Genomic DNA, 66,393 nt, shown 5'->3' with positions numbered 1-66,393 from the left:
AGTAATACCAGAGGGGCTGTGATGGGTTTGGCTCCGCCTGCATCTGGGCATGCCGGGACAAGATTAAAAGCATCTGGACAAGCCTCCTTGTGCTTGACAACTCCAGCAGGCTTGGTCTTCTTTTCAGGTGGAGCAACCTTTTCAAGTAAGGGAGCAGACCCAGTGGCCTTGGCCCTCTCAAGCGCATTTAAGCAGGCCAACACCGTGGACCAATGAGGTCCTTCCTTATTGGAGGATGAAACAGGCATGGGAGGGCAGAGCTTGCCTATGATCTTAGGGACCTCCTGTGTCCTTCGCTAGGGCCACAATGAATAAATTCAACAGGGAAATGCAAGCCAACAATAATTAGAAAAATACACGAAACAAACGGGATCAGATTGGGAAGTAGGGTGGCATTTACTGCAGCAAAGGCTTCCAGATTTAGGAAACTGTATCTATTTTAGATCATTGTGGTGGAAATTCTGAGGTTTGAGATTGTTATATTTATTTTCACATGTATCTGCTGTCACCTGATTTTATTTGAACGTTGGTTTTTTAGTAGTTTTAGCGCAATAAATTCCAAATTCTATTTTAGGTACATTTTAAAGATGGAGTTCAAAAAGTATTTTACTTTGGTGTGGAGTAAACCTTGTCCCTTTGATATGTTCTCTACTCTTTTATGACATGGCCTATGAACGATCAATCACATTGTCTTCATTCACAAGTTAATACTCACAGAAATCCTTCCCTTTCTCTCTCCAGCTGGTGCAATGACTAAATACTACAAAGACTGTGGCGATGCAAAATCGAAAGCGTACTGTGGAAAAGATTGGGAAAAAGATAAAAAAATACATAAATTGTTATGCTGTGAGACTAATCAATGTAATTAATGATTGAGCAGTGATCCCTGGATCGCAAGAGGTTGTACTAAACTTGGGGTATCTTCCAACCCTATAGTTCTGTGATTCTGTGAATCTTGCATTCCTAAATCATTTCAAGCTGTCCAGGGACCTCATGGTAGAGGGTGGGTAAGAAATTCTGTGGTGGTGGTGGTGTTATCCTTTCGAATGTGGATCTCAGAAAGACATAACAGTTTCTTTGTCCTTTCCGCATGGTGGAAGCCAGGTCTTCCTCCACCCATTGCAATTCAAATGACAGATGAAAGCTCTTTGCGGATGCCATCAGAACAAGCAGGATGCAGGGGAAAGGCAAGACTGCCTGCTCCCCTTTCCCATCCTCATCACCATCTCTGAACTGATGGCTGTCACTGTGACACAGGGAGCTTTCTGTATTCATGGAAGGTTCCCGCACAAAAGACCACTCCTTTTCCAGAGTCCTAAATGCGTGAGAAACCTTCATGAGTACAGAAGCTTTCCCACTTCGCAGTGCACAGTACCCAGCAACGGAATGTCTGTCTATGCATAGCTGTGAATCAAATACTGTATTGGCCTGGATATAAGCCGCACCCGAATATAAGCCGCCCCTTTAAAAATCAAGGGATGGGGGATAAAAAAATACAATACCCGAATATAAGCGGCTCCCTTAAAATTCCGCAGGCACTCACACCCGTTCTGTTTTACCGTATGTCTGTTTCAGCAGCGATATCGCAAAAACCTAAGGCCTTGAATTTAAGTTGCACTTTAACTTTTCACGGTCGGAATTTGGGAAGAAAGTGCAGTATGTTCGGGCCAATACGGTACTCATTCACAGCTTTGCTTCTCCTCTGTGCTCTAGGGAGCAGGTCCACTCATTTGTGTTCACTCATTTAGACATCCTTTCATTGTCTTATTGTTTGAAAAATGACACCCCCCCCCAAAAAAAAGTGCACAGTTTCCTTCGGAACTGGAGTGGACTGTGGTATTTCTTGATGAGGTCATGGGCACCTGCCAAGCAGTGCTGTGCGCAGTCTGCTTTTCTGGAAACAGCAGGACTCTTTATTTGATTCTCATTTCCAGTAAAGCACATGTGGGTCATCCCCACTGGCCACATTCCCCGTATCTTACATTAAGACTATCTTCCAACATTTTGAGGCAACATCGGTAGAGTTCCTGTTTTATAGATTCTTAGCTGAAGAAGATATCATACTTTTTAACCGGATGCTTCAGTGTTTTATTTGGAGTAAAGTTTAAAAGTTGTAATTATGTTTTAATCTATATTTGATGCCCATGTAATTGTTGTTTCTTGATTTCCCCCTTGAAAACACTGTTCTTTGTATTTTCCCTTCCTCAGGGCTCATTTATGTGCGATGCGCTTACATCTGTCATGAACTGAAATGCATTCACTGGTCTTCTGTTAATGTAGTTGCAATAAATATTTCACACTGATTTCAGTCCCTTGTCCATTATATCTGCTCACTGCCCTCTCACCTGCTGGGGGAAAGTGACAGGGCGCACTGTTTTGAGTGTTGGCAAGAAATAGGCAGAGTGAAAAATAAAAGAGAAAAACTCAATTTTGGATTAAAAAACACACACACCTAAATTCCAGCCTTAGGGGCAGGGGGTATATAAACCTCTACTAATAATGAAACTACAGTGGTATCTTGGTTCTCAAAAGTAATCTGTTCTGGAAGTCTGTTCCAAAACCAGGGTGCACTTTCCCATAGAAAGTAATGCAAATGGATTAATCTGTTCCAGACTTTTAAAAACAACCCCTAAAACAGCAATTTAACATGAATTTTACTATCTAACGAGACCATTGATCCATAAAATGAAACAATAAACAATGTACTGAAATCACACAATCAATCAATCAGTAGCTGAACTGGGTTCCACACAGTCACAAAAACAAAACAAAAAGAGCCACAGAAACAAAAACACAAAAACAAAATAGCAAAAACAGACAGACCTCAGCGTAACACTCAAAACAAAAGTGTGGCACTCAAATTGGAAGCGTAAAACTCAAAATGGAAGTGTGACACTCAAATCGGAGCACGTTCGGCTTCCGAAAGAAGTTTGCAAACTGGAACACTTACTCCCGGGTTTGCAGTGTTTGGGTTCCAAGTTGTTTGAGTACCAAGGCATTTGAGAACCAAGGTACCACTGTATAGCAATATTAAAATATAATGAAAAACATTCATCAGCAAATAATGTTGATAACTCTCTTCATGGTTTCTTCAGCTTCCCCATAAAATTATTTCTAAAAGAGTGGCATAATAGGGAGAAGTGATGCAGTCACAGGAGAAAATGGAACATGTGGAAGCGCAAGGCCCATTCAGACTTTCACCTCCAAGTATTTTCAGAGAACTTGAAGGGAGGAGGAGCCGGACTACAGACACTAGCCACTCATGCTCGCTCTGCCCTTAGACCACTTCTACAGCATCAGCACCTCATATGTTGATCAAAGGGATTAAAGGAGAAACCCTTGTGTATTCATCTGAATGTTGCCAACAGCTTCCCCGCTGACCAGAGCTAGGGAGGGAGGAGAAATGTGATTCAGATCACATTTAAAACTGAACCTTACAAACCTGCACTTTTCAAAGAAATATGACAAATGAACCACAGCCGTCCTCCAGAAGTCACACTTGTGGGGTAACTGAAGGATTAGGTGAGCAGCCTGGGAGTCATCTTGAACTCACAGCTGTCCATGGAGGTGCAGGTCAATTCTGTGTCCAGGGCAGCTGTCTACCAACTCCATCTGGTATGCAGGCTGAGACCCTATCTGCCCACGGACTGTCTCGCCAGAGTGGTGCATGCTCTGGTTATCTCCCACTTGGACTACTGCAATGCGCTCTGCGTGGGGCTACCTTTGAAGGTGACCCGGAAACTACAACTAATCCAGAATGCAGCAGCTAGACTGCTGACTGGGAGTGGTCACAGAGACTGAGCACAATTCAAAATGTTGGTGCTGACCTTTAAAGCCCTAAATGGCCTCGGCCCAGTATACCTGAAGGAGCTTCTCCATCGTTTAGCCAGGACACTGAGGTCCAGCTCCAAGGGCCTTCTGGCAGTTCCCTCACTGTGAGAAGCAAAGCTACAGGGAACCAGGCAGAGGGCCTTCTTGGTAGTGGCGTCTGCCCTGTGGAATGCCCTCCCATCTGATGTCAAGGAAATAAACAACTATCTGACTTTTAGAAGACATCTGACGGCAGCCCTGTTTAGGGAAGTTTTTAATGTTTGATGTTTTATCGTGTTTTTAATATTATGTTGGGAGCTGCCCAGAGTGGCAGTTAGGGCCAGATTATCATCATCATCGTATAGCTGAGAATCACTAACAAAAATGCATTATATTGGGGGAAATTGCCAGCAAATATGTGTATGTCACTCAAAGCTTTGTATAAAACGGTGTGCATTAGAAAACAGTTTGCATTAGAATACCGGAGGATTTTGATGCAGATTTTTTTTTTAAAAATCCTGCAGAAATGTAGAGAACTGAATTTAGAATATAAGATTATAAAATGAGACAATTGGATTAGGTCAACCACCCATCTAGTTCAGCATGCTATACTCAAATGGCCTGTGGAAAAGCCTCAGGCAAGACCCTATGAAACACCCTTCAGATGTCAAGGATATAAAAAACTTTACAACTTTCAGAAGACATCTGAAGGCAGCCCTGTATCAGGAAATTTTTAATGTTTGATGCTTTGTTATGTTTTATATATTCTGTAAGCCACCCAGAGTGGCTGGGGGAACCCAGTCAGATGGGTGGGGTAACAACAACAACAACAACAACAACAACCACAACAACAACAAAAAGAGCCCTCTCCCCACCTGTGGTTTCTTGCAGACCCGTAGCTAGGTGATCTTGCGCCCCTGGCAGAACCGTCCAGATTGCGCCCCCTAGCCACAGACAAATTAGCTCTTCTTTCCGCCTTTCCACCACCCATTCAATTCCTCACGCACTTCACCTTGTATCGAATTCTTCCACAGAAAATCCAGCATTTAATTTATTATTTCTTAATAAAAGGTTTCAGCAAAGAACATGACATTTTGATGTGAGTTGACAGTTTAAAAAAATGCAATTCAGTTGTAAAACCCTTTGCGGATCTTTACGTTATGATTAATCCCCCTGCATTTCCTTTATACTTTCAATTTTTGCTAATCTTTTGTCAGGGAATGCTCTGAAGAGGAAGGTTGGGGAACGCAGACGCAGGCAGACCAGCTCAGTTCAGAAGAGGAGGGGGAATATCCACTGATTCCCCTCGCCTCCAGCATTCTCAGAAGCAGAGAGGGAGAGTCAGACTTGCACACAGCAGATGAACAGCAGAGAGAGGAGCTGCCCAGTTTTGAGATAAGGATGAGAGAACCAGAAGGAAGGGGGCAGTTGGGCGATACGGCAATCGAGAGTGTAGAGGAAGCCCCTCAGACTCATCGGTCTGAACGTATCAGAGAGCAAAGGAGACAGAGAAGGGGAAGAACTTCGTGCTCCTTGCTGCGGAAGTCGCAAGGATGATTCAGAGTAAGCAACTGTTCTCATTGCTGAGGGTTGCCTGCTTGTGTTGGCAACATGGTGCTGCAATAAAAAGGACTATAAAACTATCAACGGCTCGCTAATTCTTATCAGTGAGCTACTGAAGGGGAAGAGGGACATCTTTAATTATTCCTTACTTCAATTCTTTTAGCCACAAGTTCTACATAGAAGAAGAAGAAGAAGAAGAAGAAGAAGAAGAAGAAGAAGAAGAAGAAGAAGAAGAGTTTGGATTTGATATCCCGCCTTTCACTCCCTTTTTAAGGAGTCTCAAAGCGGCTAACATTCTTCTTTCCCTTCCTCCCCCACAACAAACACTCTGTGAGGTGAGTGGGGCTGAGAGACTTCAGAGAAGTGTGACTAGCTCAAGGTCACCCAGCAGCTGCATGTGGAGGAGCGGAGACGCGAACCCGGTTCCCCAGATTACAAGTCTACCGCTCTTAACCACTACACCACACTGGCTCATCAATACATCAATCCTACTCATGAAATTAATTGTTTACAATAATTTTTCAAATAAACTATATGCTTCACCCATTCTTTATTAAAGGTTACCTCTTCCTGGTTTCTAACTGTTCCCGTGAGCTTTGCCATTTTGGCATAGTCAATTAATTTTATCTGCCATTCTTCCTTGATCGGGACTGTATCTTCCTTCCATCTCTGCAGCAATGGTCACGCACATAAAGATTTTTTTTCTGATCCATCAGGTTCTCCGCACCAATTATTCCTAAAAGAAAAGTTTCTGCTTCCTTAAAAGAAATAAAATCTTCAACAGTTTTTTTCAACTCATTATAAAACATTTCCCATTACCACTTTACACATCCACCACATATGATAAAAGACACCCTCTTTCTCCTTACGTTTCCAGTATTCCAGTTTGATTTCGATTTATACATTTTAGCTAATTTACTAGGGGTTAAATGTCATCGATATATCATTTTTGTACAGTTCCCGCCCCCCAAAGTATAGCATGCTGTACATTTTAAATCCGCAGTCCATTACTTCTGCCATGCAGCCATATTATAACCAGTCTCTTGCCCAGTGTATCATCACTGATTTACCTCCTCATCTTCTGTTTGCCATTCCAATAATAGTTTATACATTTTGGGAAATAATTTATTTTTATTTTCTAGCAACTCTTTTTCAAACTGGGACGTTTTATTAAAAAAAACCCTGTTCTTTTTATCCAACTTAAATACTTCATTAAGCTGATGATACTGCAATCAACGACCAGTATCTTCCCAGCGGCAGAGCAAGCTGATTGGGCGCTTGGGGCGGCCAGGAGCGGGGCCAGCTGCCCATGGGGCAGGGCGAGCCAGGGCAGGACGCTCCGTGGGGCCTCCAAGGAGTCTGCCTGCCTCCTCCCACTCAGCCGCCCTACATTTTTGGGGGGGAGCAGCGGGCGGACCCAGGAGAGACATGTTGCTCGGGCACGCTGCAGGCCCCGTGGTGAGCGCCACCCAGTATTTTGTCAGCCCCCTCAGTGGTGACACCTGGGGCAACCTGCCCCCACCACACACCCCTTCCTCTGCCCCTGTATCTTCCCATCACTTTCCTAACCACAGGTATTGATGCAGCCTGGGCATTGGTAGATTGGCATCCACGCTGTAGAGTCACAAAATTCCAATAAGAAGCAAACAAATGGCAGCTGGTATGATTACAGTGACCTGTGTGTTTGAGTATGCTTTAAAATTGATGGGCTGTTTAAGGAACTCATAGGGACGCGGGTGGCGCAGTGGGTTAAACCACAGAGCCTAGGACTTGCCGATCAGAAGGCCGGCGGTTTGAATCCCTGCGATGGGGATGAGCTCCTGTTTGCTCAGTCCCTGCTCCTGCCAACCTAGCAGTTCGAAAGCATGTCAAAGTGCAAGTAGATAAATAGGTACCGCTCCGGCGGGAAGGTAAACGGTGTTTCCGTGTGCTTCTCTGGTTCGCCAGAAGCGGCTTAGTCATGCTGGCCACATGACCCGGAAGCTGTACGCCAGCTCCCTCGGTCAGTTAAGTGAGAAGAGCAGCACAACCCCAGAGTCGGCCACTACTGGACCTAATAGTCAGGGGTCCCTTTACCCTTTAAGGAACTCATACCCCTTAGCACAGCACTAGCATATTCAGATGGTTCTCCTTGTACTCAGCATCCAAGATCAAATGGCCTCCCTCAACTGACTAACCAGAAAACCAAGCTACCTGCCTTCTAGCATCAACCCCAGCTTTGATTCTATGTGACTCAACCAACCAAGAAATATGGAGGTGGACAGGGAACCCATTAAAAGGAATAAATATTCCCTTCACATAAGATAGTATCTGAGGTCTGGGACAATCTTTATAGCTTCCTGCTGATCCCTCCATAGCTTATTCGGATTTGTCTCAATGATCAGTACACCATGCCCCAAACAGCTTGAGGGAACTGCTACCACATCCCTGCTGTTTAAAACCACCAGAGCGTATTGCCTTTCATAAAAAGGCATTTATTTTTTTCCATAAAAGCTATATTCAGCCTGTTTCCTCAAACCAACTGATGTGTAGCTGACTAACGACTTATTGGCTGGAGGCCAGCTCTGTAGTTTCTCAGTTGCCAGCCTTTAAAAGCAGTCTCTTCGTTTTCAAAAAAGCTTTCCAATGGGGCAAGGCTTCTTTCTTGACAACCGAGGCCCACGAATGGCTCAGGCTTGGCTGCTTGCATTCTGTGTTTTACTTTGCCTCAAGTCTGGAGGTAAGTCTCCGCATTACTGAGAGCCAGTGTGGTGTAGTGGTTAAGAGCGGTAGACTTGTAATCTGGTGAACCGGGTTCGCGTCTCCGCTCCTCCACATGCAGCTGCTGGGTGACCTTGGGCCAGTCACACTTCTCTGAAGTCTCTGTTTGTTGTGGGGGAGGAAGGGAAAGGAGAATGTTAGCCGCTTTGAGACTCCTTTGGGTAGTGATAAAGTGGGATATCAAATCCAAACTCTTCTTCTACTACCTCAGGATGGTTAAAACAAAAAGCAGTCCCCTAGTTATTGTATGTTATTCCTCCACCTCACTTCCTAAAATGGAGAAATCTCCAAATGGGCTTTGCAGCATTGGTGTCAGTACTCGGCATGTTTGGGTAAATGTTGCGTTTGTGTCAGAGCTGAGTTCTGCGGAGAACAGTGTGCCCTCTTTTTCTTTTTAAATCTCTTGTCCACCATCAAGGAGAGGAACACAACCCTCCACAGGACCAAGCCACAAATATGCCTACAATTTCAATATCAAAATCCATACAAGTTTAGACCAATTTTCAAAGGGGAAAAAAATCCTTCCTCTTACTGTTAGCTTTCGGTGCCAATAGGATTTGGGGAGCTTAAGACAATAAATATTGATGCATCCCTACTTAAATTAGGACGGGTGTTGCTGAGGTCTCACTGGTACTATGTGTTGCGGCACAGACAGCTGCCCATTAGAAAGGAAAAATTTTTAAAAGGCAGGAAGTGAAAGGAGAGCCAGGACCTCTGCAAAACACCGAGAGCTTGGAGCCCCAGGTTTAACCTAGAATCAGGGGTCCGCAAACTTTTTCAGCAGGGGGCCGGTCCACTGTCCCTCAGACCTCGTGGGGAGCCGGACTATATTTTGAAAAAAAAAAATAATGAACGAACTCCTATGCCCCACAAATAACCCAGAGATGCATTTTAAATAAAAGCACACATTCTACACATGTAAAAACAAGCTGATTCCTGACCGTCCACGGGCGGGATTTAGAAGGCGAATGGGCCTTAGTTTGCCTACCCATGAGTCCTAGAACAAAGCTCCTGATTTGGTGAGTTGTAAAGTAATGTTTTCAGGAACAAACAATAAAATCAAAACCTCCTCTCTTTTGCAGTAGATGCTGTAAAGTGCAAAAAATGCAGTTCATTTGCTCCAGGCCCAATATGCAGTGAGGGTTTTGAGGAATGTGAAGGAGAATTCTGCAGCTTGATGGAACTGTACAGTGGTAAGGAGACTTTCCTCTTTAAATTCTTCGTTTGTGTGACTAGGGGGGCGCAGGGCATCTGTCTTCTCAGTGGTCATAAGGAGCCCTGCTAGATCCGACCAAAGGTCCATCTAGTTCAGCATTCTGTTTCCAAGTGGTCAAAAGAACCACACATAGCCTTCATAGCTATGAAGGACTTGCTGACAAATTTATTGACAGCTGAACAAATTATGATAGCTAGGAAGTGGAAGGGGCAAGCAGAATACAAAATGGAAGAATGGTATAAAGAGGTGTGGGATATAGCTATGAATGATAAATTAACATGTGCCTTTAAGGTAAGACGGGGAATATGCAGGAGAAATGGTTTCGAGAAGATATGGAGCATGTTTGTAGAATTCGTACTGTTAAAACGGAAAGGGGTCAAACCATCGCAAGAGGTGTTGAAATTTTGGGAGGTTTGATAGTTACAATGGAATGGTCTTGGTGGTGGGGTGCACATTTTAAGTCTTATTTATTTATGATTATTACTTTGTCATAATAATAATGAAGAAGAAGAAGAAGAATCACACAATCATGGAACTTTAGAAATAGAAGGGATCCCAAGTGTTATCTAGTTTAGGGTTGCTACTTTTTAAAAAGTGAAAATCAGGACACCAAAGTAAGTTTTGGAACTTTTGTAAAAGAGATTTGCCAAAATAAACTGGAGTTTCCATACGTCTGGATTTTCCCAGACATTTTAGAAATTACTGAAAATCCCCCCCCCCCGATGCAATTTCCGAGGGCCAGATCCCAGATATGTCTGGGTAAACCTGGACTTTTGGCATCCCCAATCCAGTTCAATAGGGCAGTAGGTGGCACTGTGGTCTAAACCACTGTGCTGCTTGGACTTGCTGATCAGAAGGTCAGTGGTTTGAATCCCCACAACGGGGTGAGTCCCTTTGCTCAGTCCCAGCTTCTGCCACCTAGCAGTTCGAAAGCATGCCAGTGCAAGTAGATAAATAGGTACCGCTCTGACGGGAAGGTAAACGGCGTTTCCGTACGCTGCTCTGGTTTCGGTGTTCCATTGCACCAGAAACAGCTTAGTCATGCTGGCCACATGACCCGGAAAAACTGTCTGCGGACAAATGCCAGCTTCCTCGGCCTGTAAAGCAAGATGAGGGCTGCAACCCCAGAGTTGTCTGCTACTGGACTTAACTGTCAGGGGTCCTTTACCTTTACCTTTTTTAATCTAGTTCAAGCTCTTTTTATTGCTTAGTTTGAATCTCCTTTCTTATAATTTGAACCCACTGATATGGGGTCTACCATCTGGAGCAGCAGGAAAAAACACCATGTGACAGTCCTTCAGATAGTTGAAGATGATTATCACATCGCATCTCAGTCTTTTCTCCTCCAGGCTAAACATACCCAACTCCCTCAACTGTTTCTCATAAGGCTGAGGTGCACTATTCTGCAGCATAGTATCAGGAGCGCTGCCCTGGCTGCCATAGTCCCTGCTTCCCAGGGATACCAGAGCCTCCATGCTTGCGTGGTTCCACTAGCTTTGGAAATAATGGGGTCCTTGCCAGATTCTGTGCTTCTTGGAAGAAATGAGATCAGTAGCAAGAGGCCACAAAGGGTCCACAGGAGGCCCTGCTTCTGTGCCTTGAAAGCAGCTAGTGGACAGACAGATATTTTAAAATAGTTACTTAAGCAGATGACATGTTAGACAGGGATTGAAAAGGAAGCTTTTCATTCCAAGGAACAAATGGATATGTCAATTGAACATGGACCTCTTTTGCAGTAAGGGCTTCCAGACTTAGGAAAATGAATTTGGGATCCATTTTAGATCATTGTGGTAGAGATTCTGAGATTTAAGATTATAGATTTATTCTGGCATGTATCTCTCCCATCCTTTAACTTCATTTTATTTTAATGTTGATTCCCACCCCCCCCCCACTTTTTTTAAAGCAAATTAAAAATCAAAATTCTGTTCGAGGTATTTTACTTGGATGTGTAGTAAACCTTTGTGCTTTTTGGTATGTTCTACTTTCTCTTGTTATGGTCTATGGATTAGGCTAATAAAATCACATTCATTCAAATGCAAATGCTTTCCTTTCTCTCTCCAGTCAAAACCGGTGAATTAGAAATAGTCCACAAATCCTGTCCCCCTGAATCCTTCAGAAAGTACTGTGGAAAGGTTTGGACGCGCCACAATCACGCTAAAAAGAAAGTACGCTGCTGTTTTACTGACTTTTGCATTGAGTGATTTTAATATTGTATTCTTAAATTGGTTGTGGTTGTAATAGTTATGCTGTTAGGTGTAAATCTCACAAAGACATTGTATTAAAAGAGTTCATGCTCTTGCTCCATCATGGAAGCCAGGAAGCCCTGCTTTAATTGGACAAACCACAGAAAAGGATATAGAATATATTAGCCTGATTTTTTTAATTTTTTTTTAAAACCATTATCCAAGTCAAAATTTCCATCTATGTTCTCAAGCTAAGACGCCTAATTTTGCTAGCTTTCTGTCATTGTTTCCAAGGTTCTCCCTTCCCCACTGTTATCTAGTACAACGCTAAAGCCTTTGAACAGTTCTGATGTTAAGGCAATTTGCCAATTTGTCTTCTTCAGGAGTAAGCTGCATTGAATTCAGCGAAGCTTACTTCTGAGTACACAGGCTCGGGATTTTGCAGTTGCGAGATATTGTAGACAGATTCCTCAGTCTTTCTCAACCATTTGATTTAAATATATAACTATGCCGTGTGCCCAAGAATAAGCTGTGCTGAATTCAACTGAGTTTGATGATGAGTGGCTAGGCTGGGGATTTTGCCGATGCAAGGATTTAAAGAAAGATTTCTCACTCCAGCCATGCCTTGGTATTAAACACCCAGAAAAGCAAAAGCAAAAACAAAACCCTCCCCTGCCCACAATATGTCTGTACAGGGATCTGAGCTGGCGTGACGAACACTGCAAGCGCTAAACAAACACAGAAAAGTAACAAGCCCCATCCATAGACTGTGATTTTTTTACATTGGGCACAACAGGTATCTCCCCTAACTTGGAAGCATTCTAATGATTGGTCAGTCCTTAACTGTGTTGTTAGAACCTCCCATCCCACACTCGCAGTCAAGGGGGTCAGGTAGGGGGTTGGACCCAGACTCTCCTGGGTTTTGTCCATTGGATTCTGAATTGCCATCTCCCCTGAGTCCACTGAACCCTGTCCCCCTGACGCCCTGTTTGGTTAGAGAGCTGGAATATATTTTATTTTCTCTTTCCTTAATACTGCCATGTAACTGAAATGTAGCAAAGTTTAAACTATTTTGACTGGTGGGAGGTGGCTATTTGAAATATAATAGATAACTAGCAAAACATTGCTAGTTTTGCATGCAGTGCAACAATACAAGCTTTCAAACACTTATTTTATCTGATGCTTCAGTGTTTTGTTTTGATGGAGTTAAATTTAAGTTGTAATCCATATTCCATTTTGTTTCCTGTGTAATCATTCTGACTGGAATTTCCCCTCGAGAATGCTGTTCCTTATCTTTTCCCTTCCTCAAGATTCATGAATGTACAATACGTTTTCATTTCCTATGAGATTGTGATGACTATGTCTTTCATAAACTGAAAAGCGTTCTGTTAATGTAGGTGCAATAGATGTTTTAAAAATGGATTTCAGTCTCTGGTCAGTCTCACCCCCTGGTCATATCTGCTCGCTGCCCTCTCACCTTTGGGGTGCTTCCATACAGTGTGCATGGGGGCTGATTTAAGTCTCTGAACGAAGCAGGCTGAGTGAAAAAATAAAAGGGGAAAAACTCATTGTGTGAGTATTTTTAAATTAAACAAAGTCCTGGACTTAGAGGGGTGGCTGGGGATAAATAAACTTCTACTAATAATGAAACACCCAGAAAAGCAGGGGCTGTGTGGTATATTTCCTACCAGTTCTCTTCAATTATTACTTTGAAATCAGTGTAGGAGGCAGACTCTATAGGTGAACTGGAAGATTCGCAGTGGCTTAAGATCTGGTCCACGTATACCTTTAGGTCCAGGTCTGCTGACAGAGTCATGGGAACAAATAGAACAAAACTCATTTCACCCCTCTCCGTAAGGCAGACCAGAAATTGTGCACGGTGGCAAAGGAAACCCACTGCCCATCAGTATGAACTGTCGCACAGTGGTAAATTAATGAACACAGAGTCTTCTTCATAAAGAGAATAAAACTTTTACTTGAGAAAATAAAGTTGTTCATAAACAGCATAGTTAAAGAGGACACACAGAGTGCTCATCTATCTGACTCCTCACAGAGGTAGTTACAGGTAGGTAGCCGGGTTGGTCTGCCTTAGTTGAAAGAAAATAAAAAAAAAATCCTCCCAGTAGCACCTTAGAGACCAACTAAGTTTGTTATTGGTATGAGATATCTGAAGGTATGTGAAGAAGTGTGCATGCACATGAAAGCTCATGCCAATAACAAACTTAGTTGGTCTTTTGAATTCTGGTGTTGGAGGAGACTCTTGAGAGTCCCATGGACTGCAAGAAGATCAAACCTCTCCATTCTGAAGGAAATCAGCCCTGAGTGCTCACTGGAAGGACAGATCCTGAAGCTGAGGCTCCAATACTTTGGCCACCTCATGAGAAGAGAAGACTCCCTGGAAAAGACCCTGATGTTGGGAAAGATGGATGGCACAAGGAGAAGGGGACGACAGAGGACAAGATGGTTGGACAGTGTTCTCGAAGCTACCAGCATGAGTTTGACCAAACTGCAGGAGACAGTGGAAGACAGGAGTGCCTGGCGTGCTCTGGTCCATGGGATCACGAAGAGTCGGACACGACTAAACGACTAAACAACAACAACGATGCTACTGGAAGGAATTTTTTTATTTTGTTTCTTCACAGAGGCACAGTCTTACTAGAGTCCTGGAGCCACTCTGTCAGCAGCAATACAACACTGGCTGAGACACACACACACACACACACACACACAAACAGACACTGGGGCCCACAGAGAGGCTGCCTACTTTTATGGGGAGAGTGAGTCATCACTCAAGATGAGTCACAAGTCACAGTGACTTAGCAGTTTGCTGTTAACAGTTAGCAGTTAGCAGGCTTGAATGATTGTGTAGGCCTTGTAGGCCTCACTGCTTCTGCTCTCAAGAACCTTTGTCTCGTGACATGAACAAGACTCAGAGGCTGCCTTCTGCCGTGTCAGACCGTCAAGCCATGTAGCTTAGGATTCTTTGCGCTGCATGTGGGGAAACTGTGGTTCTCTGGATGTTGCTGAGCTACAACTCCCATCATCCTTTGCCATTGGCCTCGTTTGCTGGGGTTGGTGTGAGTTTGGCAACCTTGAGAGGGGGAGGGGCTCCCAAAATCTGGTGCGGACAGCCTTAAGCTACGTGGACTGATGTGGTATAAGGCAGCTTCCTAGGCAGGGCAGTAGCTCCTAAACTCCATACTGGAAAGCACTATCATGCCACAAGAAAATCGCTGGTGTGCCGTGAGAAATAAATTTAAAGTCACCGGTGAGCCAAAAGCACCTATTTACAGAGAAGGCTGTTTTTGTTTTAACAATTTCTTTTGTGCTTTTATCCTGTATTTTTATCTTGTGAACTGCCTTGAGATTTTTGGATGAAGGGTGGAAAATAAATTTAATAAAATAAAGAAAAATATGTTCATCACGCTGGAATCAGTATAATAATATAGATGTATAACTGAGACAATGTGTCAATTGTTGTTTTCTCAGTTCCAGCAAGTAAAACTGTAAAACTTCTTTTGTGTGTGTGTGGTGAGAATTTATTTCTACACAAAAAGTCAGATTGGAGAGAGAACTTCCGCTGGCTATAGTAAGGTTAAAAAAAGGTAAAGGACACCTGGACGGTTAAGTCCAGTCAAAGGCGACTATGGGGTTGTGGCACTCATCTCGCTTTCAGGCCGAGCATTTGTCCACAGACAGCTTTCTGGGTCATGTGGCCAGCATGACTAAACCACTTCTGGCGCAACAGGACACCGTGACGGAAACCAGAGCGCACAAAAACACTGTTTACCTTCCTGTCACAGCAGTACATATTTATCTACTTGCACTGGCATGCTTTTGAACAGCCCGGTGGGCAGAAACTGGGACAGAGCAACGGGAGCTCACTCCATTGCGCGGAATCGAACCGCCAACCTTCCAATCGGCAAGCCCAAGAGGCTCAGTGGTTTGGACCACAGCGCCACCTGCTCCCTTATTGGCTACATTAATAATCTGCATGGATAGCATTCCCTGGCAATGAAGATTAAGGTGTGGGCATACACCGACTAGTAGCACAGATAGTGACAACATGGCATTCCCTTAGATGTGCTAACATTGCACATTATGTGTCTATGTTTAAAGATGGCTGCCTTACAGTGGCTGCCTCACAGAATGCAGCTCCTTGCTGATGGAAGCATCCTCTGAGTAGATTAGAGTTGACTGTGCTTCAACGATGCCAAGAAATATAAGAGATTCGCCCTCCACTCCTTGGAGGTTTTTAAGCAGAGGTTGGATGGCCATCTGTCATGGGTGCTTTAGCTGAGATTCCTGCATTGCAGGAGGTTGGACTAGATGTTCCTTGGGTCCCTTCCAGCTCTGCACTTCTACAGTTCCACAATTCCTGTGTTCAGCTTCCACTGGATTGAGGAGGATTTGTGAGTTTGGGAATATTCCCTGGTAATCCTCTTCCTGATCATTATAACACGCACTCAGCAATAAGCTGCTTTGAGACGAAGCGTTGCACCCTCGCTTCCTGGCACCTTGGCATCACTTTATTCTCTAAAGGACACCCATGTCCTCTACAGAAAGCAAGCTGAAAATGCACTGGGCAGAAATGCCCTCGCAGTGTTTCAAGCCATGAATGTGAACATATCCTCGCGGAAGAATTGACATTCATTTCGAGAAAGTCAGGCGTTACACTTGGGAAGAATGAGAGGTCAACCTACCGTTCAACACAGACATCAGTTGTCTCTGATGGGGACTCTGAATGTCTTCCCTCTAATACACACTCCTTCTGTCACCATCATGGGTCTTTTAGTAACACAAACAAATCCCTTTCTTCTCCTCAGGTATTAATACATTACCACGCCAGTGGATTGAACCATTCAATAGGCAACTCCGCGGATCACAAAACTTCAGGAATGAAACAAACAAACGGCATTAACTCTGTGACCTGTGTATTTGAGTATGGTTTAAAAACAGAGGGACTGTTAAAGGAATCAGATCAGTTATCACAACCCTAGCATATTAGGATGTTTCTCCAAGTCCTTGCAGTTAACATGCAAGAAGAAATAGCCTCACTCAGCCGACTAACCAGCCAACTTTCCATCTCTGCCCACTAATGGGCATCAACTCCAGCTTTGATCCTGTATGACTCCATCAACCAAGAAATATGGAGGTGGACAAAAAACCCACTGAAGGGAACAAGAACTCCTTCCTTGTATGATAGCATCAGGTGGCTTCTGAGGTCTAGGACATTAAGGACAGCCCATTTGGATTTTTGTGAGCAATCAATGCATTATATCCCAATCAGATCAAAGGAACCACTACCCACCCCTCTACTGCTCTTTGGAACCACCCCAGCATATTTCCACAGGCGTCTTGTATCTTTCAAGCCCATCACTTCCAGGTGTCCTGAGAAGCCAAGGAGGTTATATAATTGCTGTGTTGAGCTTGTTTCGTCACACCTTACCAGAGGCTGAGCTGCTGCTGCTACTTACTCCAAGGAGGCCTGATCTGCCCTGCAACCCGGTGGTCTCTCAGCTGCCAGACTTCAGAACTTGCCTCCTCATACAAAAGGGGTATCAATGGGGCAGAGCTTCTTTCCTGATAATCGGGGCCTACATGTGGCTCAGGTCTGCCTGCTTGCATTCTGTATCTTCCTTTGCCTCAAGCCTGGAGGTAAGAAACCCCCCAACTCCTTTTTGAGCTCTGTCACATGTTAGCTGTGTGCGTCGGTGGAGATTCAGCAGGGACAATTTCTGAAAGGCAAACGTAGTCCCTGCACTCAGAATGTTTGGGCAGCTGCTGGGGCTACATCAGAATCCAGTTCTGCTGAGAGCAGTATGCCCTCTTTTTCTTTTTAAATTTGTTGTCCATTGTCAGGGAGAGGAGCACAACCCACCACCATCCTTTTGATCTCCTCAGTGCCTTCTTGAGATAGTCTTTCCCCAAAGCAGACGTTTCCTGGCTTTTTGGGTCCACGGCTCCCTTGACCAACTACATTCTTTCTTGGCTCCCCTGTGAGGAAATGGGCTCCAAGCCTCAGGAGCCTAGTTATGCCACCCCTTGGCTGCAGAGCCCACAGCCCTTCACCCCTTTTTGAAGACGCTCCCTTGTGGAGTGTTCCTGCAGCCTCCTCTCTTCTCCCCTCTCCTTGTGAGTCCTCCGGGCAGCCGCCCCCCATCACTGGGCCACCCCTATCGCAAAGAGCGTTGCTTCCTCATTTGTCTGTCCATTCCCAACAGAAAGGATTAGTGGACTGGCTGGCTGGGCTCCCTCAGACACTTGCTTGCTTACTCTGAGGCCACCTCAGCTCCTGTCAACCAGCACCCCATGGTCAGCCCCAGAGGCACCATATGCCTTGGGAGCTTGTAGCCAGGGCTGCTACAACATATAGCCTTTGGAAGGCAGAGATTCAAGAGGGCATCAGAAGAGGGAGGGAAGGAAAGAGGGATGGAGGCTAGTGTTGCCCACAGCTCGCCCCCCAACCATCATTCAAGGCACCCCAAAGGTGCCATGACACACTGGTTGAAAACCACTGAACTAGAGTGACTCCACATTGGAGGGAGTTTTGGTGTCAGACTCTTTCAGCAGCTGGATGGATGTCACTTTGGGGTGGGAGAGCAAAGATGCCTCCTACCATGGGCCCCTAAGAGAAGTGTTAGAGCCCATGTCTTCCATGAAGAAAACCCCAGGTTACCCCCCCCCCAGGCATCCTGAGACTCTGGGGACAAAACTGTGGGAAATGGAGAGAGAGCTTGACTTGGTGTTAGAGAGCTCCCTATGTTTGAGGAGGTGAGTCATTCTGTCCTCTCATGATATAAGAGTTTTTTTCATTTGTGTGTGAAGATATAGGCTTGTATCCAATGTATCTTAATCAATATTATTAAGAGGGGAGGGCCTGGGGTTTCACCAGCACTATGCTTTGCAGTGCAGCAGCTTCCCATTAGGAAAGAAAACCGTTAAAAGGGGGGGGGGGAGTGGTAGGATTAGCAGGGCCTGTGTGCAAGACCCAAGATTTGCAGCCCTTGGCCCATCCCTTAACAAAGCCCCTGATTGAATGAGCTTTAAAGTAAGGACAGTGTTTGCACGGATAAATGTCTGTCTTTTGCAGTGGATGCTATCGAATGCAGATCATGCATTTCAAATAATCCGGACGAACCATGTGAACCGAGTGATACGAAGTGTACCGGAGTCATTTGTGTATTGGGAGAAATATTTTCAGGTAATGAGTCTGTCCCATTTATAGTCCTCCTTTATGTATGCTGGACTAGGATGACTGGAAGTAGAGGAGGGTCACGGACTCCTGACTTTTCAGTGGTGGTAAGCGCTCAAGAGGAGCCCCGTTGGATCAGACCAGAAGATCCATCAAAGATGTGGAGTAAACTTTGTCCTTTTAAATGTATTCTCTTTTGCTATGGGAAAATTCAGTCACATTCTCTCCATACTTGTTATTAACACAAATACTTCTCTTTCTCTCTCCAAAAGAAAATGGAGACAAGGTTCAATACTTCAAAGAATGTGGCAGTGAAGAATCGAAGGAGCTTTGTGGAAAGGAATACACATTGGAAAAAAGAGAGAAAATAACATGCTGCGAAACTGACTTATGTAATGAATGATTTTCCTATTGTTTTCCTAGATTGTTCCAATCTGTCCAGCACCCTCATGCCACCACAATTCAAATAACAGACAAAAGCCCTCTGCAGACCTTCTGATGCAGACCTACTGGGGGGAGCCAAACCCACAGTCTCCACCACAATCATCCTCACCTCCCTCCACAAATTGGAGCCTGGCTGTGTGATGTGGGCAGTCTTCTGTATTTGTGGAGGGTTCCCACCAGTGCTTTTCTTCAGCATGCCAGAGTGCAGTTCCAGCACCTCTCAGGTGGGCGCCATTTTGGTCCCACTTCTTTCCTTCATGTACCCAAAACAAAGCCCAAAGCAAACATTTCAAGTCAAAACAGAAGCTGGTCAGTGTGTGAGAGTCCACACCGCTTTTTTCTTGTTTACATCTATGACTCCACCTAGCTCTTAGCTGTAATTGGTCAACCTATGGGGTGAGGCCAATTCGTATTTCCTTTGCTTCAACCCATTTCCCATGTAGACAGGCTTGAAGCTTTCCAGTCAGGCCTCTACTGTTGCATGTGTGTGCCTTTGTGCAACAGCCCTTCCAAGCTGCCCTAGCCATCACCTAAGTCTAAGAGGAGGTGAGGATGCATTTAATTGACTTGCACCAGAACCAGGGGCACTAGCATCTATTCAGGGCTGCCCCAAGTCGCCCAGCAACTTGCTGTAACAACTTCTTGGTGAGTTCCGGCACCTGTTTTCAGCACTGGTTCCCACACATTTTTGACAGTGATTTCCCAGAGTCCAAAATGTATGTGGAGTCTCCATGACGACAGGAGATTTCTCCCCCTTGCTTGGCATCAGAACAACTGGCTAAGCATTGTTGTGAATCAAATGCTCATCAGTTCAACTGCTTTGCTCCTCCTCTGTGCACTCGTGTGTGTGTCTTCATTTATGTATGCTTTTATTGTTTTATTATTTGGAAAATAATGTCCCCTAAGTGCATAATTGTCTGGGGGACTGGGGTGGGTTGTGGCGTACTGTGATTATTAATATTACACATATGGAAGCAATAGGATGAATAAAATCTGACTCTTCTGGAAATAAAAATTGTCCAGTCTAAAATTATGGTTCGAAAGCTTTACTAACAGAACTTGTTCCAAAACAGACACAGAATAATAATGTTACATCCAGAGAGTTGCATAAATTACCATGTGTTTATCCAAGCACAGGTAAAAGGTAAAGGTAAAAGTACCCCTGCCCGTATGGGCCAGTCATGTCCGACTCTAGGGTTGTGCGCCCATCTCACTTAAGAGGCCGGGGGCCAGCGCTGTCCGGAGACACTTCCGGGTCACGTGGCCAGCGTGACGAAGCTGCTCTGGCGAGCCGGCACCAGCGCAGCACACGGAAACGCCGTTTACCTTCCCGCTATAAAGCGGTACCTATTTATCTACTTGCACTTAAGAGTGCTTTCAAACTGCTAGGTGGGCAGGAGCTGGGACCGAACGACGGGTGCTCACCCCACCGCGGGGATTCGAACCGCCGACCACACGATCGGCAAGTCCTAGGCACTGAGGTTTTACCCACAGCGCCACCCGCGTCCCTAGCACAGGTACAGCATCTTATATGACATTAATTCATATAGAAGTGAAAACAAAGCTCTGCCTCTCCTGTAGCCTCCATTACAGCCAGAGGCTGTGTTTCTGGAGAGAATCATTGGCACACCTTTCTCCTTGGTGGCCTGAGAGAGGGAACAAAAGACCAACTCAGACATAATGGAGATTTGCAACTGTGGCACCTGACTGTATACACGTGAAAGCTGCATTGTTAGAGAAAGGAATTCAGGCAAGATCCTAGGGCAACTTCTGTCACTGAGTAGGCAATGTCCTGAAACCAGAACTCCCTGCTCCAGAGAGTGAACTAGTGTCCTTTGGGCTCCAAAAGTGCAGTAGTCTCACAAGTAGACAATCTCTTGAGTAGTTGTTGTCTTGCAAGGGACTTTCCTGCAGATTGCTCATACAGAGGGGCCACGTATGGAGGAGCACTTTCCAGAAAGGCAGCTCCCAGCTCTCAGCAGGTCGTCCCCCCCCCCGAAACATTAGTCCTGCTCCCCAAACCAATTTAGGACTAGTTCCAGGGAAGCCTGGCTGTTGCCAGAATGGCCCAGGGTGGATTGACCTGAGCTGAAACCTCCCCCCGCCCCATCATATATGTTAGGGTTTTCATATTTCAAAAAGTGAAAATCTGGACACTAAGTTGTTGAGCTGTTTCTTTTCTTTTCTTCTTTTTTCAAAATCTCCAAAAAAATGAAGCTTCTGAGGCATTGTTAAAGAAAATTACCCAAATAACAACACCTTCAGCATGAGTTGCCATACGTTTTCCAGGATATTTGAGCGATTTTTGGAAATTCCACCTGGACGAATCCAGGATATGTCTGGGGAAACCCAGGCGTACAGCAGCCCTAATATACGTGTACTATAACACATATACACATACATTTAAACCACAAACATATGCATTTAAACCATAAACACTCTAAAAAGAAATATACTGTCATGGTGAACAGAGCACGGCTTAGCACTCTCTTCCCTAAATGCACAATATACCTAGAGGTGCCAGATTCTCTGGAAAATTGAGGGGGCCCAACGCAGCAACCTTATATCGCGAGTGAGGTCATCTGAATATTGAAGGGGCTCTGCCCTTTCAAAAAAAAGAAAAAAGAAAAAAGAAAAAGAAAAGATTGGGTGTGGGGTGGGGTGGGGTGGGGTGGGATAGAAACAGTTTTGGACTCCAGAAGCCAGGGTGTTTTGAACACACCAGAAAGTTATTCATGTGTTGATGAAAAGTTGGTAACAGCAGAATGGGGTTTGTGTGTGTGTGTGATATTTCTAGTGAGAGAGAGTTCCTCAGCAGAGCACCACAGCGAAGTTCTACAGCCATAACTGACAATGAGCTATGTGAGGTGGCTGCATGATGTGCCACAGTCACAGGACCACAACAGGGCCTCTGCTGCCGATAGCAGCACATATTGGCAGGGGCAAGCATTCAAGTATTTGGGGCCCAGGAACCTACTTTATAGACCAAAGTCTGAATCCTGAACTGGGCCTGCTTGCATCCCAGTGCTGTTCTTTAAGGATTGGCGAGGTACATTCCCAAAGAGGAGGTGGCTGCATAATGTGCCAGTGGATTGAACCATTTTATACCCAACGCTGTGGAGCCACAAAACTTCATGGAGAAACATTAAAAAAGTAAGGAAGAGAAGGATAAAATTGAGCAATTTCTTGAGGCAAATGAAATGCAGAAAATTCCTGAGGATAAAAGGCTCCTACCAAATGGCATGATTACAAGACAGGAGGTCAAGATCGCAATAAATAAGATGCAGTTAGGCAAAGCCCCGGGACCAGATGGTCTTTCTGAAAAATACCATAAAATATTGAAAGATTGGTTAATTCAACCATTGGCAGATGTGTGCAATAAGATTCTCAGAGGGGACAAAGCTCCCGAAACCTGGAAAGATGCATTTATTTCTCTGATTCCAAAAACAGATAGATCTGATGTGAAAAACTATAGTTTGACCAAACTGCGGGAGGCAGTGGAAGTCAGAAGTACCTGGCGTGCTCTGGTCCATGGGGTCACGAAGAGTCGGACACGACTAAACGACTAAACAACTAAACAACAAACAACAACAAAAAAACTATAGACCAATCTCATTACTTAATGTGGACTATAAAATTTTTGCAAATATTTTGGCCAACAGATTGAAAAAGGTTCTATCAGATTATATACATAAGGACCAGGCAGGATTTCTGCCTGGGAGACATATGAAAGATAACATTAGAAATATAATTGATATATTAGAAAGACTGGAAGCGAAAAGAAATTGTAAAGCAATGTTAATGTTTATTGATGCTGAAAAGGCCTTTGATAATATTTCTTGGTTATTTATGATGAAAAATTTAGAAAGAATTGAGGTTGGCCAGGAATTTCTAAATGGTATTAATGCAATCTATTTTGAGCAAAAAGCAAAAATCATAGTTAATAATGTGGTCTCAGAGGAAATCAGAATTGAGAAAGGAACCAGGCAAGGGTGACCGCTTTCCCCTCTGCTATTTATTTCTGTTCTGGAGGTTTTGTTAAATATGTTGAGGAAAGAGGAGGAGGTTAAAGGCATTGTAGTAGGATCCAAGCAATTTAAATCAAAGGCCTTTCCTGATGACTTGGTTTTAACTTTACAAGATCCAGAAACCAGTGCAGTAAAAGCACTGGAGCTGATTCAAGAGTTTGGGCAGGTAGCAGGATTTAAATTAAAGAAGAGCAAAACCAAAGTTTTAGGAAAAAAATAGATAATGAGGAAAGAAAAACCCTTTTTGAAAGGACAGGCCTTGTTTCTGTGAAAAAAGTTAAATATTTGGGTGTGAATTTATCGGTAAAGAATTTGAATCTGTATAAAGATAACTATGAAAAATTATGGAATGAAATCAAGAGAAATCTTGAGATATGGTCTAAATCTAAAACTTTCATTGATGGGCCGAATATCGCGGGTTAAGATGAACGTATTGCCGAAGATGTTGTTTTTATTTCAAGCTCTACCAATCATTGATAATGTTAAATGTTTTAAAGGATGGCAGAAGGCATTGTCTAAATTTATCTGGCAGGGGGGAAAACCTAGAATTAAATATAAATTACTTACAGATATAAAAGAAAGAGGGGGTTTTTCCCTACCAGACCTGAAGATATACTTTGAAGCTGCTGCCTTCTGCTGGATCAAGGATTGGATTCAATTAGAGAACGATGATGTGTTAGATTTCGAGGGACTGGATAATTGATTTGGATGGCATGCATATCTATGGTATGACAAGAAAAAGGCCCACAGTGGCATGAAGAATCATGTAATTAGAAAGGCGTTATACAATGTATGGACTAGATATAAAGATCTCTTAGTAAGAAAAACACCAAAATGGATTTCACCAATGAAAGTACAGGCCCCCCAAAAATTAAATATGGAAAACAAATGGTTGAGGTACTCAGATTTGTTGTTAGAGGATCAGGAAGGTTTTAAACTAAAACCATTTGAACAAATTAAAGATAAAGTGAATTGGTTGCAATATTATCAAATTAATGAATTATATAAGATGGATAAGAGAAATGGTTTTGCAACAGAAAAAACCAAATTGGAAACGGAGTTGTTAGATACTAAAGTTAAGAATATGTCTAAAATGTATAATTCGTTGTTGGAGTGGCATACAAAGGATGAACAAGTTAAATCGGTTATGATTGATTGGGCAAGAGATATGGGACATAATATAATGATGGAGGATTGGCTATGGAAGAAAGGGGTTAAGTTCACTGCATGTATGATGTTAAAGGAAAATATTATGAAGATGATGTTAGGATGGTACTTGACCCCTGTAAAACTAGCAAAGATTTATCACAATAGTGATAACCTTTGTTGGAAATGTAAAGAAAAAGAAGGTACTTTTTTCCATATGTGGTGGACTTGTCCCAAGGTGAAAGACTTCTGGGAGATTTATAATGAACTGAAAAAAATGTTGAAATATACATTTATTAAGAAAGCAGAGGCCTTTCTTCTTGGAATAACAGGTTTGGAATTGCCCAAGAAAGATGTTAAATTATTTTTGTATGCCACAACGGCAGCTCAAATATTACTTGCTAAAAATTGGAAAACACAAGAACTACCAACAGTGGAAGATTGGCAGATGAAGATGATGGACTTTTCGGAGCTAGCTGACCAGAAAGAAGAGGAGTTTCAAGAGGACTGGAGGAAATTTAAGGACTATTTGAATAAATATTGTAATATAAAAAACTAGAAAATACTTGAAAGAAACAAATAGGCCTAGGATTAAACTAATTTATAATTAAATAAATGGGATTTAGAATATTAAGAAAAGTGAATAAGATGGACTATAATTGGAAATTGTTTTAGTTTAATAATGATATTGGAAAGCTGTTACTTTTAACTACAAGGAAACTCAGAAGGGAGGGACTAGAGGAAGTCAACCAAGATGTTTAAAAGGTTGGATTTGTAAAGAATTAAGTTTGTTGCTATTGTTTATCTGTTTATTGTTCCTTTTTTCTTCTTTCGTTCATTGATGTATTTTTCTTTTTTTCCTGTTTTTGTGTGTTATTCTGCTTTGGGGTTTTTGTTATAATTGTGGAAAATCTAATAATTTTTTTTAAAAAAGCTTCATGGAGAAACAAACAAATGGCATTAACTCTGTGACCTGTGTATTTGAATGTAGTTTAAAAACAGAGGGACTGTTAAAGGAATCAGATCAGTTATCACAACTCTAGAATATTAGGATGCTTCTCCTAGTCCTTTCAGTCAACATGCAAGATGAAATAGCCTCACTCAGCTGACTAAACAGCCAACTTTCCATCTCTGCCCACTAATGGGCATCAACTCCAGCTTTGATCCTGTGTGACTCCATCAACCAAGAAATATGGAGGTGGACAAAAAACCCACTGAAAGGAACAAGAACTCCTTCCTTGTATGATAGCATCAGGTGGCCTCTGAGGTCTGGGACATTTGGTACAGCATTCAGCCGAATCATCAGCCCATGTGGATTGTTCTAAACCATTAGTGCATAATGTTCCAAACAGACCAGGGGAGCATACTTCCAGAGGCGGCTTGTATCTTTCAAGGTGTCCAGAGGCGGCTTGTATCACTTCCAGGTGTCCTGAGAAGCCAAGGAGATTTCTTCTGACCTTACATAATTGCTATGTTGAGCTTGGTGCGTCACACCTTACCAGAAGCTGAGCTGCTAGTGCTACTTACTCCAAGGAGGCCTGATCTGCCCAGCAACCCGGTGGTCTCTCATCTGCCAGATTTCAGAACTTGCTTCCTCATACAAAAGGGGTATCAATGGGGCAGAGCTTCTTTCGTGATAATCAGGTCCTACGTGTGGCTCAGGTCTGCCTGCTTGCGTTCTGTATCTTCCTTTGCCTCAAGCCTGGAGGTAAGAAACCCCCCAACTCCTTTTTGAGCTCTGTCACATGTTAGCTGTGTGTGTCGGTGGAGATTCAGCAGGGACAATTACTGAAAGGCAAGCGTGGTCCCTGCACTCAGAATGTTTGGGCAGCTGCTGAGGCTACATGAGAATCCAGTTCTGCTGAGAGCAGTATGCCCTCTTTTTCAATTTAAATCTCTTGTTCATCGTCAGGGAGAGGAGCACAACGCACCACCATCCTTTTGATCTTCTCAGTGCCTCCTTGAGATAGTCTTTCCCCAAAGCAGACGTTTCCAAGCTTTTTGGGTCCCCGGCTCTCTTGACCAACTACATTCTTTCTGTGGCTGCCCTGTGGGGAAATGGGCTCCAAGCCTCAGGAGCCTAGTTATGCCACCCCTTGGCTGCAGAGCCCACAGCCCTTCACCCCTTTTTGAAGACCCTCCCTTGTGGAGTGTTCCTGCAGCCTCCTCTCCACTCCCCTCTCCTTGTGAGTCCTCCTGGCAGCCACCCCCCATCATTGGGCCACCCCTATCCCAAAGAGCGTTGCCTCCTCACTTGTCTGTCCAACAGAAAGGACTAGTGGACTGGCTGGCTGGGCTCCCTCACCCACTTGCTTGCTTACTCTGAGGCTGCCTCAGCTCCTAGCAACCAGCACCCCCTGGTCAGCCCCAGAGGCACCACACACCTGGGGAGCTTGTAGCTAGGGCTGCTGCAACAAACAGTTGCACAAGCCTTTGGTAAGCAGAGGGATGAAACAGGGAAGGAAAGAGGGATGGAGGCTAGTGTTGCCCACAGGACCCCTGACCATCATTCAAGGCACCCCACGGTCCCATGACACACTAGTTGAAAACTAGAGTGACTCCACATTGGAGGGAGCTTCTGGTGTCAGGCTCTTTCAACAGAAGAATGGATGTCACTTTGGGGTGGGTGAGTAAAGATGCCTCCTACCATGGGGTCCCTAAGAGAAGTGTTAGAGTCCATGTCTTCCATGCAGAAAACCCCAGGTTAATCCCCCCACCGGGCATCTCCAGTCAAAAGGTTCAGGGAGAAGAAAATGAGACTCTGGGGACAAAACTGGGGGAAACTGAGAGAGAGCTTGACTTGGTGTAAGTTCAGCTGAGGTGAGTCAGGCTGCCTGTTCAGGATATAATAATTTTTTTCATGTGTGTATGTGTGAAGGCTTGTATCCAATGTATCTTAATTCATCCAATTAAGAGGGGAATGCCTGGGGTTTCACCAGCACTATGCTCTGCAGTGCAGAAGCTGCCCCTTAGGAAAGAGAACCATTAAAAGGGGGAGAAGTGTTAGGGTTAGCAGGGCCTGTGTGCAAGACCCAAGATTTGCAGCCCTTTGCCCATCCCTTAACAAAGCCCCTGATTGAATGAGTTTTAAAGTAAGGGCAGTGCTTGCAGGAACAAACAAACAAACAAACAAACAAACAAACAAACAAACAAACAAACATGTCTGTCTTTTACAGTGGATGCTGTCAGATGCAGAAAATGCTATTCCAATCATCCTGACGAACCATGCGAACTGAGCGATGGAAAGTGTAACGGGGACGTCTGTGTATTGGGAAAAATATTTTCAGGTAATGTTTCTGTCCCATTTATAGTCCTCCATTATGTATGCTGGACTGGGATGACCGGATGTTTCAAACAGGTGGACTCAGTTGTGAAATCGTGGTGAGGAGTGGGTGGGGACTCATGGCTGTATCACTCCAAAGAAGCAGTTGTCTCAGGTGGGTCTGAGGACTATGCCACTTGCCCACCTCCTCTTCCGTGGCCACGCCTCTTCCTTTGCCCTCGTATCTGTGCTCCCAGTGACATGCCCTGTCCACCCCACACCCTACTGACACCATTGGCGCATCAGAGAGGTGGTGGCAGAAGAGAAGGTAGGAGAGGTGGCACAGGGTGAGATTGCCTCAAACAGCAAAACGTCCCGGGCCATCCCTGAACACAACTGTGAGGCAGAATTACTAAAAGATTTGCCTCATAAGGTCCTTGAATGTCAGCTTTGTTGTTATATAAAAGGGCATTACACATAGGGACCTTACTTAAGAAGATGAAATAATGGGGAGTATCAGGAAAAGTAAGGCTTGTTTGTTGTTGTTGAGTCATTTAGTCGTGTCTGACTCTTCGTGACCCCATGGACCAGAGCACGCCAGGTTCCTGTCTTCCACAGCCTCCCACAGTTTGGTCAAACTCATGCTGGTAGCTTCAAGAACAATGTCCAACCATCTCATCCTTTGTCGTCCCCTTCTCCTTGTGCCCTCAATCTTTCCAGGGTCTTTTCCAGGGAGTCTTCTCTTCTCATGAGGTGGCAAAAGTATTAAAGCCTCAGCTTTAGGATCTGTCCTTCCAGTGAGCACTCAGGGCTGATTTCCTTCAGAACGGATAGGTTAGATCTTCTTGCAGTCCATGGGACTCTCAAGAGTCTCCTCCAACACCAGAATTCAAAAGCATCAATTCTTCAGCGATCAACCTTCTTTATGGTCCAGCTCTCACTTCCATACAGGGAACTAATTGGTATCTTATACTCTCAGGAAAAGGTACCTTGGGTTACATACGCTTCAGGTTACATATGCTTCAGGTTACAGACTCTGCAAACCCAGAAATAGTACCTCAGGTTAAGAACTTTGCTTCAGGATGAGAACAGAAATCAAGCTGCGGCGGCGCAGCAGCAGCAGCAGCAGCAGCGGGAGGCCCCATTAGCTAAAGTGGTGCTTCAGGTTAAGAACAGTTTCAGGTTAAGAACGGACCTCCAGAACAAATTCAGTACGTAACCAGAGGTACCACTGTATTTGGACTCCTTCATCGATAATAAGGTTCTCCTGGTGCCTTTATTATACAGTGGTACCTTGGTTCTCAAATTTCATCTGTTCCGGAAGTCCGTTCCAAAAACAAAGCATTCCAAAACCAAGGCGTGCTTTCCCATAGGAAGTAATGCAAAACAGATTAATCCGTTCCAGACTTTTAAAAACAAACCCTAAAACAGCAATTTAACATGAATTTTACTAACAAGACCATTGATCCAAAAAATGAAAGCAATAATCAATGATCGATAATCAACAATCAACCATGACTATAAAATAAATAAGACAGTATTGTAGATGATAAAAATTAAAATTAATTTCTTTTCTTACCTGCACTGATGATAGCCATGGTTTGGATGGGGGGCTTTTATCCATTTCCGCAGGCACACAATCAATCAATCAATCAATCAATCAATCAATCAGTAGCTGAACTGGGTTCCACACAGTCACAAAAACAAATTAACTGAAAAAGCCTCAAAAACAAAAACGCAAAATAAATAGCAAAAACAGGAGCGCCAAACTTAATCCATTCCAGAAGTCCGTTTGACTTCCGAAATGTTCAAAAAGCAAGGCGCAGCTTCCGATTGGTGCAGGTGCCCTGGAAACAATAGCTGACAGTTGCATTTGATGTTCAGCTTCTGAAAAACGTTTGAAAACTGGAACACTTACTTCAGGAATTTTGGTGTTTGGGAACCAAGGCATTTGAGTACCAAGGTGTTTAAGAACCAAGGTACCACTGCACATCTATCAGCGACAGGCAAAAACGTTCCTCTTTAACCAGTCCTTTGGTTGACTGACATTCAATGCCCTTTTAAAATGTGTGGGGGTTTTTTTGGGGGGGCGGTTATTGGGTTGTTCTTGTTTTTATTTTAATTACGAATTTTGTGTTTTTATATTGTGATTTAATCCTGTGAACTGCCCTGAGACCTTCAGTTTTAGGGCGGCATACAAATTTAATAAATAAAAACAAAAACAGTGGTGGAGATTATGATATTTAAGGGTTTGCTATATTTGGACATGTACCTTGCACATGTTTTAACTTTAATTTAACATTGACATTTCAGCAGTTTTAGCAAAATCAGTTTGAAATTCTGTTCCAGGTATACCCTTTGGAAGATACCAATTCCCCCCCCCCCCAAATGATGTGGCGTAAACTTTGTCCTTTTAAATGGACTCTCTTTCTCTATGGACAAATTCGGTAACATTCTCTCCATACTTGCTATTAACACAAATACTTCTCTTTCTCTCTCCAAAAGAAAATGGTGACTTGATGAAATACTACAAAGAATGTGGCGCTGGAGTATCGCTAGAGGACTGTGGAAAGGAATTGACAGCAGAAAATAGAGAGAAAATAACGTGCTGCGATACTGACTTCTGTAATGAATGATTTTCCTATTCTGTTCTTAGATTGTTTCGATCTATCCAGGGACTTCATGGCACTACAATTCAAATAATAGACCTTCTGATGCAGACCTACTGGGGGGAGTCAAACCCACAGTCTCCACCCCAATCATCCTCATCTCCCTTCACAAATTGGAGCCTGACTGTGTGATGTGGGCAGTCTTCTGTATTTGTGGAGGGTTCCCACCAGTGCTTTTCTTCAGCATGCCAGAGTGCAGTTCCAGCACCTCTTAGGTGGGCGCCATTTTGGTCCCACGTCTTCCCTTCATGTACCCAAAACAAAGCCCAAAGCAAACATTTCAAGTCAAAACAGAAGCTGGCCAGTGTGTGAGAGTCTACACTGCTTTTGTTTTTGTTTACATCTATGACTTTACCTAGCTCTTAACCTCTCGTAGCTTTAATTGGTCAAACTATGGGGTGGGGCCAATTTGTATTTCCTTTTCTTCTTTTTTATAAATATTTTTTTATTAAGAATTTAAACAAAACATATTGTCTTAATACATATCATCCTTGATCCCCCCCGCCCCCCATAAAATAACCGCCCTCCCTCCCCCCTGACTTCCCTCAGCTCCAGTCTCTGGTTTCTCTACAGATGCTATTCTCTGCATGTTACATAATTGTGTAAGTCCTTAATTTATCTAACTGGTTATTGTCAATAAAAAAATTTGTGAGTGTTTATTCAAAACCTGCCAAGGAGTCCAGTTCACTTTGTTGTTTCTTTAAGTACTTTGTAAAAATAAAAAAATTCCTTCCAGTAGCACCTTAAAGACCAACTAAGTTAGTTCTTGGTATGAGCTTTCGTGTGCATGCACACGTGTATCTGAAGAAGTGTGCATGCACACGAAAGCTCATACCAAGAACTAACTTAGTTGGTCTTTAAGGTGCTACTGGAAGGAATTTTTTTATTTTGACTATGGCAGACCAACACGGCTACCTATCTGTAACTGGTACTTTGTAAAAGGTTCCCATTTATCTTTAAAGTCACAGTTATCCTTGTCCTGTAGTTTATGAGTCAATTTTGCCAGTTCTGCATAGTCCATCAGTTTCTCTTGCCATAGTTCTGTACAGTGGTACCTTGGGTTACATACGCTTCAGGTTACAGACGCTTCAGGTTACAGACTTCGCTAACCCAGAAATAGTGCTTCAGGTTAAGAACTTTGCTTCAGGATGAGAACAGAAATCATGCTCCAGCGGTGCGGCGGCAGCAGGAGGCCCCATTAGCTAAAGTGGTGCTTCAGGTTAAGAATAGCTTAAGGTTAAGTACGGACCTTCGGAACGAATTAAGTACTTAACCTGAGGTACCACTGTATTTCATTTTCTTTAATCCATTTCCCATGTAGTGGCGACAGGCTTGAAGCTTTCCAGCCAGGCCTCTACTGTTGCATGCATGTGCCTTTGTGCAAGGGCCCTTCCAAGCCGCCCTAGCCATCCACCTGAATCTAAGAGAACACAGGAGGTGAGGATGCATTTAAGTGACTTGCACCAGAACCAGGGACACCAGCATCTATTCAGGGCTGCCCCGAGTCACCCGACGACTTGCTATAACAACTTCTTGGTGAGTTCCAGCATCTGTTTTCAGCACTGGTTCCCACACATTTTTGACCACTGATTTCCCAGAGTCCAAAATGCATAGGGAGCCTCCACGAGGACAGGAGATTTCTCCCCCTTGCTTGGCATCAGAACATCTGGCTAAGCATTGTTGTGAATCAAACGCTCATCAGTTCAACTGCTTTGCTCCTCCTCTGTGCACGCGTGTGTGTGTCCTCATTTATGTATGCTTTCATTGTTTTATTATTAGGAAAATAATGTCCCCTAAGTGCATAACTGTCTGAGGGACTGGAGTGGGTTGTGGCGTACTGTGATTATTAATATTACACATATGGAAGCAATAGGATGAATAAAATCTGACTCTTCTGGAAATAAAAATTGTCCAGTCTACAATTATGGTTCAAAAGCTTTACTAACAGAACTTGTTCCAAAACAGACACTCAGAACAATAATGTTACATCCAGAGAGTTACCATGTGTTTATCCAAGCACAGGTACAGCATCTTAGACATATGACATTAATTCATACAGAAGTGAGAACAAAGCTCATCCTCTCCCCTGGCCTCCATTACAGCCTGAGGCTGTGTTCCTGGAGAGAATCATTTTCACACCTTTCTCCTTGTTGGCCTGAGAGAGGAAACAAAAGACCAACTCAGACATAATGGAGATTTGCAACTGAGGTACCTGATCGTATACATGTGAAAGCTGCAATGTTAGAGAAAGGAATTCATGGAACATCCTAGGGCAGTGATGGTGAACCTTTTAGAGACAGAGTGCCCAAACGGCAACCCCAAACACATTTATTTATCACAAAGTGCAAACACAGCTATTTAACCTGTATATCTGATTTTTTCTGTGTGTTTCACATTTCTTCTTTATGATTACTGTTGTAATAAATAATCCTTCATAAAAGTTAATGTATTACATTCTTCATTAAATTATCTTTCCATTGATATATAATTTTATAGTATAACTCAGTGCTTTTTTCTTTCTTTCTAAAAAATGTTCATTTTGACTCAAGAAAATCTCCACTCGGGAAAAATAAATACAGTTCAAATCGGAGAAAATAAATACAATGAATTTATTGTCCCATTAAATTCACAAAACGTTTAGGGGTATACGTCCCCCTGCAATCCCATAGAAAATAAGCACTGGTATTACTCCAAAACAAAGTGGTGTTATGAGCCATCAACACTCGGAAATACATTTTTTCCAGAAGGTTCCACAATTTTGGCCACTAGTGTACACTGGAGGGCTGTACTAAAGCCACCCTCTCCCAATTTTTAATATGAGATGATAATAATAATAATTGCGTGTGCACATACAAATAAGTATAAATAATAAAATAAAACTAGCCAGATGGGCAGGGTATAAATAATGGTTTATTATTATTATTATTATTATTATTATTATTATTGCCATTTCTTCAGCTGCTGTTTGATCGCAACCTCCATGGAATAAATTTCTCTGTTGGCTTTCACGGGAAAGCCCAGCGAACATGTAAACCCAGCAGCCCCTTCTTAGGGGTCTTGATCTGCTTACTGACCTGGGAGTTAATGTCAGGAAAAAGCATCAATGCGAGAGCAAGCTGCAGGTGTCTGCAAAGCAAAACAGGATATTGATGTTTGGGACTGTACCGTGGGAACAAAGGGGCAGTCTATTCACTGTGCTGAGCACCGGATGTTAGCTCAGAGTGTCACATGACCTGTACTGGAAGTACAGGGGTGGAGTTTATTCTCTCTACTGTTGGAGACTGGAGAGTGCAGACGTGTTTCTCTGTACTGCTGCAATGACAGAAATAAAGACATGTAAATAGATTTCTGTCTGTCTCTTTCCCCTCCCTGAGGGAAGCAGGGAGGAGGGAGAAATGGTGTGTCCCTCTCACGCTGAGTGGGATTGCCGATTGGTGACCTTGCCTGTATCCTGCCGGGAGACGCAGACGGGGAGGTCAACTAGGATCTCAAGCCGAATGCCTGGAGAGTGGCCAGTTACCTCTGACTGCGGCTTGAGAATCCGACAGTTAAGCCCTGCCAAACTCAAAACAGCTTATCCTGAGTAGAAAAAACAGACTGGCGGGAGGCCCTGGTGCATCAAAAGTCAATGCCTGCTCAGCCCCTCACTTGCTCGCCAGGCCCTGGTGCTGCAGGATTTGGACGGCGCAAGCCCTCCCCTCCTCCTCCTCCACCCCTGGCAGGGAAGCTAAGGCACCAGGGCTGCAGGCTTTAGACAGTTATTCATGTGGTGATGAAATGTTGGTTGCGTGGCTATTCCCTCCCCCCCACAGGTGAAGTAAATGAAGACACCAGACACAGAGATTTAAGGTTAAATGGGCGTAAATGGCCACAACTTTATTGATTACAGGAGAGAAGGGTATTGGCTTTAGGCATTGGCCCCTAACCGACTATCCGGTCTAACCGGGAAGGGTTAAACACCAACAGGGGGAGCCACCCGAGATGCATATCCCTAGGCGCTCCCCGAGGGGTTACCGCTCGGGGGCGCGCTTTAGGCCCTAGCCTCCGTAGGTTTCGGACGAGGCGTCGCCCCTCGGAGTCCTTTAACGAACTACCCTTCAAGCATTGGGGGAGGTGATGGCGCTCCTCCCCCCCAACCTCATTTGCATGACAATACCCCGGCCAATGCCTACCGCCACCGAGCCGCAAGCCGGCTCGCCGCCAATACCCTCAGACCTGTAACCAATCCCTAATGCCTTGAAAAATATCTGCCAACCAAATATCATTGCCAGCATCAGACAGATGCACGCCATCCCAGCGATAAAGGCTTTCTTTGTCAAACCGTATGCATGGGTGCTGAATGACGTGACTGCCCAATGCGGCCACTCTACGTGCCACTGTGCGCTCCACTATCCTCCTAGCTTTATTCACCGCCACGGGTTTCTCTGCGTCCCGCCAAACTCGCCTTTCCAGCAAAGATGACCAAATTATTGTAATGTTCTCATGGGATGCCCGCAACAATTCCAAGTCATTGATAATGTTCCACATCAAGTCCACCCCTTTCCTATAAGCCAAGTCGTTCTCGCCCAACTGAATGACCAGGGCACTGGGTGGGCCCTCGGCAGCGATTTTTTTGGATACAGCTGGGAAAAACTCTTCCCAACGCATACCCCTCCTAGTGATCCAAGACAATTTAACCCTGCTGGGTAGCAGTAGCTCTTTGGCCCAGCCCTTTTGTTCTGCGCGCCGTTTTGCCCAATATACGATGCTGTGGCCGATAACCCACAGTCGAATCACATCAGTACCTGAAATGAGAAAATAGGAGGACCAGATCAGAAGGAGTGCCCAGGGGGAACGGCAAGGGGAATTTAGTGGGGATTCCGGATGTAACCCCGGTATGCGTTAGACTTCCAGCGACCCATGTCCATGATTCTTTCTGCCGGTAGACCCATATGCGCGGCGGTGGTAGCCGCCCCAATGCGGAAAGAGTGCGCGGCATACACGTCTTGGGGAAGCCCGATGGCGGCTATTGCTTTGCGCATGACCCTCGTGAACTGCTGCTTTGAAAGGGGGGAACCGTCAGAATGTAGGAAAAAGGGGCCATTAGATACCGGTCTTAAACACAGGTATTTTCTAGCATCCTTCACAGGGCAGGGGCCCGCCTTATGAGTGGCCTGCAGGCGGACCAGGGCTCCCTTGCCCAGCTGGTCAGTCTTTGAACTACGGATTTTTAACATCACAATCCCGCTGCCCACCGTTACGTCCTCAAGCAATAGCCCCCTAGGGGCTGCGCGGTCCTCACAGACCACTTCGCCTATCCGAAGGGCACCAAAAAACGCGAAAGAGAAGGCTGCTGAAAATAATCTAGCTTCATATCTTGACCAACAGAGGGCTCTCAGCTTCCTGCGGATTTGGGTGAGTATATCAAAAGTTATTGGCCTTCGCCTGTCCCGGCCGTGAGGCCTGGACCTGCGCCAGCCCTCCAGCATCTTTCGCACCACAAAATGCGAACAGGGATCCACCGAAAATAAAGTTTTAGAAAAGAAGGATACTGCTGCTGAGTGAATATTGAGGGTTTTGGGGGCCCGGCCAAGATCTCTAAGGTGGACCAAATACTCTATGACTGCGGACTTGGACGGTGGCCTGCCTGGCTTGAACCGCCCCTTTTTGATGCGAAAGGATGTGAAGTCTAGCCATGCCTTATTGTATGATCTCAGGGTAGAAGGCGCTAGCGCAGACAATACTCCCTTTATTGCTTCTCGTTGCCAATATTCCAGAGGTGCTCCGGGAATGGTTGCGGCTGCTGCTGCGCATCCGGCGCCAATGAGCGAAAGCGTTCCATCTGGAAACGAGATAGAGCATCCGCGATGTTATTATCAATACCTGGGACAAACTTAGCTGAAGCGTGAAGGTTCAACCGCAGGCAGGTAAGGACGAAGTACCGTAAAAGGGACGCTACCCTGGGCGAACGTGATGATTGTTTATTCAACACTGACACAACCGCTAGGTTGTCCGTCCAGAAACAGACCCTATGGTTCCTGAACTGGTCTTGCCATAAGTGGATTGCAACTACAATGGGAAAAAATTCTAAGAATGTCAAGTCCCGTAATATTGGTTTACCTTGCCAGGCGGAAGGCCAGTGCTGAGCACACCACTGACCCCTGAAATAGACCCCAAAACCTAAGGACCCGGCCGCGTCCGAATGTACTTGGAAATCAGACTGCAGCGCCAGGCTATCTTGCCACAGCGATATGCCGTTGAAACCATCCAGGAATTGCAACCAAACCAGGAGGTCCGCCTTTACTGTCTTGGAAAGGCGTACCCTGTGATGGGGAGACCGTAAGCCCGTGGACAGCTTTGCTAGGCGGCCGCAGAAGGGACGACCGGGGGAAACCACGCGGTAGGCGAAGTTGAGGTGTCCCAGTAGGGATTGAATTTGCCTCAAGGTGACCTTCTTTAAAAGCAGCATTTGGCCGATCAGCTCCCTTAGGGCAACCAATTTGTCAGCTGGTAAGCGCGAGGTTTGGGCCACGGTGTCCAGTTCAATACCCAGGTAGGTCATAGTAGTGACCGGACCTTCAGTCTTCTCGCTTGCCAAAGGTACGCCCAGTTCCCTAGCTAAAGACTCGAACGCCCGGAGCAGGGACCTGCACTCCCCAGCGTCACTTGCCACCAAAATAAAATCATCGAGATAATGACCCACCCCTAGAGTGCCAGTTCTAAACTTTAGAGCCCATTCCAGGAATGTGCTGAAGGTCTCGAACGCAGCACAGGCAATAGAACAACCCATGGGCATTGCTTTGTCGATGAAGAAAGCTCCCTGGAATTTGAAACCCAACCAGCGGAAGTCTTCAGGATGAACTGGGAGTAGGCGAAATGCTGACTCAATGTCGCATTTTGCCATAAAGGCGCCCCTGCCAAAGCTTCGCACCAACCGCACGGCATGATCAAAAGACGAGTACTTCACCGTGCACATCTCTTGGGGGATGGCGTCATTAACCGAGGTACCCTTGGGATAGGAGAGGTTGTGTATCATTCTAAACTCACCGGGGGCCTTCTTTGGGACAATACCGAGCGGGGAGATATGGAGCCCCTCGATAGGAGGAATTGCAAATGGGCCGGCCACCCTGCCGGCTGCAAGCTCCTTCTGTATTTTTTTAAACGCGATGTCGGGCCTTTCTAAGACTGATTTCTGGTTAGGGGGGCAAGTGGAATTGGGTGTGAATGCGACCGGAATTCTAAAACCTTGAGAAAACCCCTCATCCAGTAGGTGGGCTGCAGGCCTATTCGGATAGGACTCTAACAGTGCTCTCAGGGGTTCCAATTTTATCGGAGAGCACGCGAGGGTTAGTGAGATGTTAGTAACGAGCCCCAGGTGGCCCTTGGGCGGGGGCTGCAGGACCCGTGGGGCCACCCCTGCTTCCCCGGGAAAGGTGACCCCTGCCTCCCCGAAAGGGCTGCTGCCTACCTTTGAAGCAGTTGATTGCGGGGTGGCTGCCTAAGCACCTATCACATTCATGCAGGTACTTACAAGTAACGCGCTGGCAGGTACCCCTATTGAAGTCCCAGCACTGTCTACGGCGTTGGGTCTCCACCTTACCAGATTTTGACTGTTGAGCGGTTTTCTTCTCGATATTGGGCCCCACATGGTCAAACCAGCAATTGTTGTCCTTTTGGTCCCAGCGCATTGAGGACAGCAGCGAGGCATTCCTCCGAAAGTCTTCATCGTACGCCAAAGCAGCTTCATCTCCCGCCATCTCCCGAGCCCTCCTGACGTGTGCCAGGTAGGACACGAGGTGTGACCCCCTCTTGGAATAGCAACTTGACACCACAGCCATAAACACTTGATAGCCATTAAGCCAATTCTCAAACGTTCGCTCCACCCGAGGTGCCCTGTACCTCCTTTTCCCATAGTACTTTATTTTCTCCCCTTTCCCTTTGACCTGTGCTGGAGGCAGCAAGGAAAACATATCCACATAATTGCCATTCAATATCTTGTTCCTTTTCCTCTTAGAGAGGTGGTTACCGAGGATAAAGTCAGTGGCCGCATTGGTTGAGACTTTAACGTCTGGCACCAGGGCCCCATCTTTCCAATCGAGCGTCCCATTAAATGTCTTCCTGTGCGAGTTGGCCCTCCGTTCATGCACCCATTGTGGAGCTCCTGTGTCCTCCCCCTCGCCCCAATAAGTTTCCATCGGGGCGTCACTATCCCCATCTGATGAGGACGTACCTGTTTCATCATCGGAGTCCGAAGTGTCCCTCTTCTTGCTTTTCTTAGCCCGGTGCTTTTTCTTCGCCTTCCGCTTTCCGCCCCGTGACGTGTCATCATGGGAGACCGCGTCGCTGGCAGCGGCCACCTGCTGAGGGGGCAGCTCCTCCTCAGAGGATGACACCTCCGAGGAGCTTGGTTGCCTTGAGTTATCCTGGAAAACACTGGGAACATCAATCGCCTCCTGGCGCGGGGCCGATGACGAGGCCGCCGTCGGCCTGGCCCTTTGCACGCTCGCCCTAGGTTTTTTAGCTGGCGCCTTGCCTTTTAGTGGCCCTGACTTGGATTTTTGAGTTCGAGCGGCTTGTAGGCGCGTCCGTGGCCTGCTGGGGGCCTGCTCGACCACGTTAGCTGCACTAGTGGAGGGACCATCCTGACCTTGCTGACTGGGGGGTGTATCAGGTATGCAATCTTGTGACACCTCGACGATGTTCGGAGAGGGAGTGATAGGTGCCCTGCATTGCGCGTAGAATGATTGAAGCGCGGAAAAAAGCTGGGCCAAGGCCTGAGGATTACAAGGGCCTGTTGGCATCAGAGCGTTACCGCGCTGAGATTGTTGGGGGTCGCTGTTCCCCTCCATGTCAGAGCCGAAGGCAGCGCCTCAGGGGGGGGCGCAAGTAAAGTCAAGTTTGTAAGCAAATCGGGTGTTTCTTCTATTTATAGTTTATCTATTTCTTTATTTATTTATTTATTTGTTTGTATTTAGTATTACTTTATTTATTTATTTATTTAGCGATTTATTATCTATTTATTTTATTTATTTATTTATTTATTTATTTATTTATTTATTTTTGTATTTATTTATTTATTTATTTATTTATTTATTTATTTTTGTATTTATTTATTTATTTATTTATATTTGTTATTTATTTATTTATTTATTTATTTAATTTATTTATTTTTGTATATCTATATATATGGTTTCTTATTTATATGTACTTATGTGGCTGGGGCTGTATCTATCTGTATTACCTGTTATTGTTGCCTTGGGATCTGGCAAAACACAGTAAGATTACGCTGCCAGGAAAGTCACTAGGTATGCCCTTAGGAAACAATAGCCCTAATTACTGGTCGTTAGCCTAGGAATTGTCCTGCTGGCTGGCGAGATAATAGGGTTTCTATGGCAACAAATGAGCTTGCCAGCAGCTAATAGGGTTTCTATGGCAACAAATGAGCTAGCCAGCGGCGAATAGGGTTTCTATGGCAACAAATGAGCTAGCCAGCAGCGAATAGGGTTTCTATGGCAACAAATGAGCTAGCCAGCAGCAGGTAGGGTTTCTATGGCAACAAATGAGCTAGCCAGCACACAGGCGTTCCTATGGCAACGCTAAATGAATCACAGAGCAGGCCTGGACCAGCAACAAACACAGCAGGAATATTCGGTATTCATCTATTTGCCCCCAATAAATTGAACAAGTTGGGAATAACCTTATTATCCACCAAATATCCTTTTAAGCACCCTGTATAAGACTACCAAAGTATGAATCAGCTCAAATTAATTTACAGCCAAGTAACCGGATAATTATAAATACTGTGACGGCACTCACAGGCTAGCTTGCCTATGGTAAAATGGCGGCCGTCACGGGCCGCGTGAGCAGAAGCAAATGATGCCACTATGCACTCTGAAATGATGCCACTATGCACTCTGAAAACGTCCTCAACAACTGAAACAAGCCCCCCCGGTGAACCACAGATTAAAGGAACAGATTTGTGATACCCGAGCCGATCGTCCCCTGGTCAGCAAAGGGAACCCCCGGCAACAGCGAAGACCCAACCAGACTCCCCCTCTGCAGCCCCCAGAAAAAGTTCTCACCACCCGTGGTTACTCTCACGGCCAGGGGGATTTAATTACGCTCCCTTGGCGCCCGCAACTTTCCAACCCCCCCTGGGGCAGCCCGTCCCTGTGGTGGTGCCCGATAGAGTTTGCTGCAGCGCTGTGAGGTCCCTTAAAAATCTCTGAAAAACCTGTGCTCCTTGGGGGGGCTCGTCCGCGCTGGGAGGCAGCTGAGGGGCTGGCGGCGCTTCGATCTGCTCCGCAGATCAGCTGACGACCGGCCGCTTACTGGCGCACAGCTGACGGGCGCGCTCCGAGGCCCAGCTGATGGGCGGCCGCTTGCTGGCGCACAGCTGACGGGCGCTTCCCGAAGCCCAGCTGATTGGCGGCCGCTTGCTGGCGCGCAGCAGACAAGCGCGTTCCAAAGCCCAAGCTAACAAGCGGCCGCTTACAGTGGTGCTCTCGGCGCGGCGATCCGATCTTCGGCTAAGCACGAGGCGATTCGAGCTCCAGCCGAACAGCTGACGAGCGCTCCAAACCGCGTCGTCTCGAGGTAAAAGGGGCGAGCCGAGGGCTGCCCCGACCTTATGTGGCCTTACGAAGGCCCGCCCCTGCTGCCAGCCGATTGGCTGGCGCCACAGGGGATGGAAATGGGAATTCCCTGTCTCCCGCGAGGCTGGCGCCAGCCTCGCGAGAGCAAGAGTGGGCGGGGTCGTGATCCCGCAACCCCCCCTCCTCCTGACGATCGGAAGGGGCATTACAGCAGAACGGTGTGTTTGTGTGTGTGTGTGTGTGTGTGTCATATTTCTAGTGGGAGAGAGTTCCTCAGCAGAGCACCACAGCGAAGTTCTACAGCCACAGCTGACAATGAGGAATGAGAGGTGGCTGCATAATGTGCCAGTGGATTGAACCATTTTATACCCAATGCTGCAGAGCTACAAAACTTCACGAAAAAACAAATAAACGGCAGGCTGACCTCTCATAAAAGAATGAGAGGTCAGCCTGCCGTTCAGCACAGACATCAGTTATCTCTGATGGGGACTCTGAATGTCTTCCCTCTAATACTCACTCCTTCTATCACAATCATGGGTCCAGGAACACAAACACATCCCTTTCTTCTCCCCAGGTATTAATACATTACCATGCCAGTGGATTGAACCATTCTAAAGGCAACTCTGCAGAGTCACAAAACTTCAGGAATAAAACAAACAAACAGCATTAACTCTGTGACCTGTGTATTTGAGTGTGGTTTAAAAACAGAGGGACTGTTAAAGGAATCAGATCAGTTATCACAACCCTAGCATATTAGGATGTTTCTCCAAGTCCTTGCAGTTAACATGCAAGAAGAAATAACTGACTAACCAGCTGACTAACCAGCCAACTTTCCATCTCTGCCCATTAATGGGCATCAACTCCAGCTTTGATCCTGTGTGACTCCATCAACCAAGAAATATGGAGGTGGACAAAAAACCCACTGAAAGGAACAAGAACTCCTTCCTTGCATGATAGCATCAGGTGGCCTCTGAGGTCTGGGACATTCAGTACAGCCCATTTGGATTTTTGTGAGCAATCAATGCATTATATCCCAATCAGATCAAAGGAACCACTACCCACCCCTCTACTGCTCTTTGGAACCACCCCAGCATATTTCCAGAGGCGTCTTGTATCTTTCAAGCCCATCACTTCCAGGTGTCCTGAGAAGCCAAGGAGGTTATATAATTGCTGTGTTGAGCTTGCTTCGTCACACCTTACCAGAGGCTGAGCTGCTGCTGCTACTTACTCCAAGGAGGCCTGATCTGCCCTGCAACCCGGTGGTCTCTCAGCTGCCAGACTTCAGAACTTGCCTCCTCATACAAAATTGGTATCAATGGGGCAGAGCTTCTTTCCTGATAATCGGGGCCTACGTGTGGCTCAGGTCTGCCTGCTTGCGTTCTGTATTTTGCTTTGCCTCAAGCCTGGAGGTAAGAAACCCCCCAACTCCTTTTTGAGCTCTGTCACATGTTAGCTGTGTGTGGCGGTGGAGATTCAGCAGGGACAATTACTGAAAGGCAAGCGTAGTCCCTGCACTCAGAATGTTTGGGCAGCTGTTGAGGTTACATGAGAATCCAGTTCTGCTGAGAGCAGTATGCCCTCTTTTTCTTTTTAAATTTCTTGTCCATCGTCAGGGAGAGGAGCACAACCCGCCACCATCCTTCTGATCTCCTCAGTGCCTCCTTGAGATAGTCTTTCCCCAAAGCAGAGGTTTCCAAGCTTTTTGGGTCCACGGCTCCCTTGACCAACTACATTCTTTCTGTGGCTCCCCTGTGAGGAAATGGGCTCCAAGCCTCAGGAGCCTAGTTATGCCACCCCTTGGCTGCAGAGCCCACAGCCCTTCACCCCTTTTTGAAGACGCTCCCTTGTGGAGTGTTCCTGCAGCCTCCTCTCCACTCCCCTCTCCTTGTGAGTCCTCCGGGCAGCCACCCCCCATCACTGGGCCACCCCTATCGCAGAGAGTGTTGCCTCCTCACTTGTCTGTCCATTCCCAACAGAAAGGACTAGTGGACTGGCTGGCTGGGCTCCCTCAGACACTTGCTTGCTTACTCTGAGGCTGCCTCAGCTCCTGTCAACCAGCACCCCCTGGTCAGCCCCAGAGGCACCATACACCTGGGGAGCTTGTAGCCAGGGCTGCTGCAACATCTAGCCCCTGATTTAATGAGTTTTAAAGTAAGGGCAGTGCTTGCAGGGAGAAACAAACAAACAAACAAACAAACAAACAAACAAACATGTCTGTCTTTTACAGTGGATGCTCTGACATGCAGACAATGCTTTTCATATCATTACGAAACGCCATGCGATGTGAGTACGGACACGTGTATTGGAGACATTTGTACGTTTTATCAAGAATTTTCAGGTAATGAGTCTGTCCCATTTACAGTCTTCCTTTGCATATGCTGGGCTAGAATGACAGGGTGTAGAGGAGGGTCACGGCCTCCTGACTTTTCAATGGTTGTAAGCGCTCAATAGGAGCCACATTGGATCAGACCAAAGATCCATCAAAGATGTGGAGTAAACTTTATCCTTTTAAATGTATTCTCTTTTGCTATGGGCAAATTCAGTAACATTCTCTTCATACCTGTTATTAACACAAATACTTCTCTTTCTCTCTCCAAAAGAAAATGATGAATTGATTAAATACTCCAGATCATGCATCTACAATTACTGGAAATACAGTTGTGGACAGGAAATTTTCCTTGGAAATAACTGACATAAAACAACATGCTGTTATACTGACCTCTGTAATGATGAATAAAATCGGACTCCTCTTGAAATAAAAATTGTCCAGTCTAAAAATATGGCTCAAAAGCTTTACTGACAGAACTTCTTCCAAAACAGACACTCAAAACAATAATGTTACATCCAGAGAGTTACCATGTGTTTATCCAAGCACAGGTACCGCATCTTAGACATATGACATTAATTCATATAGAAGTGAAAACAAAGCTCATCCTCTCCCCTGGCCTCCATTACAGTCTGAGGCTGTGTTTCTAGAGAGAATCATTTTCATACCTGTCTCCTTGGTGGCCTGAGAGAGGGAACAAAATACCAACTCAAACATAATGGAGATTTGCAACTGAATACCTTTCTTATGTGATCTACACACCAACATGAGAGCTAGCAGAGAGCATTCTATGTTAATTGTCCACTGTTAGGCACTCTGAGAAGATTGGGTTCTTTTGTGGAGATTCAGCATGTGTTTCTGTAAAACAAAATTGTATGCCTAATAAGCTAATTCACCAAAGACATGAAGAAAGATTGGTTTATTACATGAAATGAAAAGAGACAGCAACATTATCAATACAGCAAATACAGCCTTTTGAGTAAATACCCACCTTAATTATAGAGAGAAAAGAGAGTCCTAACTACTCAAGCCTGAAGAGTTGAGCGTGACAGTGTGCCCCAGAGCCACACTGAAAGTAGAATAAAATAAGGGACTGAGGTGGCATACCTAATCAGGAAGGAAGCAGAACCCAATGCCAGGGATCAGAGATTGGTGCCTAATGTGAGAGTTAAACTCTCGCATTCCAAATCCTATATCAGCAAGGCAATAGCGCCTCTTACCCATTCCTTGGTATGAGGTTCATATTGTCAGGAAAAAGCAGCAATGCAAAAGCCAGCTGCAGGTGGCTGGAATGCAAAACAGGATGTTGTTGTCTGGAACTGTACTGTTGGGAAAAAGGGACAGTCTATTCTCTGTACTGAGCACCGGATGTTAGCTCAGAGTGTCATCTGACCTGTACTGGAAGTACAGGGGTGGAGTTGTGACTCTACTGCCGGAGTCTGGAGGGTACAGACACGTTTCTCTGTACTGCTGAATGACAGGAATAAAAGACATGTAAATAGGACACCTGTCTGTCTCTTTTCCCCTCCCTGGGGGAATGCAGGGAGGGAGAAGGAGGAGGGTGTGTTCTTCTCACGTTTGAGGAGAATCGCCGATTTATGGCCTTGCCTGTGCCCTGCCGGGAGACGCAGATGGGAAGGTCAACAAGTATCTCAGCCGATTGCCTGGAGTGAGGCCAGTTACCTCTGACTGCGTGCTGAGAATACTGACACATATATGAGCATAGGGTATGAGCGTAGGGTTGATCCTTGAAAACAGAGCAGAGAGGGGATCGCATTGGGGCTTGTGAGCTACCTAATTATTGATAATGTGTGGTTTAAGCACACTCTGGGGCCAAGTACTCTCTATGGAGGGGTGAAAGGTCTGCCTGAGTGAGCAAATAATATGTTACCTCAATCCTTTTGAATCATTGGTTATTGATGCTCGTTCCTGCTTGTTCGACATGCTGCTTACACAGATAAGTTTGAAGTTGAGGGGACATGATCTTAATTTTGGAAAACCATCTGGTTAATTATACGGTTCCTGAATAATAAATGTGTCTTAAAATGAATATCATTCTCTGTGATAAGTCTGCTTCCTACTTACAGGAGAGTGATAATTAAATTTTGCTGGCCAGCACCAGATTAGTATGCAAGCATACTAGTAATTAGTAATTAGCTTAGTAAGGCAAGCATTAATGGTGAGGATGCTTGCTTGTATCTACAAGGTCACTTCTTAGACAGGAGTTTACACCAGGGTCATAGATAACTACTGAAAGGCATATTTTATATTAGACTCATGCTAACTACACTGATGCTATGAACCGCATAAATAAACTATGGGCCAAGGACATGCTAGCACCCATTGTTACACATCACCTTGTTATTTTATAAGAGGGCAATACAGTGGTACCTCTGGTTATGAACTTAATTCGTTCCGGAGGTCCGTTCTTAAGCTGAAACTGTTCTTATCCTGAGGCATTCCTTCACTAATGGGACCTCCCGCTGCACGTGTGCCTCCATTGCACGATTTCCATTCACATCCTGGGTCAAAGTTCCCGACCAGGAGCAGCTACTTCTGGGTTAGCGGATCTCGTAACCTGAAGCGTTCCTAACCAGAGGTACCACTGTATAGAAATGCTACTATAAATCAATAAATTGTGCTACACTGAAGGGGCTCACATTTTCATCACAGCTACTTGATAACTCTAGTTTTCAATTACAGTGGTACCTCGGATTACGAACAGCCCTCTTAACGAACTATTCAGTTTGTGAACTTCTGCAAAACTGGAAGTTTACCTTGGTCTACGAACTTTACCTCGGTCTACAAATGGAAGTCAAATAGTGGAAGGGCACCGGTGGTGGAAGACCTCATTAGGGAAAGTGTGCCTTGGTTTAAGAATGGCTTCAGTTTAAGAACGGACTTCTGGAATGGATTAAGTTCATAAACCAAGGTACCACTGTAAATAGATGGTGCGGCCAATGCAAAGGAATAGGATGAATGTACAGAGCAGATCCACAATTCTGCCCAACACTCCTGCCCAGTATACAGTGATGTTCAGATAGAAACCTAGGCACAACTCATTGTTCCATGTCCTTAAGACCCCCTCCAGACTGGGTTTTTATGGTGGGGGTCTCCTGTAACATGTTCTTGACACAACAATAATGTATTAGTGCTGGATTTCATCTGCTCTGCTTTGTACTGTGATTTCCCCCCAACCATACCACATTATTCCTGCCCAGGGGAGCTATCATGCCACAAAAGTGGGACAAAAATATACTAGAACATTTGTGGTTTTAAAATATCATGGGATTTCATCAGAAAGTTATGGTATATGCATGAACCACTGAGACTGCCCCAAAACTTTTGCAGGTGCAACATGCGTTGAAAGCAGGATCCCAAGCAGCATCACGAGCACAAGTAATCATCAGTGCACAATTTAAAAAGGAAGTCTGGAGGAGCTCTTAAATATACAGTGGTACCTCTTAATTTGTACTTTATTCGTTCCAGAGGTCCGTTCTTAACCTGAAACTGTTCTTAATCTGAAGCACCACTTTAGCTAATGGGGCCTCCTGCTGCTGCTGCGCCGCCGGAGCACAATTTCGGTTCTCATTCTGAAGCAAAGTTCTTAACCTGAGGTACTATTTCTGGGTTAGCGGAATCTGTAACCTGAAGCGTATGTAACCTGAAGCACATGTAACCCGAGGTACCACTGTAAATTAAAATCTGGAGTTGGGAACCCTAGATATTAGCCTAGCCCAAGTGTATCATGATGTTTCTCCCAGTTCTTGCACTCAGGATCCAAAGTGAAATTGAGGAATTCGGCAAGTTATCCGGTTTTAAATAAAATAAAATAAAGACAAAAATGTTGACTAAGAATTTAAGAAAGGAAGAAAATGAAAAATTGGAAATGAAGTATGGAATCAAAGTTGCAAAAAAAATAAGATACCTGGGAATTTGGCTAACCGTAAAAAATATAAATCTGATCCAGGATAACTACATTACAACATGGAAGGAAATCAAGAAAGATCTAGAAACATGGAATAGAGTGAAGCTTTCGTGGAGGGGAAGAATGGCAGCGATAAAAATGAACCTACTTCCGAGAATGTTATTTTTATTTCAAAATATTCCTGTAATCAGAGGTACCAATTTATTTAAGGAGTGGCAAAGAACCCTTTCGAAATTTATATGGCAGGGTAAAAGACCTAGAATTAACTTTAAAATTCTTACAGACAGGAAAGAGAGAGGAGGCTTCTCGGTACCCAACTTGAAACTTTATTATGAAGCTGCCAGTCTTTGCTGGATTAGGGATTGGATCATTTTAAGAAACACTGATTTGCTGGACCTGGAAGGGTTCGACAACAGGTTCGGCTGGCATTCTTATTTATGGCAAAATAAAGAAAAGATACATAAAGGATTTTCAAATCATATCATTAGGGGGCCCCTCTTGGAAGTATGGGAGAGAAATAGAAAACTTTTAGAATGGAAAACACCTTGGTGGTTATCCCCTATTGAAATACTAATAATAAAAAAGATCAATATGGAGGGAGAAAGGTTAACATATGAAGATTTATTAATAAGATCGGAAAGTGGTTGGAAGATGAAATCATTTGAAGAACTGAAAGACAAATTATCCGGCTGGTTACAATTCCATCAAATAAATGCGATATGGACAGCCGATAATAAAATAGGGATGAATGAAAAGAAATCCAGGTTCCAGATAGAGATAATTGAAGGCAAATATAAATTATTATCCAAAATGTATAACATATTATTAGAGCGGGACACCAAAGATGAAGAAATAAAGGGGGTAATGACAAGATGGGCAATGGACCTGGGGTACAATATAGAGTACGATAAATGGCTGAAACTATGGACTAGTGGAATGAAGTTCACCGCATGTGTAACACTTAGGGAAAACTTAGAAAAGATGATGTATAGGTGGTACATCACTCCAGCAAAGCTGGGGAAAATGTACAAAACAGGAAATAAGAACTGCTGGAAGTGTAAGATCAAAGAAGGCGATTTCTTCCACATGTGGTGGACTTGTGACGAAATGAAGAAATATTGGGAACTCATTTATAACGAACTGAAAAAGATACTCAAATACACATTCCCTAAAAGACCGGAAGCATTCCTACTAGGAATAGTTGGGGACGAAATCAAAAAAGAGGACAATGTACTATTTCAGTATGCCATGGCTGCTGCCAGACTGTTAATTGCTCAAAATTGGAAGAACCAAAACACCCCATCAATTGGAGAGTGGCAAACAAAATTATTTGAATTTGTTAGCCTAGCAAAAATGACACAAAAAATTAGGAACCAAAAGAATGCAAAGTTCATGAACGACTGGAATAAATTTATGACTTATATTGAAGGAAACCATAGAAATTTAAAGACTATAGCTGGTTTGATATAAATCTCGCGATGTGTAAACCATTTACAAATATAAGCTGCAAGAGAGATAAACCATGGATATTAAGAAGCCTGAAAGCAGGAGGGATGGAGGTCAGTAGGGGGATGAAAAGAGGGGAAAATTGTCAAGGATATAAAGAAACATAGGTGTAGATAAATAATTGAAACGGAAATCGTTTATTTTGTTTTTAATCCTTTGTTTATTTCTTTTTTGTTTGCAATGGTTGACTTGATGTGGGTTTTTCTTATTTGTATGGTTTTTTTTTTGGTTATGTATATGAAACACAATAAAAAGAATATTAAAAAAACAAACAAAGTGAAATTGATTCAGCCAAATGACTAACCAGCCAACCAACCTGCCATCTCTCCCCAGTTGCACGCATCAACTGTTTTGATGCTATATGGGCCCGGTGAAACAAGAAATATGAGGGTGGACCGAAAACTTATTAAAAGGAAGAATAATTCCTTCTAAGTCAGACATTGTCAGGCTTCGGGGAAGCAGCTTCCTCCCTCCCTTTGCCTGTAGATAAGCAGAACAAAGCAAAAATAGTCCCTTACCATTTAAAGAGGCTTTAATGATCACAGCAAAAGAACAAAGAGTCCATTCTCAGAGTAAAGGTGCTCCCAAATAAGGTTTACACCCACTCCCTCCCAAGTCACTTCTTCATCTTGCAACCTGATCTCGCAACCCACTTTGGTTTCTGAGCTGCCACCTTATCTGCTTGTCATGATCTTGGGCTGGGCGGATGTAGGCTCTCCAACAAGAGTGAGCACTCACACTTTACACTGTGGGTGCCCTTTGAGGATATTTCACCCCTCCCATTGCAAGAATCTGCTAATGTTTCAGAAAGGAGGGGGCGGATTTGGCTCATTACTTATTCCACTCCAGCCTGACTTCAAAGGGGGAGTCTGAGTGTTATCTGTGTATAGATAAGGTCACTGCTCATGCAGCTGTAACACTCAGTGCAGCCCAGCATCTCCATTTAGTTTGTAGATAGTTTGTACAGTAGCTGTAGAGAATAAAAGAAAAAGAAAAAAAGCAGAGACATCACCTTGCCAACAAAGATCTGTATAGTTAAAGCCATGGTTTTCCCAGTAGTGATGTATGGAAGTGAGAGCTGGACCATAAAGAAGGCTGATCGCCGAAGAATTGATGCTTTTGAATTATGGTGCTGGAGGAGACTCCTGAGAGTCCCATGGACTGCAAGAAGATCAAACCTCTCCATTCTTAAGAAAATCAGCCTTGAGTGCTCACTGGAAGGACAGATCGTGAAGCTGAGGCTCCAATACTTTGGCCACCTCATGAGAAGAGAAGACTCCCTGGAAAAGACCCTGATGTTGGGAAAGATGGAGGGCACAAGGAGAAGGGGACGACAGAGGACGAGATGGTTGGATAGTGTTCTCGAAGCTACCAGCATGAGTCTGACCAAACTACGGGAGGCAGTGGAAGACAGGAGTGCCTGGCGTGCTCTGGTCCATGGGGTCATGAAGAGTCGGACACAACTAAATGACTAAACAACAACATTCTACAGAGCTGTCGTTCGAGTGATTCATGCTCTGCTGTGCTCCGCTGATTACTAGAAGTGAGTTCGGTGCTCACAGCTCTGAGTTGTGAGTCTACAGCACTTAGACCTGCTTCCTGCGTGGAAGGTCTCTGGAAGTGCTTTCCAGATCACCTGGCCCAGTCGGGGCTGAAGAGGTTGAGCCCAGTAGGTGGCACTGGCTCAAAGGCGAAGCTGACACCCTTTGCGGGATTGTGCGCAGCTCTTTGGACCCCAGGGAACTTACTGGTTGTATGGGCTGGCCTGCGCCTCAGTTGTTATTCTTTGGAGGTTCACGCCCAGCCTCAGTTAGTCAATTTACACTGCTGAGAGGTGGGGCCAGTTGCATAAATAGGGGAAGGAGCTGGCAGCAGCCAGGCAGTCAGCTCAGGAGCTTCACCCACCCACCCACCCACCCCTCCCTTTGTTTAATGTTTCTTGTTTGCAGGTTACCCTTTTTTCTTCCGGTTTAGCGGCGCTGCTACAGTGTATTGACTGTTTGCTGTTGAAGAACTGGGAATAAATTTTCCTGCATTGGCAGGTTTTGTCTTCACCGTAGCAATTTGTCACAACTTTGGTGGTTTAAGGCCTTGGGCGGAATCCTTTAGCCTTTTCTTCCCTAAACAAAAACATCTTGGAGATTCCAGGCCACAGGGAGGTTAGGCTGGCCTCAACCAGAGCCAGGGCTTTTTTGGCTGTGGCTCCGATCTGGTGGAATGCTCTGTCACAAGAGACTAGGGCCTTGCGGGACTTGACATCTTTCCGCAGGGCCTGCAAGACAGAGCTGTTCCACAAGGCAGAAAGCTTGTGGAGCACTAATGAAATTCTATTTTACACTGGGTGGCCAGTGTAGAACCTGTGCTGAAAATCTTCGCCAATAAAGTGGTTTCCCAAATGCTCTATGGAGCAGTGATAAGGGGCATGGACCCAAATGCTAACAAAGCCTTAGAAATAGTGCAGAACAAATTTCTCAGGAAAGTGCTCTCGCTCCCCAACGGGACCCCAGATGCTCTTATCCGTGTTGAAGCGGACGTGACAACAATATGGGCTAGAATTGACTATCTGTGTCTAAACTATGTGAAAAGACTCCAATCACTCTCGGAGGAGAGATTCCCCGCTATGTCCCACACTGAACGGGAACAGACCAAATGCTGGAAGGCTGGCACCCAAAGCCTCTTGTCCCAATATCAATTACAAGATCATCAGGTGACCATGAAGATGAATAGGAGGCACTTAAGAAATTGTCTCTTTAGGTCCAGTGCACAAAGGGATTTATCCACGGTTGCCTCTATCAAAAGTTCACTATGGTTCCCACTTATTAAAATGGAGCACACCCGAGCTAGATATCTGACAAAGATCCCACTTTCTGTACTAAGAATCACTTTTACAGAATTCCAATTCCAATCGATGCCCTTGATGGTGTTGGATGGTCAGTACGGCAAAGTACAGTACGAGGAGAGACTTTGTATATGTGGGCAACCCTGTGTAGAGGGTATGTACCATTATTTATTGCAATGCCCGCTACATATAGATCCAAGAGACTGATTTATAAAACCCCTGCTTATGAATGGAATACACGCTAACAGGGTGGAAAGGGTGAAATGGTTGCTGAGCGATACTGATGACTTTGTAACTTATAAAGGAGCACTATATGCGTTGGCAGCTAAGAAGATCAGGAGAAAAGAGCTAGATAAGATAGCGGTCAACTGCGAAGGGGATTCGGACATTTAAACATTTAAACATTTTACCTGAGATTTCCCTGCTATTCTAGTTTATGCAACAAATAATTTCTAGGAGACTTGACCGTGGTCTATTGCACTTGCAGTGCTAAATGTTTTTATGGTTATTGCTGTTTTTCCTTTTGTTCCCCTTGTGAACGATGCCATGGCCTTTGGCTAGCGCAATAAAGTCTATGATGATGATGATGAATAAAGTTGTGGCCAAATTTTAATTCCATAACACGTTGTCAGAGTCATTATTCCTTTCTGGTGGTCCCTGGGGGCTGGGGCAGTCGGTGCCTGGTCACGCACTGAGTTAACTCTCCCAGTTCTTCTTCTCCTAGCTGTTCACCACCCAGCTCTTCCCAACTTTTGGCCTCTGAACTATGCCCCTCTGCAAACCACTGTTCCAAATCTATACTGTCCCACTGCTCCTGAGAAGATTCAGGATCCCACCATTCCTTCTCGGTGCAGCCCTCTTCAGCACAGTCCCTGAGTGACATAAAGAGGTCTCAGAGATCAGAGTATGCCCCTGAATGCTAGTTGCTGGGAATCACATGTGAAGATAGTTCTGTTGTGTTCATGTCCTGCTTTTTTGCTTCTCTTAAGCTTCTGGTTGAATCATTGAATTGTAGAGTTGGAAGGGACTCTGAGGATCATGGAGTCCAACCCCCTGCAATGCAGCTGCCCCATATGGGGCTCGAACCTGAGACCTTGGTGTTATCAGTACCATGCTCTAACCAACTGAGCTATCCTATGAGAACAAGATGCTGGACTAGAAGTTCACTAGCCTGATCCAGCAAGCTCTTCTTATGTTCTTATCGAGGGCATTCTGTATGGCTTCAGCTGATCCATCAACCCACTTGAATTTATCTGAGCGATCAGTACATTATGCCCTAAATATCCCAATGGAACCACTGCCCACATCTCTGCGGCTCTTTAGAACCACCCCAGCATATTGCCAGAGGCTTATAGCACCTTTCAAACCCACCAGGGCCAGGTGATCTGAGAAGCCAAGAAGGCTCCTACTAGCCTCATATAATGGACCACTTGCTCCTGGTTCCTCAAACTGAGCAATGTGTTGCTTTCTAGAGGTTACACGACTACGGTTGCCAGGAATCTGAGTCTGCCTTGCAAGCCTGGTTTCTCTCAGCGGACATCCTTAAAACCAGCCTCCTCTCAGTACAAAGAGGCTTTCTGATGCAGCAGGGCTTCTTCTTTGATCATTGGGGGCCAGGATTGGCTCAGAAATGGCTGCTTGCAGTCTTGCTCTGCCTCAGGTGTGGAGGTAAGTCCCGCCTACCACCTTTCTTCCTAAAATCAGAGAAATCCCCATGCTGCTTTTTGAGCTTTGATGGGTAGTTTGGGATGTTTTAGCAGGGACAACCTCTGAGAGGCTAACTCTGGAAGCCCAAAACAAACAGAGGATGACTATGGCTGCTACTGTGTTGGTAAATACCATCGTGGGGAAGAGGGGCTTACTTCAGTATTAAAATGGTGTCTGCAGCCAGCATATCCACATAACTCACCTTAAATATCCAGCATATTTGAATCTCCATAGATATGGTTCAATCTTTTGGAAAATAAATTTGCAGAAAACAAATCTGCAAACAAACAAAAACACACCTTTAAAACAGTGCTGATGGTTTGCTATGAAACCATAACAACAACAACAACAACAACAACAACAATAATAATAACAATAATTTATTATTTCTACCCCGCCCATCTGGCTGGGTTTCCCCAGCCACTCTGGGCAGCTTCCAACAAAACGCTAAAATACAATAACCTATTAAACATTCAAAATAAAAAAATCCTTCCAGTAGCACCTTTAAGACCAACTAAGTTAGTTCTTGGTATGAGCTTTCGTGTGCAAGCACACTTCTTCAGATACACTGAAACAGAAGTTGCCAGATCCTTCTATATAGTGAGAAGGTGGGGAGGGGTATTACTCAGAAGGGTGGTGGGAATGGGAGATAGGCAGATAGCTGGGATGAGCCTGCTGACGACTCTTAACGACTGTAATGGGTCTTACAGGAAAAGGCAAGGGGTGAGAAGGTGAGAGATGGCTTAGTCATGTATAATGGGATAAGAATCCAATGTCTTTGTTCAAACCAGGTTTCTCCATGGTTTTAAAACTGTATGACAGTGCCCCCAGCTCCCAGCCCCTCTAGACAGTAACACAACACATGATGTACTCCCTCAGAAGCATTTCTAATTTCACCTCCCCACTTTATGCCAAAGTAGACTGTGAATTGGTGGTAGCAAAGGGACTAGTAGTTTCCCTTTCTGCAACAGGGATGACCTTATTTTTTTTCTTTTTCCCCCAAGTGAACTTTTATTGTTTTCCTTACATATTCTTTTCCAACAAATTGTAATAGCACCATACATTCCCTTTGACTCTGCTGAGTCACGACCCCCCTCCCTCCCCACAACTGGTATATTTATCGTCTTTCCATCACACACATCATTCTCAAATTAGTACTATTATACATTGGAGGTATTATGTCAATCCTGCTTGTGTCTTGACCTCTTTACAATTCTTCTTTAAATATTCAATAAATTTACTCCAGTTATTTTGGTATCTTTGATCTCCCTGGTCCCAGATCCTCCCTGGCAAGTTCTGCATATTCTGTCAACTTCGCCTGCCACTCCTGTATAGTTGGTATATCTTGTACTTTCCATCTTTGGGCCAGAAGGGTCCTCGCGGCAGCTGTAGCATACATGAACAAATTTTGATCTTCTATTTTAATTTCTGTTCCTATTAAGCCTAATAGACACGCTTCCGGTCTTTTGGGGAAAGTATATCTAAATATTTTTTTGAGTTCATTATAAATTGATTCCCAAAATTTTTTTACCTTATCGCAGGTCCACCACATATGGAAATAGTCCCCATCTGCCTTTTTGCATTTCCAACACTTTCTTTCAGGGATGACCTTAGGCTACAAAACTCCCGCCTGTGTCCTTGTTGCTATGTTCTGCTAAGTGCAAGGCTATGAGCAATGCAGGTGAGGTACCAGCTGTTAGATTGCTACAGGGAAGTAACTGGACTTTAAAATTTTCATGGAACTTTTCCCGCCTCTGGAAGCATCCTCTCTACAAAGACCAAGTTGGCTTTGAAGGGGAGGGAGTAGGGCTGGATCTACATGGACCTGTTTAACGTTATTTCCCTCCCCCCCCCCCCATTAGAACAATATTAGATACATTGTTCCAAAACAATACTTGACAATGATAACATTTTTTTTTTTTTTTACCTTTCTCTCTCCTTTTTTGGTCAAATGTAAGTAATGCTGTTTCTGTACCTGCTGTTGGCTGCTTGCTCTGCCCTGCCCTCTGCTGTCACATTTTAGTTATCTCTCCCTCCCTGAACCCTGTCCCTCAAATACCATGAGAGGGGGATTGGAGTTTGAATGCAGCAAAAATAGGGTAAAACACCATACAGGGACATATGAGCAGTGTTTCACCAATATAGCAGCATAAAATGATTAAAAATTAAGCAATTTGTTGTGTTCTGAAGGCAAAGGAAGGACTGGACCCTGATTAATACAATAGACACGAGGCTTGACGAGCAAGACCTTTGGGAGAAAGTTTGCTTGCCACACCCTGGCCCAGGCCATTTTTATTACCGAAAGAACTTTTACACAGCGTTTGTAAGAACCGATCAGATTTCCTCTGAGCATTTCAAAAATCCCCACGTGGGGACAAAGTCAGATCAGAGGAAGCCTCTTAACTACAAAGAACTACTTCCTATTTGAGCATGCATACATGTTCAGGCTAAATAAACAGGAATCAAGGAGGAATGCATTCATCAAACCCCGGAGGTAATAAACCATAGGAAAGGAAGGACAGGCAAGGAAAGACAGGCATTTGACCACCTCCTTGTGAACTCTGTTTCCTGGCCCTAAGATTAACAAAAGCTACATCAAAGCTACCTCCTTATCTTTATGTACCCAGGATGCCTGGTAAGCAACTGGTCTGTGTAGAATGCTTATACAGTGGTACCTTGGGTTACATACGCTTCAGGTTACATACGCTTCAGGTTACAGACTCCGCTAACCCAGAAATAGTGCTTCAGGTTAAGAACTTTGCTTCAGGATGGGAACAGAAATTGCGCGGCGGTGGCGCGGCAGCAGCAGGAGGTCCCATTAGCTAAAGTGGTAATTTTATAATGAATGATTTTAGAGTGTTGTTTATGCTGTATTTTTGTACTGTTTTATTGTTGATAGCCGCCCTGAGCCCGGCTTCGGCTGGGGAGGGCGGGATATAAATAAAATTTATTATTATTATTATTCAGGTTAAGAACAGTTTCAGGTTAAGAACGGACCTCCGGAATGAATTAAGTACTTAACCTGAGGTACCACTGTACATGACTGTCAGGCATAGAGAAAATGGGACAGAGATGAAGACTTGTGGGGTTGAATCAGAAATCGTGTCAATGACTCAAACCCAGTCAAAGCAATGCTTTCACTGCTGACATAATGGCTTGCTTCATTTTTCATAATTCCTCATAGCAATCCCACATGACCACCACAGCGATTAAAAAAGACAAAGTAATAACACATTATGAACGTAAATAGCAGGACATCATGTGTCCATCTAGCTTATCAAAAGCATTCCTTAACCCTTCCTTAATGTTAAAAACCATGATTGTAGATTGTAGCCCTGGGTTGCACATGGAGAGGTTGGTGCCTGTTTTGCTACATTAGATTCTGCAACCTGGGGTTGATTTCTGGGAAAGGCTGACTTGCCAATCGGGCCTCTGCAGCAGCCTTACTGGGGCTAAATTGCTCTAGGGCTTGATTTTTAACTGATTCACCATTTAGAAAAAGTTATGTTAGGTCTTGTCTTCACTGATGGAAAGAAGAAAGAGTCCCTAACAGAGAGGAATGGCAAACTAAGCTGTTAGACTATGCTGAAATGGCAAAACTGACTGGGAAACTCAGAGACCAAGAAGACAAGAAATTAAAGGAAGGATGGGAGAAATTTATAATTGATTTAGCAGACCACTGTAAGCAGATGAAAACATTAGCAGGATTTAAATCTCACTTGTAATGTAACAAATATCATGGATAATATGGATTGATATAAAACATAGACTATGAAATAATATGCAGTTGGAAATGTTGACAGTAGAACCCGTGGAAGTGATGTGTATGTGTGGGAGGGGGGAGTCACAAGATTAAGAGAAATCTCATATTATGGCTATGTATTTGGCATTGCAATTATTTTTTCATTTGTAAAGTCAAATCACAATGTGGTGTGTGTTTTTTTTAAAAAAAGATATTGTCTTCACTGTTCACTAACGTTTTCTTTCTTTTTTTACTCCCTCTTCCAATCCTTTGATGAAGTTGCCACAGCAGTATCAGAAAAATGGCATACTCTGCGCCATCTGTGGATTACATGTCTAGGAGTCTGGATGTTAGTGATGGTGGTGGATGGTAAAGAAATTATGCATGCGAGGACTCCATTGTTCGCACGCAAACCTTTCGTAGTGCTATGGAACGCACCAACCAGACTGTGCCAGATGCGGTACAAGGTGGATTTAGACCTTAGAACTTTTAAAATTCACGCAAATCCCAATGACAATTTGAGTGGCTCCACTGTGACAATATTTTATAACAATCGCTTGGGCTACTACCCCTATTTAAAGAGCGCCGTTAAGCCCATCAATGGAGGAATACCACAGCGCGGAAACCTTTACAAGCACATTGCCAAAGTCAAGTCTGATCTCAAAAAGGCCATACCTACGAATCAATTCCAGGGACTTGGAGTCATTGACTGGGAAGACTGGAAGCCCCAGTGGATGAGGAACATGGGCACTAGAAATATGTACCAAATTTGGTCTCTTGAACGTATTAGAAAGGAGAATCCTCACTGGTCTAGTTTCAGAATCAGGAGCGCCGCCAAGCAAGCATTTGAAAAGGCAGGGGAGACGTTTATGAAGAACACCCTTATCCAAGTGAAAAGAATGAGACCAAAGGGACTCTGGGGTTACTATCTATACCCGGAATGCCATAATTATAATTTCATGGTGCATCCAGATAAATACACAGGAAAATGTGAAAAGCTTGACTTGAAATTGAACGACCGTCTGCTTTGGTTATGGAAAGAAAGCACTGCCCTATATCCTTCGGTACACCTGCAGCACAAGCTGCAGTCAAGTCGGAGCTCTCAGAGATTTGTGCGCTATCGGGTTATGGAAGCAATGCGTGTTGCTACCATGGCTAGAAAGGACTATGCCTTGCCTGTTTTTGTGTATTCTAGGCCATTTTATGCCAGAACGTTCAGCCCTTTGACAGAGGTAAGGGGAAAGGCATAGACTAGAATCTATAAACCTCCCAGAACCAGCTTAAACATTAGTGTTGAGCAGGTACCTGATTGTATATAGGTGAAAGATTCAATGTTAGAGAAACCAGCTTAAACATTACTGTTGAGCTGATTGTATACACGTGAAAGCTCCAATGCTAGAGAAAGGAATTCATGCAAGATCCTAGGACAACTTCTGTCACTAAGTAGGCAATGCTCTGAAACCAGAAATCCCTGCTCCAGAGAGTGAACTAGTATCCTTTGGGCTCCAAAAGTGCAGTAGTCTCACAAGTAGACAATCTCTTGAGTAGTTGTTGTCTTGCAAGGGACTTTCCAGCAGATTGTTCATACAGAGGGGCCACCTATGGAGGAGAACTTTGCAGAATGGAAGCTCCCGGCTCTCAGCAGGTTTTTTTCTTTAGCTGAAACATTTGTCCTGCTCCCCAAAGCAATTTAATGCTGCTTCCAGGGCAGGCTGGGTTGTCCCCAAAATGATCCAGGGTGGGTTGGCCTGAGCTGAACCTCCACAATCATATATGTTAGGGTTGCTATATTTCAAAAAGTGAAAATCCAGACACAAAAGTTGTTAAGCGTTTCTTCTTCTTATTCTTCTTAATTTGGCTAAAGTTTCTGAGCTGCTTTTTTTTTGCCAAATTTCTCCAAAAATATATTGAGTTTTTGAGGTATTTTTAAGGAAAATCGCCAAAATAACAACACTTCCGACATGAGTTGCCATATGTCCGGGGTTTTGGGAATTCCACCTCGACGAATCCTGGATATGTCCAGGAAACGAAAACCCGGACGTATAGCAGCCCCAATATATGCGTACTATAAGACATATACATAGACATTTAAACCACAAATATATGCATTTAAACCATAAACACTCTAAAAAGAAATATACTGTCATGGTGAGCAGAGCAGGACTAAGCACTCTCTTCCCTAAATTCACAATACACACACAGGTGCCAGATTCTCTGGACAATATTGAGGGGGCTCTGCCCTTTCAAAAAAAAAGATGGGGGGTGTCAAAGTGCCTTGGCCTCCAGGAGCCAACGCCTTTAAACACACCAGAAATTTCTTCATGTGGTGATGAAAAGTTGGCAACAGCAGAAAGTGTGTTTGTGTGTGTGTGTCATATTTCTAGTGGGAGAGAGTTCCTCAGCAGAGCACCACAGCGAAGTTCTACAGCCATAACTGACAATGAGCTATGTGAGTTGGCTGCATGATGTGCCCCAGTCACAGGACCACAACAGGGCCTCTGCTGTAGATAGTACCACATAATGGCAGAGGCAAGCATTCAAGTATTTTGGGCCCAGGAACCTACTTTAGAGACCAAAGTCCGAACCCGGGGCCTGCTTGCATCCCGGTGCTGTTCTTTAAGGATTGGCGAGGTACATTCCCAAATCGCAATGCCACCCAGAAGCCTGGCAGCCTCATTTTACACCATCTCCAAGTGCAGGAACTCCTTTCGACGTATCCAGACAGCCTTCCAGTGTTGGGTCCTTGAATACCGCCCAATCTACGCACCTGATCCTTCTGGAAGAGTTTGGCCTCATCCAGCATGGAGCCAAGTACTGCCCACCAGCAGCACTTTCATCTGGACAGAGTTCATTCTCAACTCATTGGCCCTCACCCAGCTCATTGCTGCACCCAGACTCCGATCCAGCAACTGCACATCCTCTCCTGAATAAGAGCTGGACATCACCCACATACTGTTGACATAGCAACTTTTCCCAACAGGTTCATAGAGTTGTAGAAAAGCACAGGGCCGGTGGTGGCATGGGAGCTCACAGTAGAATCGTAGAGTTGGAAGGGACCCTGAGGATTGTCGAGCAGCCCAACCCCCTGCAATGCAGGAATATGCAGTTGCCAGGATCAAACCAGCAACCTTGGCACTGTCAGCACCACGCTCTAACCAACCGAGCTGTCCAGGCAGTTTCAGAGTTGAGTTACACAGGTAGCAGGGATGCAGTTTTCGGAATACAGAGTTTTTGAGCTTTATGGGTGCTGAAAAGGGTTCGCATTTATTGTGCCCTATCCTGGTCATTTGGATTGCTGTTCAGAAGGTTGACAGTTCAAATCCCCGCGACGGGGTGAGCTCCCGTTGCTTGGTCTCTGCTCTTGGCAACCTAGCAGTTCGAAAGCACACAGTGCAAGTAGATAAATAGGTACCACTCCAGCGAGAAGGTAAACGGTGTTTCCGTGTGCTGCTCTGGTTCGCCAGAAGTGGCTTAGTCATGCTGGCCACATGACCCGGAAGCTGTACACTGGCTCCCTCGGCCAGTAAAGTGAGATGAGCGCCACAACCCCAGAGTCATCTGCGACTGGACCTAACGGTCAGGGGTCCCTTTACCTTTACCTTTACCTATCCTGGTCATTCGGATTGATCCCGCACTCTTGAAATTGCTGCATGTTTTCACAGGAGATAGACATTAGCCTTTGTTTGTAAAAGAGGGTTGACAGTGTTGTAGAAAACGGCATTATACCCTCTGGTGTGCACATTCCTACCAGTGAAATCTCTGGCAAACAGGTGTTGCAAGGGGGGTGGGTTGTAGTGTTCAAAAAACCTGTTTCTTTAGTGGTTTCTGCAACGGTGAACCAAAAAAACAAAGAAAAGCAAAACGATTGTGTATATTATTATTATTATTATTATTATTATTATTATTATTATTTCTATATTCACCCTTCATCAAAGGATCATGGAATGGTTTACAATATAAAAACACAAAAATACACACCATAGTAATAAACAAAAGCTATACCCGCCCCCCAACACAGTTTAAAAGGCCATAGATCGTTTAATTAGCCAAAGCCCTGGGAGAAGAAGGTTACTGCTTGGTGCCTAAAACTATGTAATGAAGGTGCCAGGTGAGCGTCCCTGGGGAGAGCACTCCACAAGCAGGGAGCCGCCACAAAAAAGGCCCGTTCTTGTGTTGTCGCTCTCTGGACCTCTTGTGGAGGAGGCACATGAAGAAGAGCTTCAGGTTATGATTGCAGGTTGGTTCATATGGGGACATCACAGCAGTGCCTTACCTTTGCCTCTTGGTTATTACGCATGTTCCTGCTTTACTTTTCAGGAAGACTTGGTGAATACTATTGGTGAGAGTGCGGCACTGGGGGCCGCAGGAGTCGTCCTGTGGGGAAACCATCGGTATGCCCTAAGTAAAGTAAGTGAATCTGGGTTAAGAAAATGTATTTGATTTTGCAAGAATTCTAGGGTAACCTCTCATCTTCTTCTCTCCCCACCCCCGTGTATTAATTTTGTTTTTTTACATATACAGTGGTACCACTGGTTACATACGCTTCAGGTTACATATGCTTCAGGTTACACACTCTGCTAACCCAGAAACAGTGCTTCAGGTTAAGAACTTTGCTTCAGGATAAGAACAGAAATCGGGCTCCCACGACGCGGCGGCAGCAGAAGGCCCCATTAGCTAAAGTGGTGCTTCAGGTTAAGAACAGTTTCAGGTTAAGAACGGACCTCCGGAACTAATTAAGTACTTAACCTGAGGTACCACTGTAATGGGACACGGGTGGCGCGGTGGGTAAAACCTCAGAGCCTAAGACTTGCCGATTGCATGGTCGGCGGTTCGAATCCCCGTGGCGGGATGCGCTCCCGTCGTTTGGTCCCAGCGCCTGCCAACCTAGCAGTTCGAAAGCACCCCCGGGTGCAAGTAGATAAATAGGGACCGCTTACTAGCGGGAAGGTAAACGGCGTTCTGTGTGCTGCGTTGGCTCGCCAGATGCAGCTTGTCACGCTGGCCACGTGACCCGGAAGTGTCTGCGGACAGCGCTGGCTCCCGGCCTCTAGAGTGAGATGAGCGCACAACCCTAGAGTCTGTCAAGACTGGCCCATATGGGCAGGGGTACCTTTACCTTATTACCACTGTAATACAGTAAAAAACCAAACTGGTCTATAGAGTAATAATAATGTAATGCAGAAAAAGAAACAAAAAGATATAACAGAAGAAGAAAGGGGGGAGAAAGAAGAAAGAAAAATAAAATAAAATAGTAGAACAGAACAGCAGCAGCAGCAGCAGCAGCAACAACAACACAAAAGCTGTCACAATTGTATCTTAATGTTCAGTCCACATACAGGGAAATACCGGTAAATCCTCCCAGCTCTCACCTGGGAGCTTCCCCCTTCCTCAACCTCACACCTTGAGAAAGACCTTTCTTGCCTGCCTTCCTCTTCTGTCCAACACCTCTCTGTATGTATCTTTTTACCCCAAATATATGTCTTCAGCAGTGCTTTTTTTAAAAAAGAAAAATGGATGCCAGTAATCACCATGAAGTAAGCGCCACACTTTTTAACAACAAAAAAGAGGTGCCGGTGCTGCGTAGCCTTGAGGACCCTCTGAAAAAAAGCTCTGGGCTCCAGAAAATAAAACTTACATATGAGTAAGATAAACAGAGGGCTCTCAAGAATTTAAAATCATAAAAAGAACAAAAAAAAATGTAAAGGAGAAAAGAGATTCTTCAAAGAGCTGATTTTCGTGGTGAAAGCTCTGGGGAAGAAAGAAAGAAAGAAAGAAAGAAAGAAAGAAAGAAAGAAAGAAAGAAAGAAAGAAAGAAAGAAAAGGGGGGAGAGCTCAGAAAGAGCAGGGCAAAATGTAAATGCAGAGAAGCCCTTAGTATACTACCTGAATGTGGCAATCTTGGTGGCTCAACTGAGTGGGTTCTCCAACTAGGCAAACCTATATACCTACACGTCGTGGTGGTATCAAGGTAAAGGTAATGGGACCCCTGGCCATTAGGTCCAGTCGTGGCCAACTCTGGGGTTGCAGCGCTCATCTTGCTTTAATGGCTGAGGGAGCCGGCGTACAGCTTCCAGGTCATGTGGCCAGCATGACGAAGCCGCTTCTGGCGAACCAGAGCAGCACACGGAAATGCCGTTTACCTTCCCGCCGGAGCGGTACCTATTGACCTACTTGCACTTTGACGTGCTTTCAAAGTGCTGGGTGGGCAGGAGCAGGGACTGAGCAACGGGAGCTCACCCCGTCGCGGGGATTCAAACTGCTGACTTTCCGATCGGCAAGCCCTAGGCTCTGTGGTTTAACCCACAGCGCCACCTGCATCCCATGGTGGTGTCAACAGATCTGGAAATTACAGAAAAAGATGAGGAGCAAAATGAATTTTGCTGCTTTCCTCCCTGCCATGGGCTGTAGAATCATACAGATAAATAAATAAAACTGAGATTTAGGGAACCCCCCCCCCCCCCAATTCCCTTCTTTGCCACGGACACATTCCTTGATCACTCAGACAAGTATCTGTCCTGGTCATTTGACAATAGAGATGCAATCTGCAACCCAATATTCCAGTTTATATGGGAGTGAGCCACCGTGGACCCTGTGGGGTTTACTTCCCTGTAGATGTGCAAGATATCGCTCTGCCACTAAGCTTGTTGTTGTCTTTGTTTTCTTTAAGGAAAGCTGCTTGCAACTGAAAAGCTATATAAGTGGTCCCTTGGGACGTTACATCATTAATGTGACTTCTGCGGCCACGTTCTGCAGCAAAACTCTCTGCAACATGAATGGAAGATGCGTTCGTAGAAACAGTGAATCGGATGCTTATCTGCATTTGCCTTCTCACCGTTATAAGATTGTCTTCGATAACTCCGATGCAAGAAAAGTCCTCGTGAAAGGATATCTGAGGCAGAAGGATAGAAAGGCCCTGAAAAGCAGTTTCATCTGCCACTGTTACCAGGGATGGAAGGGGTCGGCTTGCAAGTGGCCTTCGTCCTCAAAAGGGTGAAAACCATACTGACAATAAAGGCAATTCAGTCTCTCTTACTCGATATTGCACTCTTCCGCTTTTGATTATTTTTATTCATCTGTTTATTTAAAATATTTTATAGCTCGTTTGTCACCCATTGCAATAGCAATGGGTTAAAAATGTGGTATATATTACATGCCGGCCAAGTGCCCCATTTTAAGCGGGTGGCGCTGTGGTCTAAACCACTGAGCCTCTTGGGCTTGTCGATTGGAAGGACAGCAGTTCGAATCCCCATGACGGGGTAAGCTCCTGTTGCTCTGTCCCTGCTCCTGCCAACCTAGCATTTCGAAAGCACGTCAAAGTTCAAGTAGATGAATAGGTACCACTGTGGCGGGAAATTATACGATGTTTCTGTGTCCTCTGGTTTCCATCACAGTGTCCTGATGCACTAAAAGCGGTTTAGTCATGCTGACTACATGACCTGGAAAGCTGTCTGCGGACAAACGTCGGCTCCCTTAACCTGAAAAGCGAGATGAACGCCGCACCCCACAGTCACCTTTGACTGGACTTAACCGTCCAGGGGTCCTTTACCTTTTACCTTTACCTTTAAGCAGGGCTACCCTGCTTTCCTTGAAAGTGCCCTGGGCTCTTCCTTCATCACGGGCACCCCAATTTTGCGTGGCCTATGGATGGAGGCTGTAAAAGCAGCTCCTGGGATGGCAGCTGCATTGGTGCCTTCCAACACGGCACCAGCATTTGCTACATCTCCCATCAGCCCCTGGGAGAGGAGCCCAAATGTCCGTGTGTGTGAAGGGGAGGAGCCTCAGCCTTCCTCTGCCAACCATGTGAGTAGCTCATGCCTGGGGTGGGGTTTGGGAAGTGGCTTCCTTCCACCTCAGGGGCGGCGTGCGAGTGGGCCAAGGCAGTCCAACAGGGATGAGTCCATCACATCTTTCTTGACAGCAAAGAAAACTACAAGAAATAGGCAGAGGCACTAAGCTCCAGCAAAGGTTTCAGTGAAAAGATATGCCTAAAGTTGGTGCCTCAAACTCATCAGAATCAGCACTACCCATATGTCAGAGGGCCAAGGGTAGCACAACTGAGCAGGGAATCACCCCTACATAACATATCTCAGGGGGCTTCAGAATCATCAAGAGGGCCTCTCCCACAGATCTTAATATGCAGGCAGACACTCCTTCAAGTAATCAGGTCTCAAGTTGTACAAGACTTTATAAGTCAGCAGCTTGTTGTCACCTAGCCATGTCCCTGTCTGACATATTTAATGGCTGAAATGGACACCAAATTTACTTCTCCAGCTGGACAGATCACAGATCATGCTTTTGATAATAGTCCTTCCCTGTTCAGATAGCATCAGAGGGCCACCGGAATATGGGACATTCTGTGCAGCATTCAGCTGATCTTTTAGGCCATTTGGATTTGTCTGAAAAATCAGTACATCGTGTGCCGAAAAGTCCAAGAAACTTTTGCCCACACCTCTGTTGCTCTTCGGAGCCATCCCAGCATATTGGCAGAGGTGTCCTCTACCTTTCAAGATCCCCCGGGATGAAGCGAGAAGCCAACAAGGTTCCTCCCAGCCTTATACAATGGATGTATTGCTAATTGCCAGGAACACACATCAGATATTATCTGGTGGCCTCTGAGGTCTGGGACATTCTGTGCAGCATCCAGCCGATTCTTCAACCTGTTAGGATTTTTCCTAACAATCAGTACATTATTCCCCGCAAAAGCAGAGAGAACCCACATCTCTGCTGCTCTCCAGAGTCACCCCAGGATGTTGCCAGAAGCCTCTTGTACCTTTCAAGCCCAGATGAACTGGGAAGCCAAGGAGGTTCCCCTGGCCTTATACAAGGGCTGAGTTGAACCTAGCTCCTCAAACTAAGTGAGGTCTTGCTTGCCAGAAGTTGAGCTACTGCCAGGTTTTTCAGCCAGACTGGTGGGACTTTGTGGCCATAGTGCTCTGCTTGGATTGAGAATGGCTAACCTGTGCAGGGAATGAGAGTTTAACGGAAAAGTATTTGGGATTCTCTAGATTGAAATGGATTATTGAAGGACGGGTGGGACAGAAAGATTCTGGCTTTGGGATTTCAGTGGAAAATTAAAAATAAATTGCTGGCCACAAATGGAGCAACCTCTACTAAACTTAGGCCTTACATTTGGAGAGGGAACTAGTCTCCTTTCGTAACCTTCTGGTTACTGAGTAATAGAGAAAAGCTCAAATGTACTACAGTGGCAGAAAGGGGTTGGGTGCACTCTTCCCACCTTAGATCAAATCTATGCTGTCAGATGCCATAAGAAATCTGCAGAGATAGTGCAGGGTAGTACACACCCCGGAAATGATCTCTTTCAGCTTCTGCCTTCTGGAAGAAGGTATAGGGTTATAAAGACCAGGACTAACCACCTGAGAAACAGGTTCTACGCAAATGCAATTCTGGTTCTAAACACAGCATAAGGAGTCTCTATAGTATATTGTATTTTAAAATGGGGTTTCAGAGTTTTTAGGGGTTTTTGAATGTCTTATG

General features: G+C 44.8%; 1 protein-coding gene and 6 long non-coding RNA genes across 7 annotated transcripts in view; 6 read left to right on the top strand and 1 right to left on the bottom strand.

Moving 5' to 3' along the window:
* The window catches only part of LOC308470193, a 6,515-nt gene extending 4,207 nt beyond the window's left edge, over window positions 1-2,308 (top strand). The window contains exon 2 of the long non-coding RNA XR_013982245.1: window positions 742-2,308. This is a non-coding gene — a long non-coding RNA (uncharacterized lncRNA). The remainder of the gene's footprint in view (window positions 1-741) is intronic.
* Window positions 2,309-7,915: 5,607 nt separating this feature from the next.
* Window positions 7,916-15,049, top strand: LOC308470215. The gene is made up of 3 exons (XR_013982268.1): window positions 7,916-8,092; window positions 9,216-9,326; window positions 11,411-15,049. It is a non-coding gene; the product is annotated as an uncharacterized lncRNA (long non-coding RNA).
* A 1,831-nt stretch (window positions 15,050-16,880) lies between these two features.
* On the top strand, window positions 16,881-20,186 carry LOC308470170. Its single transcript, XR_013982213.1, has 3 exons — window positions 16,881-17,190; window positions 18,626-18,736; window positions 19,000-20,186. It is a non-coding gene; the product is annotated as an uncharacterized lncRNA (long non-coding RNA).
* Window positions 20,187-25,505: 5,319 nt separating this feature from the next.
* Window positions 25,506-43,628, top strand: LOC308470174. Its single transcript, XR_013982217.1, has 4 exons — window positions 25,506-25,739; window positions 41,974-42,259; window positions 43,078-43,188; window positions 43,451-43,628. It is a non-coding gene; the product is annotated as an uncharacterized lncRNA (long non-coding RNA).
* On the top strand, window positions 27,659-30,942 carry LOC308470292. The gene is made up of 2 exons (XR_013982345.1): window positions 27,659-27,782; window positions 30,113-30,942. It is a non-coding gene; the product is annotated as an uncharacterized lncRNA (long non-coding RNA).
* Window positions 43,629-43,740: 112 nt separating the features above from the next.
* On the bottom strand, window positions 43,741-61,254 carry LOC308470272. Its single transcript, XR_013982325.1, has 4 exons — window positions 61,172-61,254; window positions 60,647-60,723; window positions 53,359-53,433; window positions 43,741-44,034 (listed from the first exon to the last, which is right to left on the bottom strand). It is a non-coding gene; the product is annotated as an uncharacterized lncRNA (long non-coding RNA).
* Window positions 52,853-63,933, top strand: LOC308469791 (hyaluronidase-1-like). The gene is made up of 4 exons (XM_080992743.1): window positions 52,853-53,117; window positions 57,178-58,130; window positions 61,216-61,305; window positions 63,566-63,933. Exons 1-4 carry the CDS (start codon window positions 53,030-53,032, stop codon window positions 63,890-63,892), a joined length of 1,458 nt encoding a protein of 485 aa, XP_080848869.1. The 5' UTR covers window positions 52,853-53,029; the 3' UTR covers window positions 63,893-63,933.
* Window positions 63,934-66,393: the final 2,460 nt, after the last annotated feature.

This window comes from Podarcis pityusensis (genome assembly GCF_964106645.2).
Source record: "Podarcis pityusensis genome assembly, chromosome: 2".
NCBI lineage: Eukaryota > Metazoa > Chordata > Lepidosauria > Squamata > Lacertidae > Podarcis > Podarcis pityusensis.
This window is presented reverse-complemented; position numbering and strand designations above follow the sequence as displayed.

Excerpts from the sequence above, each read along its gene's own strand:
- LOC308469791 (XM_080992743.1), top strand. The coding sequence starts at position 53,030 with ATGCAGCAGGGCTTCTTCTTTGATCATTGGGGGCCAGGATTGGCTCAG. Across the intron at positions 53,118-57,177 it reads GCTCTGCCTCAGGTGTGGAG|TTGCCACAGCAGTATCAGAA; the intron begins GTAAGTCCCGCC and ends CCTTTGATGAAG. Across the intron at positions 61,306-63,565 it reads ATCGGTATGCCCTAAGTAAA|GAAAGCTGCTTGCAACTGAA; the intron begins GTAAGTGAATCT and ends GTTTTCTTTAAG.